Here is a 72,089-nt window from a genome sequence, read left to right as displayed (position 1 = left end):
CTTAATTTCTTGTACATCATTTATTAATACCTTGCTTTTTCTTTATACCTTTCTTGTTTTAATTTTAATATTTGTTTTTCTTGAGTTTTAGTTATTTCTCCAGGTATTAATAATTCATCTAAAATTTTATTATTTATTAATCTTATTCTTTCTAACTTCCTATCTAAAATATTTTTAGTTTTTTCCATTATATTTTTATTATGATTCATAAATTTCCCTCTGGTATAATTCATTTTCAAATATTTCGCAAATTATTTCATATGTACGTCTATCTTTGATAAATGCTACAATTAATCTATGTAATATTTGTTCCTTTATTTTTCTAGGTAAATTCCTAGTTATATATAATGTTATTATTTTTAATTTATTAGGGATGGGGTTGTAAAATATGTAACATCCTTTTTCTTCAATACATTGATAATAATTATTTATTTTTATGATTTCCATAAATTAATTTCAGATTACTATGAAATTTATTTCACTCTGGATTACTTTTATATATATATATATATATATATCTTTACTATATGTTCCAATTATATTATCTTCTTCTATATAGCCTTCTATGTCATAACTATATTTTACCTGGTACCTTAGTCTATTTTTATAAGTTTCAATAATTTCTAAAATCATAATCTTTTAAGTAATTTTATTTTTTATATATTTTCTCATGGTCTCTATGGCTCTGATACCAACTGTGCGGGTGCTATTATGAGCGAACAAAAATCTAATAATCTAAAAATCTAATAATCAAAATATCTAAGATTCTAAAAACTCTTTTTTTTTTTTTGCTATCTTAAGATAAAAACTAATTTTTTTGTATGCTCGTAAAAATCTATTTTTTTATTAGTCCTCTCATAAATTTTTAAGTAATTCTTGAAAGTCTAGTAATGTTTGAGAATTTGTAATATCAATATCTGTTATCATATCTATGTCTGTTCTAAAAGGTATATCATATTTTGAGATATTTTTCTTTCTTTTTTCCAATTTATCTATTATATCTTGTATATCTTTTATGATTATTGTCCTTACAATTCCTTTAGCGAAATTTTCTAATAAGTTTTCTTTAAAACATTTTAATATTTCTTGTGATGCATATAATTGTTCTTGATATCCTATCTTATCAATTTCTTTTTCAAACTTAATTTCTTTTTTATTTTTAACAACCTTTTTTATATTATATGGTCCTCTTTTATATTTGGGTTTTTCTATTTTATAATTATTCATTAATAATTCTCACAAATTTTTGGAAAAATTACTTGTTAGATTTTTTAAGGACTTAGATAAAAGATTTTTATTATGTAAGGGGTTGTTTTTAATATTTGATCAAGGATATTTTGGGTAGTTCAAAATTTTTAGAAAAGTCAAAGGTTATTCTGGAAAATCCTTCCTTTATTTAGGTCAATTTGAGGTATTTCCCTTGAAAAGTTGCAGGTAGAAGAAGGCGATGAGAAGTGCCACAAAAGCTGAATTCTTCGGTCGTGTGTGTGAGATTAGGGTGTAATTGAATTGGGTCTTTTAATGGGCCATAAAATAGTTTGGGTCTTGTGGGCTGATCTTTTAATTGGGTCTTTTAATTGGGTCTGTGAAGGTTGATCTTTCGCTGGAAAACGTTGTGATTGATATTTTCACAACGTTTTAGAAAACATTGCGAAAGATATTTTCGCAACGCTTAGTAGACGTTGCGAAAAGGTTCCCTTTTTGCAATGTTTATATTCTGTTGCGAATATATCTGTTTGCAACGTTCGTCTACTATTGCGAAAGATTTATCTTTTCGCAACGTTTTCATAAGTTGCAAAAAGATAAATCTTTCTCAACATTTAGAAAACATTGCAAAAAGTTGAACCTTCAACAGCGGACATTAAACGTTGTGAAAAATAAAACTTTTGGCAACACTAAATAAATGTTGCAAAAAGATGACATTAGCAACAACAGCTTAAAAATGTTGTCAAATCTCAATTATTTTAACTAATGTCAACATTCACATATTTTAACGTTGTAGTAGACACATACTAATGTCAACATTCACATATTTTAACGTTGTAGTAGACACATTTTGCAACATTCAATTAATGAATGTTGTCTTTTAAGTGCTGAAAAAGTTATATTTATTGTAGTGAGGATCTTTTAATTCTTAATCAATGACAAAGACTAGTTGGGCTAAGACAATACTTATAGTTGTTTTGGTGCTGTCTCAACACACTTAGATATATTTTACTTTCTTCCCTTTATTGTCCCTTCTTCTCTTTCTAATATCTTTCTAATTTTTTAATATAGTTTTCACTCTTAGTGTGGGTAACCTTCTTTCCTGATATGTTATCTCCTGGACATTTTTAGCGAGTACGACCAAATTAATCTAGACCAGCTTCATATACAATATATGTAGATTTTTTCTACGTGCCATGACTATTACAATATGTTTAACTATTTTAGGCCAACTATAAGAACCAAAAAACAATAAAGTTATGATGTTCATGGTTTTAGATGAATCTAATAACCCCCAAACTTATTCTAAATGGAGTTTCAATATGGTTCTAATTGGGTGATTAGTAATAAAATTTTCAACAATCTTAAAAGAACCTAAGGTAGCTAACTTACACAATTGAACTCATAATCAACCATAAGTGCAATTAAGAATGAATTCATACTTAAACTGTTCTAAAACATATACATTTCAATGCAATTTCAAGATTTTGACATTTAATATTTGTTTATCTTGAATAATTATTATAGGTTTTAATGTTTTTACGTTAATTGCCCGCCAAATGAATTGATGATGTGTTATCTTTATTTTATTTGAGAGAATGAATAAGGAATATAGCACGTTATAACAATCATTGTAATTTTCAATTTGGTATAGAGATATAAAACTAGCTTTGTATGATTTAAATGGATGTTCTTTTGTTTTAATGTATTGTTTCGTGTTCATATCTTTCATTGAGACATAAGAGGTCATATTTCGGGAAAAGTTCAAATTCTACTTAAGAGAGATTATTGAATAAAATAGAAATATTGACCGACAAGAGTAAAGAAGTGTTGTCATGGTCTTTTATGTTAATATGGATTCATAAAGTGTGATTTTGATTTTACAAACGCTTCATAATTGCTTCGTTAAATTAGTTTAGATAATTAGCATAAAATTAATGATTCACAAGTAAACTATTCAATTAGAGTTGGTAGTAATTAGAACTATACCAAGTACTCAGTCCTTAAAGTGATATTTTATTTACTACATTACTATTTGGCTATTATACCATGCATTTGTGGAATTTCGATCAATAGCCTAACTTAGGGATGTCAAAAGGGTCGAGCCGACGCTCAGCTTGTCGAAATAGGGCTCATGGGTGGCTCAGACTCGTAAAATCACGAGCCCGAGCGTGAGTCGAGCGAGCCTCGCTGGGACGAGCGGCTCATGGCTTGTTATAATTAAGTGACCGTTTGGTCACTAAAACTTTTCATTGACCGTTTTTTCAGTGACCAAACGATCACTGAAATTTATTTTTTTTTATTTTTTTTCCCTTCTACTATAAAAACCCCTTGACTCATCCCTTCTTTTCATATCAATTACTCAATCACTACTTCAACTCTCTCAAGTCTCAACTCTCTCAACTCTCTTATCGAGTTTTTACTCTCTTGTTCTGCAAAATATACAATATCGATTCAATTTTTATAATTTTATTAGTTACAATTTCAATTCGTCTAATTCTCAATTCTTACAATCTCACTACATTTATATTTTTCTAGTTATTATATTTGGATTTCATCATAAACAATCAAACAAATGAACCGACGTTTATTTGTTGAGAGATTATTCGATACGGGATGTGGGCCATATCATGGCGAATCGTCTAGGACGCCACAAAGTTAATTTTCAAATAAATTTGTCGGTCTAAATGACATACTCATACCTGAAGATTGAACACATTCATGGTCAGGGAAGCCACAATCCAATTGATTTAGATAATATTAACGTTCCCGAAGTGGAACATGAGGACGAAGATACTGAATTAAACATCCCAAATGCAAGGGAAAAGCGAAAGGGCAAAAACAAGTAAAATGTTGAGATCACTTTAAGTTGATTTCAACGGAAAAAGTCGTTGATGGCGTTGCAGAATCTAAAGCAGTATGTAAATACTGTCAACAAAGATTGACATGGCAAAAAAGAATTGGTACCACTCATCTCAACCGCCACTACAAAGCATGTGCGGCCAGACATAGACTTCTTCCAACTGGTCAAACATAATTGCAATTTTGCAGTTCAGGGGCCGGTTCTATGACTTCACCCCTATCCACGTTGGTGTATTCGGAGAACAATACTCGAACCGGAATGGTGAAATTTGCTGCCGCCACTGAGTTGCCTCTGGCTATTGCAGATAACCAACACTTCGTCTCGTTTGTGAAAAAATATCTACAACCAAGGTACGTTGGGGTAAGTCGAAACACTCTTCGTGCCGATACAATCAATATTTCAATAATTCAAAATAACAATTAATTATGGATTTGCAACAATATGGGGGTGTTATATCTTTAACTTCTGATAAATGGGAAGGGGTTAATAAAAGAGTATATATAGCTGCAACTGCATACTATATAGACCCACTTTAGTGCATGCATAAGAAAATTATTGCTTTTAGAATTATTGAGTTTCCTTACAATGCCAATAATATATATAATGTTATTATCAGTATTGTTAGAGAATATAATTGTGAGACTAAAATTCAATTTTTTACTTTTAATAATGCTAGTGTTAATAAAGTAATCGTCGATAAATTGTGTAGGACACTTTAACCTGATTTTGGTAGGTATTTGTTTTATATTCGTTGTTTGTGTCATATTTTGAATTTAATTGTACAAGATGTTTTAAAACATATAAAGGATGAATTTCAAATAATTAGGAATGCATTAGTATATATTACGATCTCTCCTAGTAGAAAACAAGAATTTGAAGATTTTTGTGCCGAACTAGGGGGTGACGACTGCTAAAACATTTGTTAGTGACGTAGGTCATAGATGAAACTCTACTTACTTGTTATTAAAGTCATGTAAAGGTTTCGAAAATTTAATAACTGACTTTAATAACAATAGACACATTAGAAGTGATGACGATGGTATATTAAATGAATCCGATTGGATTTTAACTTTGGAAGTTAAACGATTTTGACATCTTTTTATGAGACCACAAAAATTTTATCCAGCGTTTATTATCACACAAGATGTATGGTACTTGAACGCTTTTATATAATTGCAAAAATATTCCATAAATATAAAAATGATCCTATTTTTAGTGAAATTATAATTGCTATGGAATTAAAGTTTAGAAAATATTGGGAAGAACTGCCTATATTATTTCCTTTAGCATGTGCAATGGACCTCCGATATAATATTTCGGGAACTAAATACGTAATTGATCAAATTAATAAAACTTTAATACTTGATACACCTATCACCTATAAGAATTTAGATCAAATATTATGTGGAATGTATGATTTATATGCGGAAAGCATGGGTGCGAATGTTAGTTGAGTACCCTCTGCACTTACTCCTTCGGTTGAAATTGAAGAAGATAATGCCGAAATAATGAATTTATTTCAAGGCATTAATACATTTAGATATGATGCAACTGCAATGTGTTTATTTAGTGCTATGTCGTCTACATTTGCATCTCATCAAACATCGACAGAAACTCAAAATGTGATGCTTGCCGAATTAATTGATTACTTCAATCATAATATGTCAACATACAGAACAATTAAAACAAGTTCAGAAGAAGTAATTGAATACTGGCGAAAGTATGAAAGACGCTGGCCAATTGTTTCTGTAATTGCGAAAGATCCACTGACACCTCCGGTTAGCACTGTTGCTTCAGAGTATGCTTTTAGTGCAAGTAAAAGAGTTTTGACCGATGTCAGGAGTCGACTGAAAGAAGATGTTTTGGAAGAGTTAATGTGCGTGAAGGATTGACAGAATGTTCATTTTCGACTACAAGATAAATACACTGAAATCGCATGTAGTAAGATAAGTGATATTTGATTTAATTATATTAATTAAAATTTCTTTATTTTTAATCTTTAAATTTAATTTTTTTTAAAAATTGTACACGTTACAACAAGTTGTTCGTGTACAATTTTTAACTCCGTTTACTTAAAATTGATGTAGTCGATCCCAAGCCCGAATAAAGGAGGAGGATTTACATTTTATCTACTTTAAAAAGAAATCAAAAAAATATATTTTTTGTAAATGTATTTCAAAAAATAATTCGTCTTCATTATATAAATATTTTATACTTTATAAAAAAATATTACAATATGGTATAAATAAAAAAAATAAAGAAGTGTCTTCATTAAATTATTTGTATTTTTTTAACAAATTTTATTTTTTTTAAAAGTTTTTTCATTACATTATTTCATTTATTTGTGTTTTTCTCTTTATAGAAAAAAAAAAAAAAGACTAGCCCACGAGGCAAAGCTCCGCTCGGGCCACGAGCCGAGCCCAAGCTCGACTCGTTGAAAACGAGCTAAGTTCGTGAGGTTAAGAGCCGAGCCGGCTCGCCACCACTAGCCTAACTCCACAAAGTAGGATAAACTTCGTTGTAGAGATTGGTGATTGAGAGTTACAGGTTCGACCCTAATATTATTTAGAGGGGGTGAATAGGTGAATACTGCGAAATAAAAATAATTATTAAAAGCAACAAATCACTTTTTAATTGCGTCTAGATGGTTAATAAAATAAGTCAAAGCATCCTATGCTGAATTGCCACAAACATTAATAAAGCAGTAAATAGCACAAGAATTGTTGATGGAGAAACCTAACTATATAAATGATATACTTACAGTACAATCTAGTCTCGAAAATTCCACTAGATTCACTGATCTACTTTCTACAATCTTCAAAACCCGCTGGAACGTGTTTCACTCACCTCTTCCCGATCTTCTGAAATTGTCTCTCTTATAGATCACCAAGAACACCTTATTCTTGTAATCTTCCTGTGTTTCTGGTCCAACCTCCCGTAGTCTTCAATAATCTCTAAAAGCTATTGAGAAAGTATCTTTCTGTACGTGTATAAGAAGTGGGTGTTCTGGATTAAATGAAGTTGATGTTTTTTCCAAATTTGTGGTTGTATGAACTCAATAATCAATGGATATATCACAAGCTTAAATGTCTTCTTGAATATTGGAATAATGTTATGAAGAGGCATGTATTGAACAACCACCACTAAATATGTGTTAAGACTTGGGTATTTATAGTAGAAGGCATTTAAGTAGTATGGGCTGAATAAAACTCTTAAAAAATGCGAACTAGGAGTTTTTGCATAACACCGTCACTCGAGCGAGAGTTTAGCGGCAGGCAGGTGATGGTCTATCATTCAAACGATAGCTCAACGACAGGCGGGCAATAGAGTTTCTGTTTTAGCCGCTCAAGCATGAAATGGGCGATAGGTTTGAGTAAATCCGGCAGCTCTTTTCTCTTTGTTCCAAACTTGAACCCTAAATTACCTATTTTATCTATACAATATTCCAATTGACTCCTTGAATTTTACAAGTTTTCATATTAGTCATTTTGTCTAAAGAATTGTCAATACAACATAAATCCTAACAATGATGAACATCAGTCAAGGACCTACATGGAACTTCTTGTTATTCATAGCTTGCCTGCTTATAACGGTATTTATATATAGAATCTCACATAGCCAGAAAGTAAATTTGTATGCATCACGTGATTAGGAATAGCATAGTTCATTGATTGAATACATGAGAATTTTTCTACATGTAGGGCTGGGGACGGGCCAAGTTTGTACCCAATCCTATCACCATACTGAAAGTTTTGGCTGGGTGAAATCTCAACTGAAAACTGACCCGAGCTGATCAAATCGGTTCGGTTTGTCGATTTTGAGGGTATTTTACTTTTGAAATAATTTTTTTCTTACAACACAACCCTAAAACTGAGGTTTTTCGGGCAGGTTTGGTCGATTTTGTGGATAATTATGCTCTACGATCTAGAGAAAGTAGTAGCTTTTCTGATCAATTAGTCCTAGTATAAATGAATTTTCCCAGCAGTAAAATCACTATACTTTCTAGTGACACCCATATGCAGACTCCACTAAGCCCATGTTTGAGCCTCGTTCCCTAAAAACTCATTTATACAAATTTATTTTTAACCATATATTAACCCAATAAAATAATTTTCACAGAAATTCAAAATTTTTCCTTCAAAACTCATTTTTCACGAAAAAAGGAGCTCAAACAAAGTGTTAGGAGAATTATTGTTCGTTTTAAATATCACTAGTGCAAGTGCGTTAACAAATAGTAGAATGAATTTTTTAGTCCAAGTATTATATCCACAAAGATTGTAATAGTTCAAGTTCAAATTAATAGCCTTAACCGAAACAATAAAAATTGTGATTTCTTTCTCAAATTAAATTATAATTAAATAATATACTTATGAATGCAAGACCGAGCATAGCTAAAATCAATGCAAAGTTATAATTGATGCAAGTTTGATGAAAATATAACGATAAAAACGCATTAGGATCCCTTGTATCAATTCTCTTTAACCCTGAATCTTGTAATTTGAAACACGATTCAATTATTAATATCAATATTTCTAAACTGTTTAACAATTTTCTCTTGAGTAGACATAAACATATTTTCACATATGACCCGACTATATTTTTATGACAGATGCGAATATAATGAATATATAAAGATTACGTGGAGTATAATGGTATATTTCTATTCTATATTGAATTCTACGAAAATTGACACGATGTCTAATTTATTTTCAATCTTTTGAAAGCAAAACAAGTTACAAAGCTCATACAACTATTGTGCATATGATTGTAGAGAAACATAAATCCATGACTACCATTCAAAAATTGAAAACGTGCTTTAATATCCAAATACAAGAATCAAAAGTCAAAGTTTTAAAATACAAGGTTCATCGAAATTATAACACAAAAATACTTTAGCCTAACATGTTAATAGAAAGTAAACAAAAGAAATAAAGATAATTCATCACCCGAAATTCTTGGATTTATTCTTTAGACTTCTTGAATTCGATCTCTCTCTCTCTCTCTCTCTTTTTTTTTTCTTTTCTTTTTGCCTCTTTTTGAAATCAATTCTTCAAACCTTTTTAGTTTTATTTATTTTTATTAGTTTTTTGGTTAAAGTCCCAAAAGTCTCTAAAAATTGTGCAAATAAAGGCCCAAGATTACGTTTCCTTGTTGGATTAAATTTAAAAACGAAAAAATTAAATAAATTTCTCTTCGCTTTCGGCTTAGGCGACCGAGCTATTGCTCCGGCATATGATTCAGCCTCTGTTTTTAGTTCACATGCCTAAATAACTGAACTGTCGCCCGGTTAAGCGAATATTTCCAAAGATTGCACTTTGGCGCATTTTCTTCATTATTTCCTTGATTTTGATCCTCTACTTTTATTCAAGTGTATATTAGTCCCCAAACTTCCATCCAATGGCCAATTGATCCTTCTCTTTTTTCCAACTGCTTAGAAATGGGCCCAAAATTAACAAGAGAAAATAAACCCAAATTAGGTACAATTTAACACTTTGACGACATAAAATCTTAATAATTAGATTAATACACAAAATATACTTATCAAACACCAAAATCTTTGTTTGTCCTCGAACAAAACAAAAATAATCTTGTGCATAAAACATATGACTATCTAAACAAATCATGTATAAAAGACTCAACGTTGAACTGCTTTTCATACACCTCAGGTTCAAATTTACTTATAACTTTAGAAAAAATCAAACATCGAAAATAATTTTTTTACTTATACGATGTTAGACTTAGTATGTGTGTTATTAGCTGACGTTGAACTCACACCAGTACTAGAATACAATCAATCTAGTCCTTTTGGCATCTCTTGCATATGACTTCTCTCCATTAGACTTTATAAATGACCCTGTAGCGGGCTTCAGGTTGAGACTTCTGAATCAAATGACTATAGGGCAATAGGTTTTAGATACCATTTAAGCTTAATTGCTCGAGTAATAAAGCTACAAATAAAAGTATAGAATGTATCATACTTTCTTTTCGTCATTTTTAAATTTTATATACAAGACCTTTCTCCATTAAACTTCTCTAAATGATTCATATAGCGAGTTTTAGTCGATGATTTCCAAGTCAGATGACTAAAAGGCACCAGATTTTTAGATACCCCTCTAGGCTTTGTAATTCAAATCATAAAAACTCAATGATGAGAAGTACAAGATGCATCACATTTTTCTTTGATATGAGGTTCGAATGTTAAAACTGGTCAGTACTCGTTCTAGTCTCCTTGACTCAAACTCCTTCATCCAATGCGGGATTTGAGAACTCCAAACCATCAAACTTCTTTGAATACAAGCACTAACCTTCTCATTCCCAAACTAATTTTTAGCATTTTGATTTCTATAATAAGGATTTAGGAATTCACTCAAGTATAGGTTAATAACATCAACAATTAAATCCACATAATCAAGTCATGTCCCAACATAAGTGCTAAGCCAATATGGCTATGTGCTCAAGTAAACAAGTCTACCATAGATAAGTACTCCAATAAAAGCATAAGATACGATGTTGTCGAATTTTAGCTAAAGTTGTACTTGATTCAAACAAATAGATATCATCAGCGACAAATCATTCAACACTATACTAGACACTTTTTTTGATTTTTTTTTTGTTTTGATTTTTATTTTTTTAAAATTAAAATAGTTATACAGACCTGGTAAACAGTTGAAAAGTATGAAATAAAAATTCTAAATATCCTAATACTTACCCAACCGAAAACAAAAAAAATTACATTGTCTACACTATAAGAGCAAAAATAATTAAAATAAATGAGTAAAGCATCAGAAGCTTTCTGGATATTGGTTTCGACGATGATATGCAAGATTCTCAACTCTGGGATCAACTTCTTATGCATGAAATGAGATGTAGGAAGTGGCCATTCAACATCCCCACCATATAAAAATTGGACTCCTAGCGCCATGTCTTGCTCAGCCCAAAGGAGCTCTACATATGTGTGGTTCAACTCATAACATTTGTCAATCACCACTGGGCCGAACTGGATCTACTTTCCTCTCACCCATGTCTAATTTCTGTTGGAGGACTCTAGGGTATCAATCTCTATGTTGAAGTTGGTGAAGAACTCCTTAAGGTGGGTTATGTCGCATGAGGAGTTTCAAAAATCTTTCTCCTACCAGTGTTGTATAATTCGTGCAAGTAGAGTTCCCTGAAAGTCACCAAATATAACCTGCCTCTCTTGATATAGCTTTTTATCCTTCCTTTTCACCTCAAAATTTTCATGATTTTAAAGTTTAAAAACCGAAGTATGTCTCCATTGTCAAGATTTTTGTTCGTCCTCTAACGATAGTTTAATGTCTCACCAACCTTAGACTTTCCTTTCTATTGAGTTGAGACTTCTCTTTTTGGTAGCAATTTGTATCTACATGGATATGGAAAATGTAAATTAGCAGCATAAAAGGTAACAACCAGAAAATTAGGATAAAGTGGAGAACACCCCCGAAACTATACTATTATATACCAATTTTCATGCACCAAAGTATAAAAGCTCATGTCATGCTCTAGAAATTATCACGATGTAGGGTATGTATTCTATAGATGAAGAAAATATGGCGCATACTCCCTAAACCAACATAAAAGAGAGAATTTCGCGTTTTTTCCCAGAACTGACTAAGGATTTTCATCACCGGAAAATGTGAAAAAATATTAACTTTTCCCAAGCAATCTCCGGATATATAAAAGATTATATATTGGTCTTATTCATGTTCGAATTTGAGGTCAAATTGATGTCGTATGAATTAGACAAGGGGGGATGAGGTTGGTGACGGGGAGTGAAAGATACTTAGCCATGTTACATGAAAGTGTACCAACAGTGATTGAAAGGCTCAAATTTATTATTATTATTATTTTTATATTTATTTTAACACTCAAATTATGAAATTACATATGATTCTGCAAAAAATTAATTCTTTGCTCTGATACCAAACTATAACGACCCAAAATTTAAAGATTTAAAATCATTACTAAAATCTTTATTCCATAATTAAATAAATTAAATCAAACATTCAACATGAAAATCTTTCTAGTTCCATCTATATAATAAATAAAACATATGAAAAACATAATTAACTAAAACATGTCCCAAATCTTAAATTTCAAATTTCACATGAATATAAAACTGCGCTAAAAAAATAAAAGTCCATAGTTATGTTACTTCGAATTTATTTATTTTGAATTCCATGATTTCTAGCATCACGATTGCACCGCCTTGCCCATCAACAAACGACTCGTTCTAATATGTGAGAAGTAGGAAAAAAGGACGAGTACATGATAATACTCAGTAGCATATAATTATTAATGGTGCAATCCCGTATAAAAATTTTAAAACATGTATCAGAAAATCATATCATCTTATATCTTTAAATCCAGTAAGAATTCATATCATATCATATTATATTGTTGTACTGAAATGACCATATCATTCATATCATAACTTTAATTTTCATGAGTATAAAATTCATCAACATGAAAAATATTTAGACGGGGTAGAAAAACACTGCACCTCGATATCCTACCTCGTGAGATAAATCAGTTTTTGAAAGAGAATATCCAAATTTGCGTTCCAAACTATTGTTTTTGTATTTGTTGTTGCTACTATGACATGCATCCATATTTCTTTTTCTCTTCATGGTAGATAATATACATATTTATTTACGGTACTTAAATAGAAAAGGGAAGTACCGTGTAACCGTCTATATCCCATTATTCCATGACGTGTTTTTCCCCTAAAATGCCTCAATCTCGTTTAATCTACTTATCTATAGTTGTTTTCCCCTTATCTAATCATCACGTGGAGTCTATCAATCCGTAAAATCAAGCAATTAAATAATACTAAAATAAGCAATCCCTAAAATCAAGGAAAATCACCCTTTTCTTTCTCCAAAATCAAAGCAAATAAATATTAAAATAAACATACCTCTTTTTATTCATAACCATTTCTACACGTGCACACAATTCAAAATCAAGATAATTCCATGCACACATGTCAACAGCACATCTTCCTTCCAAGTTTTTACTAATTTGAAAACTAATTTTTATCAATTTCTTCAAATTGAAATTTCTTGTTGCTGACTTATCCAAATCGATTTTTTCTCGAGTTTAATGTGCGTGATTCATTACAATCTATCCAACGAGCTCAATATTCATAGACTTATTATCGCTCCGTCAATATCTACATTTTAACCCAAATAAAATAGAAATTTACTTTATATATACTTTAGTCCCTAAACTTTCAGAACATTAAAATATAGCATACAAAATTAAATTCCATCCGACCAAAATTTTCGGGGCATTACACAATGGAAATGTGGGTTTTCAATATATTTATTAGCTAATTTGGTAATCTTTTTAGAGATTTCTATAGTTTATCGATCCAAATGTTCAGATAAAGGAGATTTTAATTCACAATTCTATAGGAGGATTATTAAATCGCAATTATGATTGAACAATGGCAGACGCTAGAATGCTAAACTTTGAAAAATGATGCTAAAAACCATAATCTACTTAAAAGACAAAAAATAAAATCTATACATACACTTGAACACAGTTCTAGTAAGAAACTTCTGATTGTAGCAGAATAATGGTAGACAGTTGAAATCTTCATGTCTTCTTTAGGAATTCATAAAGCTCTTAAAAGCTCCAACAAAAATCACTTCAGATGAACAAAATGCTCGAAAAGTGCAGCTTGTGATTTAATGCAAGCCAGGAAGTTGATCCAATTTTTTGAAATTAAATAGTTTAGTATATAACTTACAAACAAATCTAAAAATGGCACCCTGCTGTTTATGTAATTTAAAAATGTCACCTTGTGGTTTATCCTTTTTTTTTAATGGATTGTATTAAGTATCACCTACCATTACTTAAAATCTTCATATTTGTTCATTGGTAATTCAACAAGATCGTTTTATGTTTTTAATTACAAAAATGGAATGCTCATTTGAGTATGTGATTCTAATTGAAGATAGAATTAAAGGCAGGCCTTCACAGAAGTGTTTCCTTCGAAAACTTGACTATGTTTGAGAAACGTTAGATGATGTTCACCAAGAAATATTGATGGAATCTTGTTTCGGACAACTATATCGAATGAATCGCATACCTTTTTCATCCCAGCCAGTCCACCAATTTGAAATGAGAATGATTGTAACCAAAAAGCAAAATGAGATCTGGTTTTCAATTGGTGGTAAGCCAATAGGATTTTTATTATATGAGTTCTCATTGATAATGAGGTTAAAAGCTAGTGAGGAGCCTTAGTTGGAGCCCCATATTGTGACTAATGATAGTGTAATGACCTAAATTTTAAGATTTAAATCGTTACTAAAAATTCATTACATAATTTAAATAAACGCATCAACATCCCAACATGAAATTTTTGTTCTACCAATGATAAATAAAACGTATAGGAAACATAACCGAACAACCATGCTTTTAACTCTAAATAGCAATTTTCGCAACAATAACGAAACTAAAACAAATATTGAAATAAAATCCACTATCAAATTTCACCAAATTATTATTATTGGATTCCATAATTTCTGGCATTGCGCTTGCATCTCATCGCCCGCCAACTAACAATATGTTCTAATCTTGGAGGAGTAGGGAAAAAGAATGAGTACAAGGGATACTTAGTAGGACACAAAATATCATGGTGGAATCCCAAACAAAAATATTTAAATACATGTGCCAAAATTTCATATGGTCATCATATCTTTAAAAATCGGTAAGAGCTCAATAAACATCATATCTTTGGTATCAGATGACCATAACATACATATCATATTATATCTGTAAACTTTCATAAGCATAATAATTGAACAACATGAAAATAAACAATTTAAACAGGATAAAAGCGACTACGCCTTTGTACCTACCTTGTTGGATCAATTAAATTTTGAAATCTTTTTCTCAAATCACTCGTATCTATAATCTGAAAATAATGATTAATGGGTGTGAATTCTACTTTGATTAATAGGTATAATGCTTTTGTGGTAAAAATTTTCTAACACGTAATCCTTTAAAAAGCGTTCTGATTGAGTTATTTTAGCTCCACGCTTTCCAAACTATACAAGCTTCTTCCAAAGTATACGACTTTCTGGATGTAGATGATGATATGTATACAGATGGATCTTTTATATATCGAAAGAAGTGAGAAATTCTCTTTTCGACTCTGAATCTCCCACTCCAGTCGTTGGACCGATTCTTGAATACCCACTATAGTAGAATATTCATCACATGGAATCCCGTGTGAATCAACAAGGACCACCTTGTAAGGCTAAATACTCTTTCTACGTAACCAATCTCCTCATTTACGATCAACATCTTTTGGAGCTCTTCTTGAACGAATATATTTCTATGGAAAAATACGGCGACAAGGGGCTAAAAGATCTACTACTTTAATTTCTGTTTCAAGAATAGATAATTTTGTATCTAACTGTAAAGTGGAATTCATCCTGTTTTTTTCCTTTCCATTCACTCGGATTTCTTCTGCTTCATCGATTTTGTTCGGATCCTCCTTTTCTTTCGAAAAAAGGAAGGAGAAGGATATACCGATTTGATCCAAGCTCTTGGAATTGGAATAAGTTTGGTAGCGAATCACGAAATCTTGGTACAAATGACTCCCCCCGTATGAAAGCAATACTCTAACCACTGAGTTTAGTAGGTCATTTATTGTCTTGGACCTCTTGTTTGCTTTTTCAAATTACATAAAGATTTAACTCCTACAATTACTTATTTATTGAGAAAATAACCTACGGGGATGATCTGGAGGGACCACCACGGCTCCTTTCTTCTCGAGAATCCATACATCCTTTATCAGTTCATGTAACAGGATAAAGATTTTCCATTTCTTAGCCGGAAAGATATGTGGCCATGAAAGAGAAAACCCCCCTTCTTCTTTACCCTATGAGTCTTTGTGAAACAACTCCGATGAGAAGAAAAAGAAGGCGTTAAGAGACCTTCCTAGCCCAACCCTGGACACTCTAAGATCCTTTTTTCAAACCTGCTCCCATATATATATATATTTGGTCTTATGAAAAATCCTATAGAAAGCCAAACTTTTAAATTCCATGACCAATTTAACTATCAAATACTAGTTAATTAAAAATCCTTTAAACTTTAATAACTTAAGCTTCACTTATCCGAAATAACTTTTTCTCGAGCCTAATATATATGATTAATTACGAACTATCCAACAAGCCCCATATTGATGTACTCTTTTTCGCCCTATCGAAATCTAATTATTTGGCCCAAAAAAAATTGTATTAATAAATATATCACTTCAGTCCCCTGACTTTCCAAAATTTAAAATATAGCAGATAAAATAAATAATTCTATTCTATGAAAATATTTGGGACTTTAAAGATAGATTGGTGAAGAAATTCTTTAAAAAGTGTAAGAAAGGCATAAGGTGTACAATTTGAAGGAAGCTATTGAAAGTCGCAAAGTGTATATGGAAGACAAGTACTAGATTGGGTTCGTATATATTTTGGAAACGATACTATTGCACAAAGAAAACTACAGATATGTAAATTTAGAACACTTGTCAATGGTTGATTACTTAGAGGCTTTTAATATTTATCCTTGGGGGAGAAAGGCTTTTAGCCACACAATAGATATATTCATGAAAGATTGGAGATTCTTGGTGAAGTCATACTTGATAAATAATGAAAAATATCCATGTTCAGTTTATGGATTTTTGATAGCCTTGCAGGTAATGCTTTTAAAGTCGCAATTTATTATTCATTTTGTTTATATTGTAATATTTTGAATCTTATATAGATTTGGGCCTATGAAGCCATACCATCTATTGGATGGAGATATTCTGAAAATTTAGAGAAGACTGACCTTCTCAAAATATGTCGATGAAATTCTTCTAAAATGCCTAGCTCCAAGAATATTTGTACAAGTTTGGACAAACCAAATGTAAGTATATTCTAAATGTATATTAAAACATATAATGTACTTCATGAAAACTAAGTGGACCTCTCCTTTATTATATGGATTGTTCATTGCACACTAAAGCCTACAGAGGAAGAGGCTTCTAAAGCAAATTGGACAGAGATTCATCGATTTAGGGATGAAGTAAATGATCAATAGTTATTATCTTTGTGGATAATGTAAATGGAGCAGATTCGTCCATTTGTGTTGATTTTCCTTAGCAAACTTGTCAGTCTCCTAATGTCTCTACATCTCCTCATGATCCTTCTTCATTTCATAGGCCACCTACTTCTACATATGTTCATACGTTTCATCCAGGACCGTCTACATCATATCCATCTCTTTATCCATCTAGAGATGAGTTTGTTCAGGAAATTAGTACAAATGGTAGACACTTTAAAGAGGAAAAATTGAAAGGCGAATAGATGAGATACTTTCTTACGTAGATCAAAGGTTTGATTATATTATATTTTTGTATAGACAAATTGACGAGAATGTATCATCTGTTGTACATTGAATTAAGAATTCTAACCCATCAATACCTTACAAATATCACTCTCCTCTTCGTAGTGGATTCATGAATACTAAAGAGGCATATGATGTAAATGAGGATCCAATTCCAGTAGAAGGGAAAAATGATGAATGAAGATGGCAATGAGCGGAGACAAGTAGCATATAATTTGTTGGTAAATGAACCAGTTCCTGTTGATTAGCATCTAAAAGTGATTCAATAATATATCATCTACAAGACATTTTACATTCATTTTGTATAAATATACTAATGTTAGTCTCTAATTTCAATTCTCTTGCCATAAATTCAATTTGCATAAATACATGGTTAAAAGTGCAATTAATCGAAATATGTATTTACATACATATCGACATGAGTATTATACTTTGGAAAGAGTATTTATTTGATGTATTTCAAATGTATTTCCAATGTAGAGCAAGTGGAGAAAAAATGTTGAAAAGTAAAAAATGATGAGCCGACTTAAGTAAGATGCAGCTGTCTCGGTAAAATGCTCATAACATGAGCTATAGATATTGAACCAAGGTGATTCAAGTTGGATTGGAACAACAAAGTATGTATCTACAACTTTCATGTTTACTAAGAAGTCAAATTATCATCATAAGGTAGCCAAAATTACCGTGCAAAGTCCATATTGTGAGTAGCAGTCATTGTTTTGGCTATATCTGGAGTTGTAGAGATTCAACGGACCTGATATTTGCACAAATGGAAATATAACTTGAGTGGAAACAATTTATTTATTGATCAAAAATCCAAATTCACTACAAACCATATTTGAAAATTAGTATCAAGTTGATTGTTCCAGTTGTCTTCAAGCTGGATAGAAACAAGTTGCAAATTATCTACTTGGATGTTGGATGTTCCTTTGCCTATAAAAGGGGACCCTAGCTAAGAGTTTGAGGGCATCAATTTCTCTTCATCATATTCTAGTTTCATTCATTTTCTTTGTAACATTTCATTATGTATTTCTAAACTTTTAGCTAGAGCTAGGGGTGAAACTTTGATGAATGTGTATTATAGTCTTTGATCTTTCATTTTGTTCTTCAATGTTCATCTTCTCACTTGTTTGAAGTATATGTAATACAAATAGCTTTGATTTGTTAAAGACTTTGATTTATTGTTGACAAATTGGCATAATAAATGCTTAGATAATCTCTACATACCAACAAATTATTTTGACATATTCTCTCAAACAATTATCAAGAACTATCTTTTAGTATCTTTGCGATCAATGTTTATCTTCCGTATGAGATCACTCCCTAGTTGATTTTCATATGAGTTAAATAAAAAATCAAGAATAATCATATGAGTTAAATAAAAGATCAAGAATAATTTCTACTCATTTGGGTTAAAATTTCGTTCAAAATGTGCTCTATGTTCTCAATGTGTTCCTCCTTGAAAATTTACAGCTTTAGGGTTTCTATATAGATTCTACGATTTGTTTCCATAAGAATTTTAATCAAATAAGGAAACCAGATTTTTCCCCCTGGGTTTGTACTATGTGATTGCATAGTACGTTTCAATGCGACTGCATAGTTCAATCAATTTTGGCCCTAAAACTCTGAAAATAAGTGTGCAACCGCATGGAGTTTTATACTCTATGACCGCATAGTATTGGAAACTTCCCAAATGTTGCAATTTAGTCCGTGAACTCCATTTTCTCGTTTCTGGACCGTTCTTTTCATTTCTTATTCTTCTTCCAATACTATATATTTTAACCAAATTGGTCATTAACTCTTTCACATACTTGTTTATGTTTTTCGGTCATTTTTTGATTATTTGTATTTTGGTCCCTGAACTTTGATTTTCTTCCATTTTGGTCCTTTTTCGCTTGTTTTTCCTAGATCTCTCCACATTCAACAATGTTGTCATACGAAACATAATTTATATAGAATTAAACCATATTCTAACATAATTACTAACAATTGTCTATGTTTTGTGACGTAAATAAGTGTGTAAAATGCACTTATCAAACCTCCCAAACTTGAACTATTGTTTGTCCTCAAATAACTCTACACAAAACATGCCTTGACAACCTACTGTGTCTCAGGTTTAGAATTTAGTAACCAACACAAGAAACAGTTTTCACAGTGTAAAAAAAAATCAACCTTCACTTGTAAATGCACAGCTTGACGTGTGTCTGTGAACTCATGTCAACATATCGGGTCCATGATTCGGTTATTCAACCCATAGTGGTCAAATATATCATTTCTTCGCTTGAGAGATACACACCTCTAAACTTATTCTTTTCACTCAATTATCCTGGTGTATGTTCTGAAGTTAGGAGTTTAAGTAACTTTAATCCTTACTATCTCTCAATTTGGATAGATCTCACTATTACAAGTTCGCATTTCAACAAGTAAAGGCTCTCATATTTTGATTGTTTCAACATTTAAGACTAAATTAAGCTACTTGCCTCGCATCAAATATGTAGTTCTATCAACCAAATGTCTAAGGGCTTACTTACTGTCATTGCGTCTTTGTTCACTAATTTTCAATTATTATTGTTTTGCTATCTTCTCATTTGTTTTCTATATAACCCTTATAACGAGCTTTTAGGCTGATGGCTCTTAAGTCAGTTGACTTTAGGGTACCAAGTTTTAAATCCTTGTAGGCTTACTCACTCAAGTTATAAAGACTCGATACGATGATTTTTATTAACTTTTCTCTTTCTTGCTTTCTATATGACTCTTGTAACGCATTTTAAACCGATGACTCCCAAACCAGTTAGCTTTAGGGCACCAGATTTGTTACAGGCTTACATGCTCAATCATAAAGGCTTTGAGAGGTATTATTCTAGCACAACTTAATATTATGCCCTTTTTTTCTAGACATTCAGTCTCCAAAACCACCCTTCAACATAAGACTTTCACCTAATCTTCATCTACTTGGTCTTAGGCAATCCACTCGGTATAATTTCATGCATGGAACCCCCACTTATCTCAATATTCTCCTGCAATTGCTCAATCATTTCAAAACTACTCTAAAAATGGATTATGGGTCAATATAATAAAGGTTTTTAGGGTTTATCCTTCTCTGTTCAAGAATCCAATCACTAGCTCAACGTGTAGAGCATTAGTGTCGTGCACAAAGAGTGTCAAGTTTCACATAAACAAGTATTGGAAAATCTAATCATGTGTTATTTCCACTATTCCTAGTCCTTACCTATTCCAATATTCAACATCATTGTCGAAAAAGCTATCAAACCCGCACAAGCACGTAAAACAATATAAGTAAAACTACAAATTTTTTTCACATAAACGATCACAAAAAAAAAAAAAGTAAATTCTACACAAACATTGATGAATGTCGAAAGTGTCTTGAAGATTTTGCCACCTCCAAACTATACAAGATATTTTTGTTAATAAAATAGAAAAAATAATCAAAATAAAGTAGTTCGAATTTGAAACTCACCGGGGCATATGCGAACAGGTAGAAGGATCAAGGTGGCACACCTGGAAGAGGTCAACCATCACTTTTCCTTGTTGCTAGGCTTTAATTTGCTATTATAAGAATATAAAATAGATATTAGTGATAGCATATAAGGTTTAAATATTTGCAATGAATTCACAAATCTAACAAAGCGTACAAAAATCATATAGCTAGGAGATGATAAGTTTTTTCTAATTCGTTTGGAAATTGAAATGTAAGTGCAACCTTAAGAATGTTTATCACATCAATGTAAGCTCAACATAATGTTAGGATGTTAATGATGAGCCTAAATAAATTGAACTCGATAGATAAAAATGCCTAAGTTACTAATGCAAGTCTTAAAATACAGCCTAAAATGTGTTAAAAATCATCAACATGCATGAGTTCCTTACCATAGCCCTAAATACTAACGTGATCTCTAAAAATCCGTGTAATGCAATAGCTAATCAAAATAAGTGAAAAGGGATCGAAAATGAGTTGCCTCCTATGAAGCGCTAGATTTATAGTCTGAGCTTGACTTTTAACACAATTATGTCATGGCACTTTGAATTTAGCCTTCGAGGTCCTGCATAGTTCACTCAATATGACCTTTTTTCCTGCTGCAATTTCCCTCCAAATTTTAACTTTGTCCTTCTCCAAGAAGTGTGACTCCCCCTTATCATTCATTTGGAACTCAACATTGTATACCTCAATCTCCTTCAAGTCAGTGAAAGTAGATTGAGAATGCATAATACAGGCCTCATAAAACGTCTGAAGGTTCTGTAACTTAAAATTGTCATGAATTATGCTGTCAACCACCTCAATCTGGAAGCAGCTGTCTGACTCAATAGGATATTTCATCTCTTTGAAAACATTGAAAGAAACCCACTCCTCCCCCAAACTCAAATTAATTGCCCTCGCTGCACATCTATAAGAGCTTTTATAGTAGCTAAAAATGATCGACCCAATATGAGCAGCATGCCTTGTCTTCTTCCATGTCTAGAATTAGGAAATCTATTGAAAATATGAGTTTATCCACCTTTTCCAAAACATATTCAATGATTCCTCATGGATGAGTGAGTGATCGATCAGTCAGCTGTAGAGTCACCGCAGTTGCCTTAGGTTCTCACAATCCTAGTTTTCTGAAAACATATAGCGGCATCAAGTTAATACTAGCACCCAAATCACATAAAGCTCTATTAAAGTAGCAATTTCATATAGTGCAGGGTACAATAAAACTCATTGGATCATTTAGCTTTGGAGGTAACTTTTCTAAATGCCAGCGCTGCATTCCTCTGTCAACATCACCATTTCATGCTCCTTTAGTATGCGTTTGTTGGATAGGATGTTCTTCAAGAATTTGGCATAGTTGGGTAGATGGGTAACTGCCTCAGTGAATGGAATGTTTATGTGAAGTTTCTTGAAGATCTCCAAAAAAATTTATGTACTGTTGATCCATCTTATACTTCTTCAATATCTAAGAAAATGGAATTGGGGGCTCGTATGGATTGACAAGAGCAATTGCTTTAGCCAGTGGTGTATCTGAACTTTCATTGGTAGTTGTTTCTCTGGTCTAGTCAATCTGCTCCTCATCAGAATGAGGTATTGTTTTTTGTCAGCATTTGATCTCTTCATATTCATTTCTAGTAATTGAACCCCACTTTTTGTAGTAATTGCTTGAACAAACTCCCTAGGATTCACTTTAGTATTGCTTGGCAAAGTACCTAGTGCCCTTCTCATCATAGAAAGTTCCATCTGCTTCTCCATGTTCTTAATTGCAGCACCCTGGTTTTGGAGAGTAATTTCAGTTTTCCTCATGAATTGGTTATTTGCTTCCATGTATTTATCAATTCTTTCCATGAACTTCGGAAACATCTCTTCCAACTGAAATGTCTTCTCTTGCTGAAATTGCCCCTGAAGTCTATTCTAATTTTCAAATTTATTTTGGTTACAACCCCACGAGAGATTTGGATGCTCTCTTCAACCGAGATTGTAAGTGTCTGAAATCAGATAGCTTTGTTGACATTGACACCATTGTGCGTACTCTACTTATTTCATTCCCTATGATAGAATTAAGCATTCTGCTATATTATGATTCACTCCACATTTTTTACAACTTGGTTTTCACGTATATATTGCATTCCCTGATTGTGATATGCTTTTCTCCTTATGGAATAGAAAATCTATTTTTGCAAATAGGGTTGAATAGCATCCATTTCATATATGCCTGGTACCTTCTTTTGAACAACTCGTTCTGATCCCCACATAACTGAAGTAGTAGCCACTGTCTCAAATAGTTTCAACGCTTCGAAAATGGTTTTTATTGACAACGATCCGTTAGACAAAGAATCAACCATACTTTTGAAAGATGGTAGTAGTCCCGCATAAAAATATTGAACCTAGAGTTATCCCATTATGTGGACATTTTTGAAGCATGTTCTTGAACGTATTCCAGGCTTCATCAAAGGATTCAGAGTCACCTTGACGGAAGATAGAGATGTCATGCTTTGATTTTGCTATTTTGGCGAGCGGGAAGAACTTTGTGTAGAATTTTTGCTCTAAGTCATTCCTGGTGGTAATACTAGCGATTGGTTGAGAATCCAGCCACTCAATTGATTTATCACACAAGGTATATGGGAATAGCCTCAATCTGATAGTGTCATTTGATATACCTTATATCTGAAGTGTTGACATATATCTAAGAATCGAGAGACGTATGTGTTGGGTTTTTCTCAGCTTTGCCATAAAACTGATGTCCATTTTGAAATAAGTGTATGACGTTGGTCTTTAGCTGTCCAAACGGTGGATACACAATGCTGGATTGGCTTTGAATGATTTGTGGGGTCATGAAATCCCCAACAAGCATATTTCCCTCCTCCACATCTTCCTCTTCATTAGCTCAAATTATCACGTTATTTTGTTCATTAGCCATTTGTTCTTGCTGTTTTTGATCTTTTTGATATTTATATATCATAAAAAAGAGAAAAAAAATAAAAATAAAATGAAAATAACTATACAAGAATACAGGTAGAAGTCCAAATTAGTGTCAAGATAAATAAAATCAAACTAAAACTCAATCTCTGGCAACAGAGTCAAAAACTTGTTCACGAAATTATTATTTCAATTTTAATACCGCAAGTGTACGATTCGTAACAAGTAATAAAGTGGAATGAAGAGTTTTGAATATCGTCCCACAGAGATTGAGTAAGCTTAATTTTACATATCTTGGCCTTAATCGAAATGAAATTACCAAACATGATTTTTGTAACGTGATTATAACTAACCTAGGCTATATATGAGAATGTGTATGAATTAAATTAATTAAAATGAAAATTGAAGTTTAAATGCAAAGTTGATGATATTCACGAATGAAAGGCGCACTAGGATCGCAAATCCCCATGCAACGCTTACATTTAACCCTAGTTCTACAAATTGACAACATGCTTGAAGATTTGAAGAATCAATGCTCCTATTCTATCCAACAATCTCTCTCGAATGTTGAACCTACTCTCATACACCACCGACTATATCTCTATAACGGCTACAAATATACAAGAATGTATGAGATTTTGTGAACACTTAGAGATTCACGCAGGGCATAACGGTATATCTCTATCCCCTATCGGACCCTATGATGGTTTATACCTTGTCAAACTATTTTCCTTCTCTCAAATACATGAAATAAGCCACCAAACTCTCATAATCAAGTGCACATAATTATGGAAGAATTTAATTGCATATAAAATATTCAAAATTTAAGAAACGTGTTCTATTGCCAATATTGTAAAACTAGAAGTTAAAAATTTACATCACATGGTTCATCGTTCTCTTAGTATAGAATTATCTAGCATAACATGAGGAAAGTAGTAAAACACAAAGAAATTTGAAAAAACGACATCACCGATTTAATATTTCTCTTGAATTCTTCGCATAATCCCATCAATTTTCGTGTTTCTCCTCGTGTTTTTAGCTCAAAATCTCCTTCAAAATGTGTTCTCTATGATCTCAATGTGTTCTTCCTTGAAATTGCTCTAAGGTTTTTATATAGGTTCTACAATTTGTTTCCATAAAAATTTTAATTAAATAAGGGAACTAGATTTTTTCCCGCCAAGTTTATACTATGCGACTGCATAGTACATTTCAATGCAACTACATAGTTCAATTGATTTTAGCCCTGGGACTTGCTAAAAATAGATGTGCAACAGCATGGAGTTTTATACTATGCGACCGTATAGTATTGGAAACTTTTCAAAAGTTGCAATTCAGTCCCTGAACTCCATTTTCTCGTTTCTTGACCTTTCTATTCATTTGTTCTTCCTCCAATACTCTATGTTTTCACCAAATTAGTTCTTAACTCTCTCATATCCTTGTTTATGTTTTTCGCTCATCTTTTGGCTATTTGCATTTTGGTCCCTAAACTTTGATTTTCTTCCTTTTTGATCCTTTTCCACTTATTTTTCCTAGATTCTGCCACATTTATCATTGTTGTCCTACGAACTATAATTTATACAGAATTAAGCTATATTCCAAAATAAGTGAGTAAAATGCATTTATCAATCATACACGTCCTATACACATTGAACAACTACACGTGCTATGTTTTGTGTACCGTACTTGCCACTTATATCTTTCTTTATAGTTAAGTGAAGTTTAATGTAGTATAGTTTTCGATTGAATTATAGAGTAACTCACTATAGTTTGGATAAATACGTCGATCGTAACGTTGAAATGTAGTTAGAACTTTTCATTCTTCAACTTTCAAGAGTTTATGGCCTTGAATGCATCGAAACAAATATGGAATGAGTAGAAACATAGCCTGTACGTTTACAATGACTTGGTGCTGTTTTGGGTTAGGAAGTATCGATTTTACTCTGAAACTATTAAAATAGTGTTTGAAACATCATATACGTCTTATACAGTTGAACGACTACACGTGCTATATTTTGCATATCGCACTTGCCAATTACGTTTTTCTTTATTTCCAAGTGAAGAGTAGTACAGTTTATTTTTTCCAACCGAATTATAGAGTGACTAGCTATAACTTGGACAAATGTGTCAACCATAATATCGAAATGTAGTTAGAACTTTCATCCTTCAACTTTCAAGTGTTTATGGGCTTGAATGTACCAAAACATACAAGAAATGAGTAGAAATGTCCTGTATGTTTAAAGTGACCAAATGCCATTTTGGCATTAACAAACTGTGATGTTGTCATATTTATCAAAAATTAAGAATTTATGAGAAAACCGTTTCAGTGTATCAAAAATAATCATAATTTATCACAATTTCAAGATTAAATTCAACAAAAAAGGTTCCATTGATGTGTCAACTAGTTTACAACATTTTTGCAAGTTAGATGATTATAGCCCTTATGACCACACCTCCTACATTTATGAGTTTTTTGCCTTCTATTGTTGATGGAATTCGATAGTTTTTTGAATGTCCACTTCGTCATCAATTCTAAAGGGTTAGTAACACCTTTGTTTGATTGGAGATTTCTAGTCAGCCTCATTTGCTACCAGATATATGCATCGGCATATGGTTGTTTCCAACTAGTACTAGTTTAATAAGTGATCACAAACTGTAACAAGATATTTTCTTAAACTTTGCTACTGCACGAGCATGTTTGCAAGGAAGCTTTTCCAAATCAAATTCTCTACATGTACAGGTTCTTGCCTCCAAGTTAACAATATGCATTTCATTTTCAACACCGACGTGTAACTCATACTCATTTATTGGTACCACTATTAGTCCCTTTGCATCATCATACTTTTTGCGCATGCTATCCTCAATAGGTAGGGTTAGAGTAGTTACACATTTTTTTCAGCTTCAATGTATCTCCCATAAAACCATTTCAGTAAAATCTTTCTAATTTGCTCAACCATAGCAAGTACTGAAAACTCGCGAGCAATCTTGAATAATGAGTTCAAAGATTCTACATTATTTGTTGTCATAATATTGTAACGAATTCCTTTGAAATGTGCTCGAGATCAAAATTCATACCCAACTTTTTTTTCTATGTATTCTCCAGCTGTCAAACTTTACGATATAGATTTTCCTATGATCTTTCAAAATTAATCAAGCTATACTCCTTTGTAGTTGCCATAAACAATGGCAAAATATCAGTCCTATTGATAATTGGACTTTATGTTTAGTTATAGATGTCACATACAACATCCACAATGTGCATAACAATAAACAATCTTTATAATATTACGAATGCTATCCTTGCGATCAGAAAAGACCAAGCCCTTCCAACATACCCGTTACCTGAAACAGGTTATTAAAGAACTAAGTCCATGATCAGAATCAACAATGCCAAATGTATGAAGATATGATAATTGGACTTTATGTTTAGTTATAGATGTCACATACAACATCCACTATACCAGGAATCTATCACAACTAAGATCAGGTGAACCTCTTAATAGCTCTAAAGCACATTTTCTAGCCATCCACGCCTTATAAATTATTATATCTATGCAAAACTCCTGACAAATATCATTTTGAATGTTCGTAGGTTTGTATATATGTTAGGTTTCGACATGATGTGTTTTTCAATCATCCAACAACTAGTTTGCCTATGATCTTTGTGGCAAACATCCAATGAAAAATTTTGATAATGTGAATACTTTCGAATTTCAAACTCGTCACTTTCCTTCAACCCTGTTGTCCTCAAATGCCATTTGCAAATTTTTTCAACACAAACTACTATATATGTACTCTTCTTTTACTTAGTGACCTTAATTCAAAATAGTTTCTTACAGCAAGCATTTGTAGTGATGCCTAGAGATCCTTCTTGTTGCAAAAAAATTGACTAACGTGCATATCATCCCCGCTAAGAATCTTAACTGATGTTCCATAAGGATTCGAACAAGCAACAACTTGTGAAATGCTAATAATCTCATCTACTGATGTAAAAGGTATATTGTAACTAACATTGTCTTCATTTATCACATGAGAATTATCTATGTAGTTGCCATGCACTATTTCCATCCCATTCTAATAATAATCACTTGTAAAGTTCCCAAATTTGATTAAATGGAGACAACGGTCGCATATAATTATCTTCGGACTTATCTTTTTGCATATTCAATTCATCCATGTCTTCCACATTATCTACAACAAAGTTTGAATTGTATTCATGATTCTCCTAAACATTTACAAAATTAAGCTTCATGTCTTGTTGATCAAAATAACCATTTTCCACAAGGGTTACACAGATTGGAACTTTTTCATGCAAAGAGAGAGACCAACTAACATCCATACCATAAATAATCTTCATTGGTGGACCTGATAATTTTGCCATGTTGGGAATGAGAAATTTCATCTCGATGTCATACATAATGGGATCAATCTTAACTGCTTTTCGGACTTCATCATACAACTCTATACATGAAATAGTTTTTTATACAAAAATATTTGTTGCGGTGTTTTCATCATTTTCTATCCATTTCCAAATCCATCCAACTTGATCACTCTTTTCGAAATCAACAAAATAATGAATGACAATCATTGCACTAGAGTCCATATCTGTAATTCAACAACAAAGTATAAAAATATTACTCCATTAATTGTCAAAACAAAATACTATAAAATACATCTTCAATAATAAACAAAAGGCAACCCATATTGCTACATAATAGATTTTAAGCAGAGAAATCGGCATCCTGTAGCTTAAAATGTGTATGTGCCATTTAAATTTGTTTAAAATAATAAAATGCTATAAAAGAATGAAGAAATGACTAATTTGAAAACAATTGTATTAATACCACCAATGTCAAATTACAATGGAACCAAGCTACAAAAAAAGGCACCCATCTACTGAAAAAGGGCACCATTCCGTTTTTATATTTTACGACAAATTTTTCTTACTCAATTGATTTTTAATAGTATACAACTAGAAAATAACAAGAAACCGTTAATTTTCAATTTTTAAAGCATACCTTCAACTGTTTGAAATCGATTCTTGCTAACCTAGCTTCAAAATTTGCACTATTTGATTTGTTCTTGGTTCAAATAAAGAAACTTCAAAATGTAATCATTAATTATAAGTAAGAATAATGCATATGAAGAATAAGAAAGTTGGATTTAAAGGTGGGTTTAATATGGTTAAAATATGGTTGGAAATGTTAAAAATGAAGAGGATTTAGGGATTTATATATGGGGATTTAGTAAATATTGGTCTTCAAATTGGGCATTTTAGTCATTTCAATTTAAGAGTATTTAAGACTTTTAATATATGATCAAATAGACTATAGACTACTTGAACAAAAAGCATTCGTATAGGCAATTTTACGAAATATTATGGTTGACAAGGCTTTTTAAGCAAATCCTCCTTTCTTTAATACTGGGCCTTCATCTAGTGTAAAACCCCCTAGTTTGATTGTTAAGGGCTTGCTTAATTAGGTTGGGCGAGTACTCGACTATTAAAGCTGGGCAAGTGCCAAGCTTACCAGCCTCCACTTTTAATTTTTTTATATGAATTAGAATGAGTTATAGGTCCCGTTTGGGAGCGATTTTGAGAATTGATTTTTTTACTTTTAGGAGAAAATTGGAGGCTTCCTGTGAGAGAAGAAGTCACATTTTACGGCTGGAATAGTGAAATATTGATAAAAAAAAAAACAAATTTTCGGGGTGAAAAATCACTCCCAAACACACTCAGTGTGTGGCAAAGTATTTTTATGATTTATTTCACATGCTTAAGCCTAAATTAGTTCGTGTGTGCATATGATAAACTTGAAAATCATCTAAAATGTTTTAAAAACGAAGCAAATTATGAGTTCCTAAGCATGACCCTAGAATACTAATGCAATACCTAAAGCTATATATATTATGCAATGAACAATTGAAATAAAAGATAAGAGATAGGAAAATGGGATGCCTCCCATTGAGCACGTGATTTATAGCCTAGAGCTTGACATTTTGAGAGATTTACTTAACGTTGCAAGGTGACAGTAGACTTTTTTTTGTCGAGAATCTGCCGTTCCAATACGGCTTTAACCTCTGTCCATTAAATGTAAATGTGTATTTGCTTTCATGAATGATCTCAACCATCCCATACGGAAAAACTTGAGTAATGGTATATGGCCCCGACCACATTGACCTCAATTTGCCTAGGAAAAGCTTGTGTCTTGAATTGAATAGCAAGACTTATTGCCCAACTTCAAACTTCCTTCTTTGAATAAGCATATCATGCCAGTTTTTTGGTTTGCTCCTTCTACAATATTGCATTCTCATAGGCAAAAAATTAGAAATTGTACCAAGGTTTATGAAATTAAATTCAAATACAATCCCTATTAACGCCGCCAAAAACTTGTTACGAAAATTATTGTTCATTTTAAGTATCGCAAGTGTACGATTCGTTAATAAGTAGTAAAATGATCTTTGAGTCCAAGTATCATATCAATATAGATTGTACTAGTTTATTTTCGAATTAACTTAGCCTTAACCGAAATAATGAAAATTGTGATTTTTTTTTCTCAAATTAATCGCAATTAAATAATCTACTCATGATGCAAGACCAGATGTAACAAAAATCAATGCAAAATTATAATACATGCAAATTTGATGAAAATATAATGATGAAAAAGCACTAAGATCTCAAATCCTCTTGTATCATTCTCCTTTAACCCCAAATCTTACAATTTGACAATACAATTGAATTATGAAGATCAATATTCCTAAAATCTTTTTCGAGTAGAATTAAACATATTTTTACATGTGACATGACTATATTTTTATGATAGATGCGAACATACAAGAATACATTTAGTATTAATGAATACATAAAGATAGTGACGTATTTATATCTCCTATTGGATTCTACGACAATTGACACGATGTCTAATTTATTTTCAATCTTTCGAGAGTGAAAAAAAGCCATAAACCTCATACAACTATTACGCATATAATTGTAGAGTAACATAACTTCACGACAACCATTAAAGAATTGAAAACGTCCTTTTATATCAAAAAGAAGATTTAAAAGTTAAAGTTTTATAATACAAAGTTCATCGAAATCCTAGCACAAAACTACTTTAGCCTAACATGTTGATGGAAAGAAAACAAAAGAAATAAAGATTACTCATCACCCGGAATTCTTGTATTTCTTGAATTCTATCTGGCATTATTCTGTGTCTTTTTTGCAATCAATTTTTCAATCTTTTTTTGTGTTTGTGTGTGTGTTCACACGTTACATTCATATGCCTCTTCAAGGAGTTCCAAAAGTCTCTAAAGTTTGTGCAAATAAAGGCCCAAGATTAGGTTTCTTTGTTGGAGTGAAATTTAAGAAAGAAAAAAAAATATATATATAGTTCGCGTTTCGCTTGGGCGATGGGCGGTCGCCCAGGCATTTGTTTTTATTTCACACGTCCCTGCGATCCCCAGGCCTAAGTAACTGTGCTGTCACCTAGTCATGCGAATATTTCCAAAAATTGAACTTTGGCCCTATTTCTTCATTCTTTCTTTTATTTTGATCCTCCACTTTTATTCAAGTGCATATTAGTCCCCAAACCTTCATTCAATGGCCAATTAATCATTCTCTCTTTTCCAATTGCTTAGAAATGAGTTCAAAACTGAAATAAGAGAAAATTAACCCAATTTAAGTTAAATTTAATACTTTGAAAACATAAAATCATAGTAAATTGGCTGGGAAATTGCACTTATCACATAGCCTAAGTATATAGAGTTCACACGATAAATGCACATATCATCTGTAACACAAACACGACATTCAGATGCTATTCAATGAGCTTGATTGTGCACTATTGTTAATGAAAATTTACCAAACGATAATAAACAATAACTTTTTCTTATTTTTGCGAACATCAATATTTAAGTACCAAGGGATTTCTCGACAGAAGAATTTTGGCGTTAAAATTCATAGATAATCCATTCAACAATTAAATAAATTAATATTTTTCTGAGGATTTTTCAACACGTGATTCCATTGGTAACTAAAAAAATAAAAATAATAAAAGTTCCAGGGGAACCAAACCATTGGTAAATACTTTATTTTGTCGGTAATATAGTGAAAAATGAAAAAGTTATTCTAGGGAAAACATAAAGTTTTGAAAAAACATAAAAAAAAAAAAAAATGATATCTATGACAACAAAAAATATAAAAAAAGGGCAAATACCGAAATGATAAATAAATTGTCGGAAAATGTAGAATGTCTCGGATGCTTAACTTTGTGGTAAACAATGAATTTCTATTTTATAATATAATAAAATTTCCCTTTTACTTTCTGAAAATTCATCAAAATTGGATGAATATTGATAATTAAGAAAAAAAAATTGAGAATCGGTGATAAATAATCTTCTCAAAAAATTATTTTACGTTGCTCGTAAGTGCCTTGGCCCGTAAATATAAATTGGTGAACTAAAATATCTCGTAAATGGGACCTTATGTTTAGCTGAGAAGCTTTTTTCGCACTAGTATACCTTGTTACTGATCATAAGCCTGTCTTCAATACAATTTATCTTCCTTTTTGTTATTATAATTTGTGAAGGTATTAAGAATAAACAAGTAAAATTGATAACATAGTCAGCTTTTGGAACAGTAACTAATGGATTTAAAAAAATCTTGATTTGTAGCCCAAATTGGGGGATGAATTTGAATTTTAGCCAAATTTGGAAGATTTTGCAAGACTAATCATTTTTTATATTAAAAAAAAAAAGGAAAATATCATTTTTTTTACAAGGAAAATTTTTTATATAACTAAGATTACATAGTACGTATAAATTATAATTGGTGGATAAATTTGGAGACCAAATCAATAAAGTCCTAGAGAAGCTTCGTAACTGATATACACTAACAGTAAATGGATAACACTAATTAGAGAAAAACTAGGTGTAATCTATTAACCTTAAAAATCAAAATTAAAATCTTGAAATTGCCTTGTAGAAAATCAAACTTTGAAAGTATTCACATGTGAACTCAAACATAGAGTGTATCTACATTTCTAATTTATTTTTTCTCCTTGCAATTGTTGACCTCTAAATGATGATAAATAAATTCCTCTCACATAGCCTGAGTTTTCCCCTTCAAAATTCACTAATCTGATGCTCAAGAAAGAGCAGGAGAAGAAATGGCTATTTGGAAGGAATCTATTCAAGTTTTCATGCCTAATCCTTCCCATGCTATGCCTATTCATTCATAAATTTCTGATGAGGCATTGGGATATTTAAGTCATTTTTGCTAGCGACACATGACAGCTACTAATTATCTAACAAATTCTAATATTTTACATTTTATTCACCAATTTAGTTTACATATTTGATCGGGTATTTTGGATCACCTTTTATATTCAAGGTCGCTTATGAGAATTCGTGCTATTATGGTCACCAGCTTACTTCTGGTTTCACATATATTGTGGTCCTTTAGGGTGCTCACTCACGTATAAAGGCTCGATTATGATCCTTTCTAAATATTTATTGATAACAAATAGTCCTAGCTGTACTAGTCTAATCATTTATGTTAGTTTCAGAACTTAATTTACATTCTCTATTAGGTCTGTAGGTAAAAACCGTTAAACTGAAAAATCGAACCGAAATCACATTTTTAAAACCGTTGATTTAATGCCACATGGACCTGATGAACGAAATGATTTTAAACCTAACCAAAATGGTTTGATTTAGATTTGAGAATTTTAATTGTGGTTTAAAATCAAACTAGACTGATGAAAAAATATATAAAAATGAAAAAATGAAATTTTTTGAAAATTCATCCAAATATATAAAAGTCAATAGTTTTGTCATTTGTGGGTATTTTTGATAATTTCTAATTTTCTAATACATATATATTATTAATATCCAATAATTATAATTTATATTTAATAATCTCAAGACTAACATAATTTATCAAAAGTCATTTTTCTCTTCCAAATTTAGATGAACTCCAGCTAACACCCAACACAGTCTTGAGCCATCGGCACCACATACTTCTTTTTCAGACTTTTCACGCCTCTTCAAAATTGAATTGAAGTCTATTATACCAAATCCGAAACAAATCCTGAACCTTTGATGATAATATTTGCTAAGAATAAAGTTTCAGATTAATAATTTTTTTGGGGCAAACTAAGGTAAGAATATGAAATTAAATGTGTTTTTTAATATCATACAAACGTAAACTTGTGTAATTGTTATGTTTAAATATTATAAACAATTTCTTTATTATTGTGGTTGATTATTCTCTTCGTCTAATCAGCATCCTTTTTTCAGATATGATGATCACGAGGTCTTCTTGAACATCATTATATTTTTTGGACCTTATATCTAGTTTAGTAGACTCTTATTGTAACGTTATTGTATCGTCATTAGCCTTAAAAAAGGTGAACAAAAATAGAAAAAAAAATATGTTTTAGTTTATCGTGATTTTACTTTGATTTAGTTGGTAATTAAATTTATAGTATATATATTTAGCCCCTGTTTGAGCCATATTTTCCATATCATCATAATGAAAAAATTGATCGTTAGAGAGGAGGTTGAGTCCCACACATAAAATAACAGGTCAACAAAAGCGGTTGGACTTGGGGGATAACGGTCCAAATTTTCATTTTTTTGTCCCAAAAATTTGGTTCAAACAGGGGCTTACTATGCTTTAGATTTATTGCTAGTAAGCTATAAATATATATTGAATTCAATGAATTAAAAAAAAAAAAAAAAAAAAAAAAAAAAAAAAAAAAAAAAATTGGCGAAATCGACAGTTTAAAATCGGACCAAATCGTTAGGTTTAGATTTAGGTTTAGGTTTAGATTTGAGTTTTTTTTCAAACCGTTCAAAATAATTTGATTTAGTTTTGAGTTTTTCTCAAACCAATTTAAACAGTTTGATTTGAAATTCTGTCAAAAATTGATAAAATCGGACTGCTTACACCCCTATTTTCTATGATCAAAGAATGACTTATTTAAATTTTATTGATAGGTATAGGCTTTGATGATTTCTTGCAATAGGAGAACTTAACATTTTACTCCGATTTGGTGTATTGATTCTTTGGGGGAAAATTTTGAGATTGGATGATTATAATAATAGTCCCCTAAATTTGAGTTTGTGGATTTTGTTGAGGTTGTTCCACATCGATTGTGGATGAGGTTGAAATTTCTGTGCATTACTGACAATAGGCACATTAGTTGAAACGACTCCTTCATAATTGTCGTTTTAATAATTTTTCCAATATGCATGCATTTCTGTGCGAATGAGGCACGCGACTGATCTGGTTGTTTTGTATAAATGTGCCCTTTCGTATTTAATGGCTAAGGTTAGTTCATTTTTGGATGATTATATTTGATTCTATTGAAATTTAACGGCCAGGATCCGTGTTTGAAACTAATATGTATCGGGCTACTATCATTAGTTTTTTCCTTTATGCATTTTTCTGTCAATATTTTTAAGATAATCGTTCTCTTGGAAGACTACTTTTTTTCTTTTTTTTTTTTCCTAACGCTTATAATTTTATTGTTTATGGGCCTTACATAGGAATGGTGATTTTTACCGTAGTCATTAGGGGCTGGGCCCATAAACCGCAAACCCACGATTTGTGTTCAAAAAGGGGCAATTTACAAAAATATTGTTAAAATTAGAGGTGTTTTGAAAAATCATATGAAAGGTTTTTTGGAAGTAAAAAATACTATATAAAATGACAATTCAAAAAAAAAATAAAAAAAAAAGTCACACAAACGCTTAAAAAGTGACAATTGAAAAAAAGTGACACAAATTCAAAAAAATAATAAACACAAAAAAAGTGACACAAACGCTTAAAATTAGAGGTGTTTTGAAAAAATCATATGAAAAGTTTTTTGGAAGTAAAAAATACTGTGTAATCTTTTTTAATAAAAATTCACTTTTTTAAAAAAAAAAATTTTTAAGTGACACAAACGCTTAAAAAGTGACAATTCAAATAAAAGTCACACAAACTCAAAAAAATGACAAATACAAAAATAGCGCCATCCATTTGTGTAGAACCAGTAATAATATTCTTAATATAATCAGCATATTCACGATAATCTACACGAGCGTAGTGGCGGTTGTTAACATAATCAGCATGTCCAAGACAATCCATACGCGAATTATGTTAGGAAAATGTAACATATCATGTCACTTTTTATCTTATTAAATAAGTGACAAAAACTTAAAAGATGATGAAAACTCTAAAAAAGTGACAATGTCACTTTTGAAAGTTTAGTGTCACTTTTTTATTAAAAAAATGACATACAATGTCACTTTTATTAAAATATGATATTTGTCATTAAAAAAAGTGATAAGAATTTCAATAACATCATTGATAAAAAAGTGACAAATACTAAAAAAAGAGACAAAAATTCAAAAAAGTGACAAATACTAAAAAAGCGACAAAAATTTAAAAACGTGAAGAAAATTTAAAAAATTGACACAAATTAAAAAAAGGTACATAGATTAAAAAAAGTGACAAACAGTAAAAAAAAATGATAAAACTTAAAAAAAAAAAAAAGTGATGAAACATTGATCAAAACCTTAAAATATTTCATTTTATTCAAATTCAATCCAAACACAATCATTACAACCATAAATACTCTTTAAGCCATACCAAGGTATTGTCACAAAAGTGTCAGACGAGAAACACTCAAATGATATAATGGGTTGCGAGATAGAATATGGTTCACGATTGTAGCTCCATATGTAAACATTAGAATCCTCAGTCAATGAGACATTGTGCTTTCCATTTGAGGTCAATGAAGTAGAAATGTGGTTCCCAGCACCATATTTAAAAAAAGACAAACGCCAAAAAAAAAAAAAAAAAAAAAAAAAAATCAATCTCCAATTGAAACCTATGTTTGTCACTTAAAGTGATAGAAATTTTAAAAAAAGTAACAAAATTTAAAAAAGTGAAAAGCATTAGTAAAAAAAGTGACAAAAATTCAAAAAAGTGACAACACCAATAAAAACCTATGTTTGTCACTCAAAAAAAGTGACAGAATTCTAAAAAATTAACAAACAATAAAAAAGTTGTTAAGTTTTAAAAAAGTGATAGAAAAAAGTGATAAATACACAAAAAGTAACAAAACACCAATCAAAACCTATATTTGTTACACACAAAGAAACAGAAATTTTAAATTGTAACAAACAATAAAAAGTGACAAAAAACTTAAACAAAAAAAAAAAAGAAAAATAAAAATGGCAAGCACTATTAAAAAATGTGGCAAATATTCAAAATGTTGCGAAGACTAAACAAAGTGACAAAGTATCGATTAAAACCTATGTTTGTCACTCTAAGAGTGACATAAACACTGTAGACATACATTTTCATCTTGTCTTCTCATTTTATTCCTCTTCCCCACCCCTCCTTCCACAGTCGCTTTTGAACTAATAATGAAATGAATGAATATAGAGATGACAAAACATGGTGCTATATGCATCCAAAAGAAGTCGCTATAGGGATATGTGCACTATGTTTGAACCAAAAGCTTTTAGTTTTAACTTCAGAGCAATCAAAGTTATAAAGTAGTGCCAGAGTTTATAGTGGCACATACATACAAAAAGCTTTTTGTACCACACTCAAATTTATTTGCTCTAATTAGTCTAATCAGTAGGCTTGATTTTGGACAGCATAAATCCCAACCTTATTACGGTTCTTCTACAAATCAAGAAGGTTAGAATATTGTACTTCTCTTCTGAGGTTTATATTATTATTCTGATTTTTCTATATACAATACTTGCAACTAAATATAAAATATAGGATTATAAACATATTTCATATTCCACCAGATCCCCACTGACCTCCAAAGCTCACTTTACCCAAATGAACATAACCATTTTTTTTGATCCTCACAGCCAACGCGATCGTTGCGCCACTCCACCCAGATGCACAGTTGAATTAGGATCATTCCGAAGCATTACACTCATAATCCTTCACTCATTCCGAAACACTGCACCTCGCAATATTCATTAAAGAACCATTCTCAAAACTTGCATTATCCATCGCTAATTCAAAGGTGCCACTGAATATTGCTAAGTTCTCGCCCTAAGTGAATTGCAATATAACAACCTGAAAATGAGTAATCTATATTGATATTGAGTGACGGAATTTCATCCTAAGTGTATTTTTAGAATTAGGACTAATTTAGGTTTTGGGCGTTTGGGTGGTTTTAGAACGTATTAAATACGTGCTTAAATGATTTATTTGTTAATAGGTATTAATCAAATTGGTTGATTTTTTAGGGTATTGGGCCTAATTTTCCCTTTAAAAAAGAGGACAATCGTGACACGACCCATTCCAAATCACCCTAATGAACCTGACATGTGTTTTGCACCGATAGTGGATACCAGCTAAGTGCCGAACCCACCACCAAGGCGACCTTAACTTGCTTTGACCGTGATGAATTTTTAAAAGAATTTTGACAGAGTATTCTTTGAAATATGGACTGAAATCATCTGAACAATAATCAATTTTCTCAAACATGTACATATAATTTAAAATAGGATATATTGGCCCCTCAAAACACAACTATTCAAAATATAGTGTAATGGAATTATATTTACACTCCTTTACAAGCCAAAAGACTCCAAATACACAACATTTACAAAAATACAGTGAGCCCATAATATGGATACATGAATTACAAATTAACTTTTTTTTGGTAACATGCATGTTTCACAAAAGAATCATGAAACTATATAAACTAACCAAACGAGTCATACAATTAAGATAATGTGTGGCTCAACTTGGTAGATCAACATGCTTCAACACTACTCAACTCAGCTACTATTCATAATACTCATATAATATGTTAAAGAAATGATTTAACTAAACATAATTTAACATTAAAAAAACTTGCAATAAAATCCACTTTATTCTGAAAATTATGTTGTCAAACCAACTATATGAATAATTAACTTTACGATCTAATATGAATTTAATAAATACTTATTTTTGAAAAATAAGCTTTTCCACTCACCAAGTTGTAAATTGATCTTGACTTCAATCTTCTCGTCACCTCCTCACATTCACATACCAATTATGACATCTAGCACTCGTCCCAAGAAATCATATCTCATCACTAAGGTGCTTTAAGCATTTTTCCTATTATTAGAAATGATATTTTACCAATAAGAACTCAAGAGTCGTTTACTTTCAATGTAACGTCATAATCCCAATTAGGGTCACTAATAACATATCCACCTTTATATAAGTTATTTTAACACTTAATCCCGAATATTTAATACTAAATTTGATTTCCATACTAAAAATCCAAGAAAATCAAAAAAATACCAAAAACAACACTATATTTCCAGGCTATCAAACTGTGGCGCCATTTTTTATATATTGGAAAGTGTCACCGAAATCATTAACAGAAATAACACTTTCTAGAATGAATTTGGAAAATAGCACCTGAGCATGAATTTTGCCCGAAAATTAATTATAAATACAAAAATCCAACATCAACTCCATCTCTCATTGTAATACATCATAAAACAAACTGTTTTATATCATATATACACAATAGATATAAAGATTTAGGCTCTAATTTACAAACTCATTTCATACTTCTTTCCCTTCAACACAAATATTCCAATATATATAATCCTTCTTGTTTAATACCTAAGATACATATCAATAACCTTTAGTTCTTGCTTAAATTGAATATAAACAATTATTTATAAATTCTAAAAATTTAATTAACATAACTCTTTAAAGGAAGGACATGTTGAAGAAATGAAGAACCAAAACATGTAAAAACTTGCATCTACTTTTGTCTTTTTCCCTTCTTTCCTTTTTTTCTTCTTTCCTTTTCTCTCCCTGCTTCTTGATTCTTCTTTTCCCAAATGAAAGATGGGTTCAATTTAGAATTGATTAACTTATTTAATGGAGCACCAATAAATTATTGCAATTTAAGTCCCCAATCTTCATGCAATATACTTTTCAAACCTTTGATTTCTAGTAACAGAAAGCTAAATCCCTTTGATTTCTAATTTATGTTATTTCTAGCCCTCAAATACTTGTAATTACAACTTAAGACTCATGAAAATAATTTATTCAACTTGAATCCTTATTTGACTTTTACTTTGACCCGTTGAATTTTGGACTTTTACTAAATATTTTTCTTAACTTTGACTATGAATGAATCGGTTATAACAAAACGAGTCAGGTTGGTTCATTTTTAATTTTCAAATTTAGATAGGTCGGGTTGGTTTTGTTAAGACTTGGAGTCCATCTTAATAAGGTCAACCTTATTAAAAAAAGTGGCCCAAGATCTATTTAAGTTGGTTAATATTTCGATATTTAATCGATGTGAGATTTATTCCCTTAATATGCCTCGGCAAGATGATGGCTCTTTTTTAGCCGACTAATCTTGAAATTCGTGTGCTCATTTTTGAAACTTAATCGGATCGAATAGTTCGTTGGAGCTTATTGGGCTCTGATACCATGTTAAGATTTGGGGTCCATCTTAATAAGATCAACCTTATTAAGAGGAGTGATCCAAAATATATTTAAATTGATCAATATTTCGATATTTAATCGATGTGGGATTTATTCCCTAATGGGTTTACTGTTCAAATTTTCCAAACCGACCTAACCCGTTATCGAAAGGAGAAAACCTATTTCCTTGTCATTCTCGTGATGTCTCTCTCTCAACTTCAAAGTTGAGCCTCCCTTGCCATATACGTATCGCCATTGGAACCTCAGACCATCTCCTTCATCTTTACAGAAAGCTTCCTTCAATTGTGGGTTTCTTCTTCTTTGATTTTAATATATACGTCCCTCTTCATTAATCAACATTCCTTATATGTGTATGTAGTATATTTATGTAAGACATGGATAAATATTAACAATTTGTGTCAAGTTTTTTTTAATATATTTATTTATACAGAGATAAGCCGATATTGTTTAAGTGTAGTTGGAATGTTTAGATTCTTATCGGTGTAAATGAGCCTGAAAAGAAATTTGTTGGCAGGTTCGACGGGGAGGTGTTGAAGGCGGGTGTTCTTCTGGAATGCAAGCACAGAAGGTTTTTTGAAAGTACGCAGCAAAAAATTAAGAGGAAGACCCGAGAAGCTGCAAAACCTAAACTGAAAAGGTTGCTTCTATTTCTCTTTTTTAAGTAGGGAAAATTTACAGAATATAGAACTGAACTACTTAGTAGTGTAATAGAAAAGTAAAATTTTACTGTAATTACTTGAAGCTTTCAATTTTATTGTGGATTTGGACATAAAAAGCCAAGTTTAATAAAAGTCGTCTTTTTTCCTCTTTTACCAGCCCAACCTAAAACCCTTTTTAAATTGTCCTCTCTAGCTTTTTCATTTTTTTAATTATTTATCTCGTTTTACTTGCATCGCAATGCGATTTTGGAGGTGATTTTGATATTGAATTTTTTATCCTTAATAATGGCCTATTTGTTCATGGACCATGTTTTTCTTTTCTACAATTTTTTATTTATTTATGTATGTCTTGTTTGATTTGTATAGACATGAACATGGATAAAGATAGTGAAATTGAAGCTATTGGTGAAACTCCTTCAACATTGGTTCCTCCACTTCCACCATCATGTTTAGGGAAAAAGAAGATATTAGGTGTGTATGGAATTATTGTGGGCAGGATTATGCTTGTGAGGCTAAAAAGTATGGGACTAGTACCTTGAGGAATCAATTGGTTATTTATTGTAAGAAGTATCTGTGAAGATTCGACGTTAAATTACAAAAAAGCCTAACTGAGGGTGGTGTGAACATTCTAGTTGGCTTTAATAAGGAAGAGTGTAGGCTTCGATGTGCTAAGATGATAATATTGGATGAATTACCTTTTAGCTTTGCCGAAGGTAAGGGGTTTAGACAATTTTGTAAGGTAGTGTGTCCTAAATTTGATCCCCTGTCTCATAAAACTATTGTTAGAGATATTTATCAGTTGTATTTGGATTAGAAATTGCAATTGAAAAAGATCATCCAACGTCAAAGAGTTTCTCTCACTACTGATACTTGGAGTTCCTCTCAAAATATTAATTATATGTCTCTCACAAACTCACTATCTTGATTGTGACTGGAAGCTTCATAAATGGATTTTGGCCTTCTGTGTGATTGCTAATCATAAGGGTGAAACCATTGGTATTGAGACTTGTTTGAATGTATGGGGTATTGAAAGATTGTTTATAATCACAGTTGACAACGCAACTACAAATGAAATGGTAGTTTCTTATATTAAGAGGAAGATGATTGGTCAAAGTGGTGATGGGTGTGTTTTAGATGAAAAGTATCTGCACATGAAGTACTATCCGCATATTGTTAATTTGATTGTGTGTGAGGGGTTGAGGGAATCACATGATTCAATTGTTAGTATTTACAATGTTGTAAAATATGTTAAATCTTCTCCTGCTAGAGAACGAAAGTTAAGGAGTATGTGAGTGAAGAGAAAGTTGATTGTAAATCAATTGTGTTTTGGATGTACCAGTGAGGTGGAATTCCACATTTTTGATGTTGGAAGTCGCTTTAAAATTTCAAAATGATTTTGAAAGTTTAGAAGAGGATGATGTGTAGTATGTAAATTATTTTCAGAAGTATGATGGTTGCAGAAGAAGGAGTGGGCTTCCTACAGCTTTTGATTGGGAAAATGCTTCTCTTTTTGTAAAATTCCTTAAAGTGAGGTAACTTTGAAGTTTAGTACTTCAATGCATGTTAGCTCTAATGTTTATTTTCATGAAGTACGTTCACTTGTAACCGAATTGGAACAATTGAGTTCAATTGGTGATGTTCTTTTAGATGAAATTTAACATGAATAAAAAGTTTGACAAGTACTTGGGAAAAATGGAAAAGTTAATCAGCTGTTGTTGATTGCTACTGTGCTTGATCCACGATACAAATTGGCATATGCTGATTTTTGTTTTGATGATATTTATGGTGATGAGGAAGTTGCTTGTAATATGACAAAGATTTTGAAAGATAAATTGATGTCTATTTATGATTGGTATGTGAGATGTGAAACAAGATCTGAAAGCAATCAAGTACCTAGTGACTTGAATTCTTCAAGTGAGGTTTCTTTTGCAAAAGAAGGTCCCACTTCAAGTGTCTCTCTTTCTCGTCTTTCTAGGTTTAAGAGAACACAAGCAGCAAAAGATTTAGTTGAATTGAAAAATGATGTGATGGATACTTGTTAGATGCTTGTGAATATATCTAGGTCGATGCTTTTGATGTTTTTAATTGGTGAAAATTTAATGAAAACAAATATGGTACATTGTCAAAACTTGCAAGAGATGTAATGGCTATTCAAGTGTCTATGATGGCTTCAGAAAGTGCTTTTAGTACCAGAGGAAGAATTCTCGATCCATTTCATAGTTCTTTAACACCTAGGATGGTGAAAGTTTTGGTGTGTACACAAAATTGGATTAAAGAGTCTACAACCTTGGAGAAATTCTATATGGAAGATGTGGAGGAATATAATAAGTTGGATGAAGGTAATGCAGTTATTCCATAAATTATGTTAAATATGTATTTAATCAAATTTATTCATAATTTAATCATTATTTTTTGTAGAGATTTTAGAAACAGAAAAATCAAATAAATGCTAAATCAATGCGATTAGTTCATTTCTAAATTTTTGAGGTAGATATGTTGTTTAATATGCATAACTCTTTATTAATGTAATATTCATTTTTTTCTCTAACTATTTCTATTATTTGTATTGTAGGAATGATGCTTAAAGCTTATGTGACAACTTGGAAGTCGCAACATTTTTACCTTATATTTGTTTTATGAGTTTTGATTTTAGATTATTGTAGCATTTTTATTTTTATTTATTGAGTTTGGATTACTGTAATATTTTTAATTGTCAGATAACTATAATATTTAAATTTTCTTTTCATGCTTGATTGCTATTTTGATTGTGTTTAGTTTCATTAGTATTTTTTTAGTTTATTTAAATTACCTTGTTTTGGTTGAATTTTTTACGCTATCATTGTTTATGAAAATGACAAACTATCATCAACTGGAAGAAAAAAGATCGAATTTTTTTTAATTTTATTTCGGGAAAATAAGGATTCATGTGGTAGTTTGAAACTAATCGAGAAAAGAAAAAAATATAAAATAAAATAATTGTTGACCCGGCCTGAACTGAGTCGGGAAGGATCGGTTCAGTTTCTATTACCGATCTGGTTGGGTCGATTTACAAAAATAGCCCAAAATCGGTTAAGTCGGGTCAAGTTGGGTTTGCATAAAAATTGGCCCGACCCAGCCCGTTTTCCACTCCAAGTAGTCCTTGTCGACTACTATATGTTTTTTAGGTATATCTTTGATGGTTCCTCCATTAAGGAGATATGTGATTCATCAAGCCTCTGGGATTGGTATGATTCCCCAATTGTAACATCAAAATCATTTAACAAGGATTACAGACATGGCAAGTTTGCATTATTTGCATTTTCCACATATGTGCATCTTAGAAGAATTACTAAACTGAAGAGGCTATTCACTAAAATGTATTTTGATGTAAAATTATAACAAATGTACGGTTCATTAACAAGTAATAAAGTAAAATTTTTTAAGTCCAAATATTGTCCCACAAGGATTCATTTAGTGCAATTTCTATTACCATGACCTTAATTGAAACAATAAAAATGAGAGTGTTTGCTGTGATGCAAATTATAAATAAACTAAATTACGTATGCATTTATAAGTGATTTAACTAACTAAATGCAAGTTGGAGTGTTCTAATGAATAATAAACGTACTAGGATTGCGAATCTCCATGCAATAATTCATTTTAAACTTAGTTTTACATCTTGACAACACGGTTGAATTTTGTCAATATTCATATTTTATTCATCAATCTCTCTCGAGTAATATTAAACCTATTCTCATATACGACCCGAGTATATTTCTATACTGGATGTGAATACACAAGAATGCATGAATTTTAATGAACACCTAAAGATGCAAATAGAGATAGCAGTATATTTATATCCCCTGTTAAACCCTACGATGGTTTGTACCATGTCGAGCCTATTCCCCTTCTTTTGAATGCATGAAATAAGCCACTAAATTCACATAATCACGTATTGTGGAGACAATAAATTTATATAAACCATTAAAATTCCAAAAATGTGTTTTCATGTCAAGAATGTAAAACTAAAGATTAAAAAGGCATATCACATGGTTCATTGTCCTCCTAGCACAAACAAATCTAGCCTAACATGGTAGAAAGAAGAAAACAAACTGAATAACAAAGAAAAGAAATCACCAATTTAAATTTTGAATTAAATATTTGCATCTTCAAGTCATTCTTCACGTTCTTACCTCAATCTCCCCTCTAAAATCACTTATCAATGTGTTATAATGCCTTGTCTCTCTTTCAGGATGGTCCTAGGGCTTTAAAAGACATCCCAATATTTGTTTTCATAGGAGTTTTAATCAATTACAAAAATCAGAATTTTCACGTCGAAAAAGTATTATGCGACCAAATAGTACAAACCAATGTAATCGCATAGTTCAAGAAAATTCAGGTCTCGAGTTACTGATAATCACCATGCAGTCGCATGGAAAAACATACTATGTGACCGCATAGTAATACTATCTTCCACAATTTATTGCATTTTAGCCCTCAAACTTTGTCTTCTCGTTTCTTGACCTCTTTTCTCATTTTCTCTTCTTCCAATACTTTATCTCTTCAATAAATTGGCCTTTCAAACTTTCACCTCTTCATTTTGTCTTCCAGGTCATCTTTTGACTATTTGCACTTTGGTCTCTGAACTTTTATTTTCTTCAATTTTGATCATTTTTCGCTCATTTCTTCTAAATCTAGTCATATTCATCGATGTTATCCTATAAAACACAATTTGTATAGAATTAGGCCATATTCTAACAGATTTACTAACAATTGTTCATATTTTGTGATCTACATAGGTGTAAAATGCACTTGTCAAATCCACCAAACTTGAATTATAGTTTGTCCGCAAACAAAAGTGTAGCTTACATCCATACAAAACATGGTTTCATAACTTGCCATGTCTCAGAATTAAAATTCAGTAATCAACACAATGAACAATCTCAATGGTACAAAATCAAATCAATCCCTACCTGTTATATGTACTACTAGACGTGTATGTGTGTAAACTCATCAAATCATATCAAGCTCATGATTGGTTCAACTTCCAACATGCAGTGTTCAAGTATTTCATTTCTTTACTCAAGAAATACACACTCCTTCAAACATGTTCTTTTCACTCAACTCTTCTGGGGTGTGTTCTAATGTTGAAGTTTAATTAATTCTAATCCTTACACTCTCTTAATTTGAATAGATCTTACTATTACGTAGTTCACCATTCACTAAGTAGATGTTCTCCTATTTTTGATTGCTTCAAACCTTTAAGATTAAACTAAGCTATTTCCATCTCTTTAAATGTATAGGGTATAGTTTTAGCAACCAAATGTTTTGTGGCTCAATTAATGCAATTGTGTTTTTCCTCACTTATACTTATTCTCTCTCTCTCTCTCTCTCTGGTATTTTTTCATTTGCTTTCTATATAACTCATGTAGCGAGTTTAGACCGGTGACTCCCAAGTCAATTGATCTTAGGGCACCAGATTTTTAACCATTCCATGCTTATTCACTTGAGTTATAAAGACTCGAGAAGATGATTTTTATTAGCTTCTTCACCTCTTGCTTTCTATATAACTATTTTAGCAAGCTTCAGTCCACTGACTCCCAAATCAGTTGACCTTAGGGCACCAGATTATCAAATATCCTTACCTTAGGGCACCAAATTTTCAAATATCCTTACAGGCTTACTTATCAAGCCATAAAAGCTTTGAGAGAAGTGTTACTCACATACAAATTGATGCTATGCCCCTTTTTTTAGACAATTAATTTCCAAAACCAACCCCTAACTTAAGACTTTAACTTCATCTTCTTCTCATTTGTTTTAGACAATCCACACAAGAAAATTTGATGCATGAAACCCCTATTCTGAACTACCGAAACATGGATTATAGATAAGTATAATAGAGGTTTTTTAAGGTACTATTCTGTTCAATTCTTTTCTTTTTAATGAATCAAATCTCCAACTTAACATATAAAACATGAGTGTTGTGCACAAAAAATGTTAAGTTTATCATAAACAAGTATTTGCTACTCTATTCGCGCACTATTTCCACTATTCCTATCTCATACTTATTCCAATATTCAACGTCATTTCCAGCAAGGCCATCAAACCCACACAAGCACGCAAAATAATAAATAAAAATAAATAAAGACCACAATTTTTTATTTTATTTTTTTTCACACAAACAATCATACAAAAAAGCAGTAAATTATACACAAATATCGATCAATGTTAATGTCGTTGTAAAGATTATGCCATTGCAAACTTATACAAAACACTGTCCTCAATGTAAAAGCAAAAGTAATTACAATAAGGTAGTAAGGATCAGAAACTTTTCATTGTATATGCGGATAGGTAGAAGGACCAGGTTGGTCCAGTTAGTAGATATCATGACAACTACCATTTTTCTTTATTGCTAAGTTTCAATTTTCTATTGCAAGATTTAAAATAAATATTAACGAGAGCGATTAAGGTTTAAATATTTGTAATGTATTCTCATGATTTTCTGATATTAAGAAGATTGAAATCTAGTTGTAGCCTTAAATGTGTATAGCACATCAATGTAGCTCAATGTAATGCTAGGATGTTAATGATGAGCCTAAGTAAATTGAATTCAATAAGTAAACATGCCAAGTTACTAATATTAGTCTTAAAATACTACCTAAATTTTGATAAAAATCATTAAATGCATAAGTTCTTAACCATGTTCCTGAATACTAATGCAATCCTTGAACATAGTTTAATGCAATAGCTAATCAAATAAGTGAAGATGGATAGAAGAATGGGTTACCTCTTATTAAGCGCTCGATTTATAGTCTAGAGCTTGACTTTTGGCACAAGTATGTTATAATACTTTGAATATAGCCTTAAAGGTCCTACTTAGTTTTCTCAATATGACCTTTTTTCATACGTCAACTTTCCTCCAAATTTTAATCTCACCCTTCCCTAAGTAGTATGACTATCCCTCATTTTTCTTTTAAATTCAACAATGTAGACCTAAATCTCCTCATAATCTCGTTTTACTTGTATGGAAGATTTATCTCCATATATATTGCACAAACCTCAATCTCATTGGAGTTAGTGTAAGTGGATTGAGAATTCACAATACAACCTTACAAGTGTTTGACAAATTCCGCAAATGAAAGGTGTCATGAATTACTCTGTCAACCATCTCAATCTGGAAATAGCTGCCTGATTTAGTAGGATATTTCATGGCTTTGAACACATTGAAAGAGACTCGCTCCTTTCCCTACCTTAGAATTAATTGATCTCGCTATACGACTATAAGAGCTTTTTCAGTAGCTAAAAATGATCAACCAAAAATGACTAGCACATCCTTGTCTTCCTCCATGTCCAGAATGAGAAATTCGTTGGAAATATAAGTTTCTCCACCTTTACCAAAACATCTTTCGTGGATGAGTAAGTAATCAACCAGCCAGTTGTAGGATTACCGTAGTTACCTTAGCTTCCCTCAATCCTAGTTTTCTAAAAATAGATGTGTCATCAAATTAATATTAGCACCCAAATCACATAAAGCTTTTTCAAAATAGCAATTTTCGATAGTGCAGGGTACAGTAAAACTCCCTAGATCTTTTAGCATTGGAAGTAACTTTTTCTGAATTCTAGCACTGCATTCTTCTGTCAACTTCACCGTTTCATGCTCATCCAGCTTGCATTTGTTGGATAGGATGTCCTTCAAGAATTTGAGATAGTAGGATATATGGGTAATTACCTCAGCCAACGAAATGTGTATGTGAAGTTTATTGAAGATATCCAAAAATTTCATGTGATGTTGATCCTCTTATGCTTTTTCAATCTTTGAAGGAATGGAATAGGGGCTCGTATGGATTGATAGGATTGGTTGCTTTAGCCCATGATGTATCTAGACCCTCTTTGGTAGATGTCTCTTTCGTCTGATCAGTCGACTCCTCATCGAAAGAAGGCACCATTTCTTCAATTGCACCTGATCTGTTCAAACGTATTTTTGGTAATTGAACCCCAATTCTTGTTGTAATTACTTGAACATGTTCCCTGAGATTCACTTTAATGCTCGGGAAAGTACTTGGTGTCTACCCTATCATAGAAAGTGCCATCTATCTCACTTGCGTTTCCAGGATCTTAACTGCAGCACCTTGATTTTGGAGAGTTGTTTCAATCTTTTCCAAGAACTTTGCAAACTTCTCTTCCAACTGAATTTTCTTATCCTATTGAAATTGCATCTAGGGTCTATTATGATTTCCAAATTGCTTTTTTTACGACCCATGAGAAATTTTGATCCCCTCTCCAATCGGGATTGTAAGTGTATGAATTTGGAATGTTTGTTGACGCTAACCCCATTACGTGTACTCTACCTATTCCATTTTCTGTGACAAAATTATGCACTCTACTATGCTGTGATCCACTCCACATTGTTCACGACTTGGTTTTTGTATTTGTATTGCATTTTCTGAATGTGAATTGCTTTCCATCTTTTGAAATAGGGAGTCTATTTTAGCATATAAGGCCGTGTATACATCTTCTTCATAAACCTTTGGTGATTTCTTTTGAACCATCAGAGGACCACATGGCTGAAGTAGTAGCCATTCTCTCAAATAATTCCAATGCTCCATCGACTGTTCTCATTGATACGAAGCCATTAGATGATGAATCTACTAAGCTTTTGAAAGATGGAAGTAAAATCTAGTATAGAAAAATTGTATTTGGGTCTTCTTGTCGAAACCATGTTGAGGACACTTCCGTAGCATGTTCTTGAACCTACTCCAAGACTTATCAAATGATTCAGATTTACCCTGACTGAATATCGATATGTCATGCCTCAATCTCACTACCCTGGCTAGTGAGAAGAATTTCGTGCAGAATTTATGAGCTAGCTCATTCCAAGTGACTTTGCTCACAATGGGGAGTAAATCCAGCCTTTTGAGTGATTTATCCCGAAGAGTATGTGGAAACAACCTTAGTCTAATAACATCGTCTAAAATTTCTTAATACGTATGTTAACACATATCCACGAATCAAGATATATGTGTGTGTGGATTCTCATTAGCCATTCCGTAGAACTGATGTCCATTCTGAAAAACTTGGATCACATTAGTTTTCCGCTAGAAGTTTAGCTACCCAAATGGGGAATACATAATACTAGATTGGCTTTGGATGACTAATGGCGTTCTGAAGTCCCCAAGTATCATATTTCATCCATCTTCTACCTCTACATCTAATGGATTTGTAGGACTAATCACTGGCTCGATTTGCTGATTAACCATTGGTACTTGCTATTTTTACTCTTTTGCTACGCTGCTCTTGCCTCACTTTGCCTACAATGAAAGGTACATTCAATTTCTAAATCAGCATGAATCAATTCACCATCACGCGACCTTTGCATACAAGACTTAAATGAAGAGCAATAGTCGTACTTAGATAAACTTGAGTAGAATAATAAAATAAAATTAATAAAATAAAAAGTTTGAATTAGTGTCAAAGTAAATAAAATCAAACTAAAACTCAATTCTCGACGGCAGCGTCAAAAACTTCATCACGAAAAAATATTTCGATGTAAAATCACCGTAAGCGTACGGTTCGTTAACAAGTAATAAAGGAGATTTTAAGTCCAATTATCATCCCACAAGGATTGATTTAAATCTATTTCTATTACTGTGACCTTAATTGAAACAATAAAAAATGAGAGTGTTTGTTTGATGAAAATTATAACTAAACTAAATTACGTATGCAATTATAAGTGATTTAATTAAGTAAATTCAAGTTGTGTTTAAATAGCAGTTGAAAAGTTCTAATGAATGATAAACATACTAGGATTGCGAAACCCCATGTAATAATCCCTTTAAACTTAGTTTTACACATTGACAACACGGTTGAATTTTGATGAATCAATATTCCTATTTTATTAAACAATCTTTCTAGAGTAATATTAAATCTATTCTCATATAAGACCTGACTATATTTTTATGACGGATGAGAATATTAAGAATGTATGAATTTTATGAACACTTAAAGATTCACATAGAGATAACAGTATATTTCTATCCCCCATCGAACCCTACGACGATTTATACCATGTCGAGCCTATTTCCCTTCTTTCAAATGCATGAAGCAAGCCCCCAAATTCATATAATCACGTGTATGTAAATTGTGGAGAAAATAAATTCATATGAACTATTCAAATTCCAAAAATGTATTTTAATGTTAAGAATGTAAAACTAAAGATTAAAGATTCATATCACATGGTTCATCGTTTTACTAGCACAAACAAATCTAGCCTAGCATAATGGAAAGAAGAAAACAGACTGAATAATGAAGAAAAGACATAACCAATTTAAATCTTGAATCGAATTATTGCATCTTGATGTCAATCTTCACGTCTTTGCCTCATTCTCCCCACTAAAAACCTTCATCAATGTGTTATAATGCCTTCTCTCTTTTAGGATGGTCCTAAGGCTTTAAAGGACAACCCAATATTTGTTTTTATAAGAGTTTTAATCAATTACGAAAGCCAAAATTTTCACTTACTTTTAGAGTACATTCAACACACGGTCCCTTTATCCTTTCTTATCTTTCACGACAAATTAGATAAACTTAGAAAAAAACTATACGTCGAAAAAGTACTGTGTGACTGCACAGTACAAACCAATGCAGTCGCATAGTTCAAGAAAATCCAGGCTTCAAGTTACTGAAAACCACCATGCAGTCGCACGGAAAAACATACTATGCAATCTCATGGTAATACTATCTTCAATGGTTTTTTGTGTTTTAGTTCACAAACTCCATCTTCTCATTTCTTGATCTCTTTTCTCATTTCTTCTTCTTCCAATACTTTATCTCTTCAATAAATTGGCCTTTCAGTCTTTCACCTCTTCATTTTGTCCTTAGTCATCTTCAGGAATCTTGCAATCACGTGAACTCAGAAGTCTAAAGAAATTATAAGAACTCTAGTTGCATTTTTTTGTAGGATTTTCACTCAGTTAATTGATTTGGATTATTGTCCTTTTTTTACTGTAGCAAAGTGCATTGGTAACTTTTCCTTGTAAAAATTTTTGGGATTTTTCACTAAATTCATCCATTATTTACATGAGTATTGTATATTTAGCTCAAGTTGATAAGCCCGCTTAATTGAAAACTTCGCAGTGTCAATGTACATTTAAAATAGTGTTACAGGCATTAATTTGTTAATTGGATATAACTTTGTTGACTGCCGAACCAAGATCAACCAAAGTTGTTTTATTGATGATATTTTCTCAATTACAAGCCACTCCATGGGTGTTTAAGGGTTTGCCACTTTCATCTATGACCTTATATGTTCCTGGACCAATTACTTCGATTATAGTGTATGACCTCATACCATTTTGGGCATAGTATCTTGAACATATTTTCTAGTTCGTAATTAAAAAAAATAAATAAATAAAAATTCAACACCAAATCTTCCGCCTTAAAATTTTTCTGTGAACCTTAGAATTGAAGTATCTTTCCATTTTTCATTGATATATTGTGAGCTTCATTTGAGAAGTATTTCCTTTTTTCTTCTAAGAGGTCTTAAGTATTCACGGCTTCTTCATTATGTTCTTCGTTAAAGTTCAGTTTCCTAGTTGAACCTAAACCTATTTCTATCGGAATCATAGCTTCAACCCTATATGCTAAAGAGAAAGGAGTTTCTTACGTGGCAATTTTGGTGGTAGTGCAATATGACTACAGAATTTATGGTAATTCGTCGGCCCATCAATAATTCCTTTTGCAGAATCAATCTTTATTTTTAGGATGCTTTTCAATATTTTGTTTACTCATTCTACTTGTCCATTAGCTTGAAGATAATATGAAGTGGAGAAATGTCTACGGATTCCTAGTTATTTGTACATAGCTCTCAATTTTTTTTCCTTTGGAACTATTTACTATTATCTAATATAATGGAGTTTGGTACTCCGAACCCAAAAAAAATACTTTTCAAGATGAACTTAGAACTATGGGCTTTGGTGATGTTTGTAAGAGGTTCTGCTTCAACCTATTTGGTGAATTGGTCTATTGGTATGATCATTAATCTCATATTAGATCTTTCTCTAGGAAAAGATCCAACAAAATTGATACCCTACTTCGTGAAGAGCCAATGGATATTGGTGGTAGTCAACTCTTGTGGTGGTTTTCAAGTATCGGTGTGGACTTTTGGCATCTTTTACATTTTTTGGCAAAATTTATGACATCTTTTCTCATGGTTGGTAAGTAGTAGCCTTGTTTCAAGGCTTTTTAGGCTAAGGAATGTCTGCAGTGTGATTTCCCCATATGCCGCCATAGATTTCTCTCGTTACATATATTGCTTCATAATTATTCACACATCTTGGCAAAGGGAGTGTATACCATTGTTTGAAGTAATACAAATCTGGCTACTTTTATTCATGATTTTCTTGCCTCTTTTTAATTCTTAAAGAGTACTTCATCCCTGATGTAGGATATATTATCTTATATCCATTAGATTTTGCTTAGTATCCCTAAACTTTCCTCCCTTTTTGATTAACTCATGGGTTTGACAATAATTCCATTCGATATGGTTTTGAATAACTGTACATTGTTCGTGCTTGCTAATTTTGATAATTTATCCATTTTTCTTCAATAGGGATCTACGAGAGCTTGAATGAAATGAGGTGATGTGACAAGTCCAAGACTTATTCAAGTATGCAACCGTTATTTTTTCCTGATTAGTGAACCTTCCGTTGACTTGATCTACCACTAACTTCGAATCACTCTATACCTCAATTTTCTGGGCATGCATTTCCTTTGCTATTGCAAATCGGCTAGCAAACTCTTTTATGCGAACCTAAGTGCACACTTCAATTTATGTCCACCCAGATTTGTTAAAATTATCCACAATCTAGCATTTCTTTCTCTTGAAGACCTGTCCATAAATTGTTTCCAAGTTTCCTGTTCATGTTCAAGCTCAGGAATGGGGACGTCTAGAAGTTCAATTTTGAAATTTGCTAGCGCTTACGCATTGATTGCAAATCGTCATTTACAGTTTATCTCGAATTGTTTTAATTCTACAACCCATTTCATCAATCTCCCTGATACATTGGGTTTTTCTAATACTTGTTTGAGTGAAAAATTTGTCAATACCTCAATACTTTAACTTTGGAAATAAGGTTGGAGTTTTTCCACAACGCTACTAATAAGGCAAGGGCCAACTTCTCCATATTAGGATATCTAGACTCAAGTAGAGTGATGCGAACCCGGTTAGGATGATCACTAACGAACCCATAAAAGATTGTTGAACCCCAGAAAAGCCAAGAATTAATCCCAGTTTATGAATTTGAATCCCAAGATGATGAACCAAGCAACCCCACAATAATAGTAATATGAAGGACCTCTTGATCACACAACCAAAGACTCACACCCGGATTTTGAATGCCACAAGGAAGTAAGCACCTTGATAAGTTCAAAAATTGTTCTAAGAAGAACAAAGATTGGAAAGCAAGAATTGCCTCTCAAATTAATTCTCAATAATGTCAAAGTTGTTCTTACAATAAATATGAGAAAGTATTTATACCAACCCTAAAAATATTGTCTTGGACGGAAATTATGCTCCAAGTACCAAAAAATAATAATTAGAATCAAATTTTATGGAAACTAGAAAAGTTACCAAAAATTGAAAACACGTCCCGAATTTTGTACTATGCGGCCGCATAGAGTATTTCTATGCGGTCGCATAGAAGAGTTGTTGCTGCCCAAAAATTTCCCTGCATGGGTCTATGCGACCGCAAGCCAGGATGTGCCGACGTGCTATGCGGTCGCATAGCACTAAATTTCAACTTCAACTTCGTCCGCTTCATTACGTTGATCCATTTCAATTTCGCTCTCAACCCCAACATGAAAGTTGCCTAGTTTTGCATCCCGAACATTGTCCCTTCAATAGTGGATTGAACAAGTAATCCCATCGCTTGATTTACCCACTTTGCCCTCGAACGTGTCATCAGTCCACCTTCAATACTCAACGGGTCTTGATTCGGACTTGCCTTTGTGACTTCCGCATCTTGGATCATATCATCTCTTTTCTTTTCAAAAGGATTCGTCCTCAAATCTGTACCTGTATAAAAAAGAGAGAGATTAGACACATTAAATGTAGCTGAAACATTATACTCACCTAAAGAACCACTTTGTATGCGTTATCGTTGATCTTTTCGATGACTTGAAATGGACGATCTCCCCGTGGCTGCAATTGAGACTTTCTCTGCTCTAGAAAATGCTCATTTTTGAAATGTACCCAGACCAATCACCTGGTTCAATTGTCATGCACTTTTTTCCTTTTTTTGCCATTGATGCAATAAGCTTACTCATTTCTTCAATTTGCATTTTGAACTTCTAGTAGAGTGACTTCACCAACTTAGCTTTTCTCTTTCCATCCAGGTTACCTCGTTCATTTACAGGTAAATGTAACAAATCCAAGGGAGCTAGTGGGTTAAACCTATAAACGATTTCAAAAGGTGAGAACGAAGTAGTAGAATGTACAGCTCTATTATATGCAAATTCAACAAAGGGTAGGCACTCCTCCCAACTCTTTAAATTTTTATTTATCACTGTGCATAATAATTGAGTCATGGTCCTATTGACCACCTCAGTTTGCCCATCGGTTTGTGGATGACATTTTGTGGAAAATAACAATTTCTTACCTAACTTACCCCACAAAACCCGCCAAAAACGACTAAAAAATTTTACATCCCTGTCTAACAGGATACTCCTAGGGGTCCCATGCAAACACACTATCTCTTTAAAGAACAAATCTGCTATGTGAGGGTGTCATCAATTTTATGACACGGTATGAAATGCGCCATCTTACTAAACCTATCTACCACCACAAAAATAGAATCCCGTCTTTTCTTAGTCCTAGGTAAACCCAACACAAAATCTATTGAAATATCAACTCGAGGTTCACTAGGAGTAGGTAACGATGTGTACAACCCTTGAGGTAAAACCTTAGATTTAGCCCCATTACAAGTTATGCATTGGCTACATATCCGTTCAACGTCACTTTTCATCTTAGGCCAATCAAAATGCTCTTCTAACATTTCTAAAGTTTTCTTAACCCTGAAGTGTCCCATCGAACACTTAGGATTACAAAACTTATTTTCACGAAACGAGTAGCCTTTATGTCTGAAGAACTTGTCTATAGCCCCCTTATCACATGATTTATACACATCATAAAAATCCAAGTCATTCACATACATATTTTTAATGTGCTCAAAACCAAGTAATTTAGAACTAAGAGAAGTTAGTAACACATACCTGCAAGACAAAGCATCTGCCACTACATTATCTTTACCTTGCTTATAGCGAATGACGTAGGAGAATGTTTCTGTAAATTCCATCCACCTTACATGCCTCTTGTTCAGTTTTCCTTGACCCCGCAAATGTTTAAGAGACTCATGATCAGTGTGTATTGCAAACTCTTTAGGCCACAAGTAATGCTACCAAGTCTCCAAAGCTCAAAGAAGCCAGTACAACCCCTTGTCATACGTAAGGCAGTTAAGAGCTGCTCCACTCAGCTTCTCACTGAAATAAACTATTGGCCTCCTGTCCTGCATCAATACTGCTCCAATCCCTATTCCTGAGACATCACACTCAATCTCGAACATTTTTTTCAAAATTTGGTAACGCTAAAATAGGTGCTTTACATAATTGATCTTTAAATGTATTAAATGACTGCTCCTGCTCACTACCCCAATGAAAACCCACGCTCTTCTTTACTACCTCAATGAGTGGCGTGGTGATTGTGCTAAAATCTTTCACAAATTGCCTATTGAAACTAGCCAACTCATGAAAACTCCTTACTTCGGTTATACTCTTAGGTATAAGTCACTCCTTAATAGCTTTTATCTTTTCATCATCAACCTCTATTCCATTGGCACTAACCACAAATCCTAGAAAGACAACCTTTTCCATGCAAGATGTACATTTCTTAAAATTAGCATATAGTTGCCACAAGCACTTTTCTTAAATGCTCTACATACTCATTTAGGTTTTTGCTATACACTAGAATATCATCAAAATACACCACGACAAATTTTCCTATAAAATCACACAAAACATGATTCATCAAACGTATGAAAGTGCTTGGTGCATTGGTGAGTTCAAATGGCATTACCAACCACTCATACAGTCCGTATTTAGTCTTAAATGTAGTTTTCCACTCATGACTTTCCCTCATTCTAATTTGGTGGTAACCACTCTTAAGATCAATTTTACTAAATATGAATGCACTATATAATTCATCAAGCATATCATCTAACCCTAGGAATAGGTGACGATACTTTACCAATATGTTATTGATGGCTCTGCAATCCATGCATATCCTCTATGTTCCATCTTTCTTTAGCACTAACAGAACTGGTACAGCACACGGACTCATACTCTCCCTGACATAACCCTTTCTCATCAACTCCTCAACTTGCCTCTTAAGCTCCTTTGTCTCCTCGAGATTGCTCTGATAAGCTGGTCGATTTGGAATGACAGCTCTAGGATAAAGTCGATTTGGTTCTTAATGCCTCGAATTGATGGTAACCTACTAGGCACATGCGAGTAAGCTGGACATTATTACAAGGAGGATCTTTCTAGGCTGATTTCTTTATAGCCAAATACTCGAGGAAGAAATCTATTTTCAAAATGAAATCATCCCCTTTACATTCTCAATTTTGGAAGGGAGTAGTGTCGTGATGCCATTGATATTAGAGAACCCATTGGTTTGTATACATGATGGCTCCTCTAGCTTTTGGTATGACAATTGGATGGGTGAGAGGGATCTTATTTATGCAAGCCTTATGGCAAAAAACCAGAATTTGAAAGTATGTGATCTTTTCACGAATGGTTGTTGGAATGGGCTACGTGAACTTGCTGGGGAAAAGGTTGCGGAAGAGATAGAGAATTCTGGGATTTTTTTATTCGTGAAGGACATGGCTCTTACATATGCAACCTCCCAAGCATGGGAATTGATTCGAAAAAAGGGGACACCATGCCATTGGAGAAAGTGGTTATGGTACTTAAAAATTCCAAAAAATGATGTCTTTTATCACATGGAGAACAAACATAAATTGCATTCCAATAGATGAAGTGGTTCAAACCATTGGGATACCATTGGCTTCTAAATGTGATTGTTGTACGGCTCCTTTGGTTGAGACTCTTGAACCATGTGTTGTGTACTGGAGAACTGGCCAAAAAGGTATGGGATTATTTTGAACTTCATCTTACTCTTGCTTTGTCGTATGTCCATTCTTGGAAAAATAGGATGAATCTATGGGGGTCAAAGGCATCTTCTACCTTACAGATTGGCATTTTATGCGTTATTGCACCATTTACGATTACTTGGGCTCTATGGAAAACTAGATGCAAAGCACATATGGAAGGACTAGTCATTCACTGGAAGAAAGTTATATAGATGGTAAAAACGTACTTGTCTCAATGCGCAAGCGTTATCTTCAATGTGAAGAGAACTTCAGATAGTGATGTCTGGTGTCTAAATTCACTTAATTGCCCGATTGCTTCCATTAAACATAATCGTGTACAAATGGTAGCTTGGAGGAAACCACCAAATCAGATTATGAAATTGAACGTGGATGGAGTAGCAAAAGGAACCCCAGGTCATCTGGAGGAGGTCGAATAATACGAGATGCAAAAGGGCAGTTCAAAGCAGGTTACGCACGGTATTATAGGATCACAACAAATATGGTAGCGGAAGTTAGAGCTCTCGAGGATGGATTGCGTCGTCTATGTAGAGACCTTAGTTTACAGAATGTCACGGTGGAATCGAACTCCAAGGTTTTAGTTCAATGGACAAAGTAAGGAACATACCCTTTGTGGCGCCTCCGAGAAATTTGGGATGACATTATGGCCCTCTTGCGTGTGTTGAATAGCACGGTTAACTGTGTATACCAAGAGGCCAATACAACAACAGATTTTCTTTCTAAGGAAGCTTCATTTGGAAACTCTGTGGATTATGCTACTATAGACCATGTACCGATATCTCTACGTGGTATTTTGCGTACTAATTGCTGGGAATTACCTCATTTTAGACATTAAGATTTTGATTTCTTATCTTTTATTTTTGCTTGTATTAGATCGTATTGTAATGGGAGTAGTACTTCCATATTTACTGCTTTCAATTTATTCTATGTAAAATTAATTGTAAGGGAAGTAGTACTTTCTCATTTACTGCTTGCATTGTTTTCAATCTCACATGTAACCATGGTATTCCTCTGCCACAAGTGAGGGCATATCAATAAAACTAAAGGAGGTACCGTTGTATTTTCTTCATTATTGTTTCCTATTTGCAATGTATTGTACAATATATTCTCCTTTTTATCATTTGTATGAAATAGGCTAAGTTAATCATGGTGGGATTTATGGTTGTTGTTTAATCTAGCCTCGATTGATTTTAATATTTGCCCTTTGATATTAATTTGCTTATTTTCATGTGTTTCTATTATTGTATTTCATACATTTTCATTTATATGACCAATGACTGATTGCGTTTAGTGAATTGCATATCGTTTGAGAGAATTTTGTGCATTTTAGACAAAATGGTAGAAACCCTAGGTTTGTATGGGGATAGAGATATACCCTAACCCTAAGTGACCCAATGAGCTATTTTCACAAAGATTTAATGCGATTGTTTGGTTTAAATCGACATAGCGATATAGTAGGTTAAACAAATCAATTAGGGTTAATTTTGCTCAAGAGAGGTAATTAACTAAAATTGGAAAATCAAGTCTAACGTAGTAAATGAGTAATTCGTTAATTGGTTTGTAGATAAATTAATTAGGTGACGGTTAAGCGAAAGCATGAATCTTAACCACGTTGTCTTTCGAAATTTTCAAGATTTTTATATTTTCTTATTTTTTAGGTTTTCAGTTAATTTCCTTATTTCAAAACCATATTTTTAATTGTGTATGTTTATTTTTATTGTTAGAATTAAATTAATTAGAGTTGTGTAATCTAAAGTAAACATTCTTGAAAGATCGACAACCTGGACTCAAAATGTCCACTCTATTACTTGAATGCGACCCTTGCACTTGTGGCATGTATTTTTAGCGAACAAGATTTGGGCACCGTTGCTGAGGAATGTTTTAACTTTGATTACCACTTTAGTTAATTTTAATTTTAACAATTTCTTTTTATTTGTTTTTAATTGCTTTTATTTTTGTATATTTTGGCTAGCCTCCATATTGTTAATCTATCTTGTGCTTGTATTCTCTCATTTTACTTTTCAAATATTTGGAGGATTCTAACTTTGGTAAAGTAACAAAATTGTTGCAATGACAAATCTCTATGTGCACAGTCAAGATATGGTTGGAGAATATCCAAGTTGTGAAAATTGGTACGCGGTGCATTGTAATGGGAATTGCTTGTTTTCACACACTAGTTTATACAAGCCGAAACTTTTGAGGTTTAGAAAATATTTGAGGTGTTGAAAACAACCCATTGACAAAAATGATGAAGGGTACATGCTCGCGGGAGATTTGGTACCTTACAATTGGGATGAGGACATCAAGCTTGTGGGAGATGGGCCTCCCCTATTGAACGAGATGGTACTTGCAAAATATTCCAAAAAACTTGCCTTGTTGGATGAAAGTGGTATGCTTATGGAAGATTACATGTATTGGGATGGATTTCAACAATGGGGTACAATCCACTTGAAGGAGTCAATGGGACCGACTTTTCACTGCCCGTTGATTTAAATTGTGGATTGATCATTCAATCCGAAGAAATATCAACGGTTGTAGAAGGGCTTAAAGTGAATGATAATTTAATCAGAAATGAACTGATCAAGGATGTAGGAATCAATGAAGATAAAATCAACATACATTCACTCGACTTCATTGATTGCATAGGAATTGATTTTTTGATTGAGTCTGATGAGGAGATAGAAATCTACATTGTTGGGTTTGTATAGGATAGAATGGGAAAGTCCTACACATTGAAAGGGGCGATGTCGAGGTTTGGAGATCAAATGAATGGTGTAACAAAGCCAAACGAAGAAAAATGGGCAAGGCATCCAAATCCTTCTTTTGATGCCTGTGATTCGATGGCCAAAGTTGAACTGAAGACTATAAAAAAGTGCTTATTGTGAGGCACTTTTTATAGGCACTTTTTATACTTTTGTTTAATTAGCTATAAATTTTTTTGTAGGAAATTTTTGAAGCACCACATATACATGGTTCCTCACAAGTTTGGGGGTAAATTATGTACAAGGTCATTTTCCAAAGTCATTGAAAGCATCACAAGTCCAAGTCAAGCGTTGGTACCTCTTCACAAATATACAACTGGGAAAGTTTCATTGTCCCTCTCCTCTTTTCTTCATATTGTTCTTTACACATTGAGGACAATATGTGATTTAAGTTTGGGGGTGATTGTGCTTAAATTGGCGATAGTGTTGACATGTTAGATAGCCTTACCGGCTTAGCATGGTTTTGATGTTTAAAATTGTTATTGATTCATGAGCTATGCATGACCAATTATGCTATTTGGGGCTCTTTATTTTTTATTTTATTTTTATTTTTTCAAAAAATTGCTTATCCATTGTAAGACCTTGAATTACTTTGAGCACAAATGTCATGATTAATTTTTATCTGGATGTGGAAAATTTTTGATTGATGGAGAGAATTTTGAAGTGGTAAGTACTAGGTTGTGAATTGCTTGAAAATTTATATCAACTTATACTCTCTCATCTTTCATTTAACCAAACTGTGAGACAAGTTTGGGGTGGTCGAGTCAGTGAAGGATATTATCTAGAAGTTTGTGATTCCATGCTAGGTAATGACCACATACTAGGGATCTAAGTCCCATTTTTGTTGTGCTTGAAAAAAAAAACAAAAAAAATGTTATTGCACTTGTTGAATCTTGGGCCTCACTTCGTAGGCTTTTTTACTCCAATTATTAAGTCCGTAGCGGTATCTTAAAACTCGGTACCCTTTGGCCTAAACAGCCGAAGAATTATTGACCTAAAGCTCGCTACAAGGGTCAAGAAGAAAGCCTAAGGGAATAAGGTAAAACATGGGATTTGACTTAAAAAAAAAATATTTTTATGAAATTGTATTTGATATTTGGGCTTTGATAACTAGTGAGTTTGAATTACTTAGTATGAGCTTGAATGTGGAAGCTCTCATTAGTGAAGAATTATCATATGACTAGATGTTGAGATTGCCAGTTAGATCAAACCAAACTTGAGCGGAAAAAGAAATGCGCGACTGAGAACAACCTTTAGATTTACACCCCCAAGGATAGAAAATGAATAGCTATTTGAGGAGTGTGAATCTCATGAGTGGGAAAGGAAATATTTGATCACAATGGGTCAGGTTGGAGCCAATTTGAAGATTTTTTCGTCTTGACAACTTTTTCCTAGTTTAAATAATGGTTAAAGTGACGTTACACACATACACACCAATCAAACATTGGATAAGCTCAAATTATTTTTGTTAGCATTATTTGGAGCATATTTGTGAATTGATTATACAATTTTACACTCTTTGATATTTTAGGCAAGTTATCTAATGTGTTGATCAATATCAGATATTCTTGATTATGTTGTAGATAATCTTGCTCGGGACGAGTAATAAGTTCAGCTCAGGGGTATTTGATAAGTGTGTTTTTACACTTTTTTAGTATCTAAATATGATTATTATTGATGAAATGATAGAAATTCTACTCACAATTAAGTAACATTTGCTTTTGCAGGCCAAAAATCAATCAAGGTAAAAGAACAATGCAAATGGAGTAAAAAGTGACCATACAAAATCGTGAAGTTGGGGACCAAAATGCATAAGTATTGAAAGTTCAAGGCCTTGGGATTGCAATTTTTGGAGGGTGACATTGAAAGAAAAGTCAAAATTCGAGGATCAAATTTGTGCAAGTTCAAAGTTAAGATATCTAGAGTGCAAATATGGGGTGCAAATAATGAAAAATGGGAGGTGGCACTGTAGCAACGCCGCAGCGCTACAATGCTGCCCAATTACAGAGCCATGGCGCTGCAACGCCACTTCAAGTCATCGCAGCTACGAACTAGGACCTGTTTGGCTAGATTTTTTTTAATTGGGGACCATTTTGAAAGCAACCAAACACGATTTTTGGGCCCTTTTAAAGGCAAATTCAACCATCTTTTCCATTATTCTTCAACTTGGAAGGAAAACCCTAGCATCCTTCTCTTTCTTTTTACTTTCCTTTTAATTTTTCTTTCTTCTTCTCTGTTTCTTTTTCTTTTTCTTTTTCTTTTTCTCGGTAATTTTGGGGGCAAAATCTAAGAGCACAAGGAGAATATATTTGGAAGAGAAATTTTGTGAAAAATCATGATCAAGCTATCAAGAATTCAAATCCAAAAGGGTTTTATCTTAACTCTTGTATTTTCTTCATTATTGTTTCCTATTTGCAATGTATTGTACAAAATATTCTCTTTTTTATCATTTGTATAAAATGGGCTAAGTTAATTGTCGTGGGATTTATGGTTGTAGTCTAATCTAGCTTGATTGATTTTAATATTTGCCCTTTGATATTAATTTGTTTATTTTCATGTATTTTTACGATTCTATTTCATGCATTTTCATTTATATGGCCAATGAATGATTGTGTTTAGTGAATTATACATCATTTGAAAGAATATTGTGCATTTTAGACCAAATGGTAGAAACTTTAGGTTTGTGTAGGGTATAAAGATATACTCCTTGCCCTCGGTGACCCAATGAGCTATTTTCACAAAGATTTAATGCGATTATTTGGTTTAAATCGACATACAGATATAGTAGGTTAAACATATCAATTAGGGTTAATTTCGCTCGAGAGAGGTAATGAACTAAAATTGGAAGATTGGGTCTAACATAATACATGAGTAGTTTGTTAATTAACTCGTAGAGAAATTAATTAGTTGACAGTTAAATGAAACCATAAATCCCAACCACGCTGTCTTATGAAATTTTCAAGATTTTTATATTTTCTTATTTTGTTGGTTTTTAGTTAATTTCCTTATTTCAAAACCATATTTTTAATTGTGTGTGTTTATTTTTATTGTTAGAATTAAATGAATTAGAGTTGTGTAATCTAAATTAAACATCTTCGAGGGATCGACAACCCGGACTCAAAAGATCCACTTTATTACTTTAACGCGACCGGTGCACTTGCAGCATGTATTTTTAGCGAACAATTCCCACTCCATACAATGAGATCGTGGTTATCTTTGATCTAGTTTCCGCAAATGACATAAATTTCTTGACTTCTAAATGATTCTTCTCACATAACTAGTATTTTTCCCTCCTAAGCTCACTAACTTGATTCTCTGGAAGGAGCAAGAGGAGAAATGACTATTTGGGACAAAACTATTCATATTTTTCATGCCTAATCCTTCCTTTGACTCTAACTATTATAGATGTTTACTAAACCCTTGGGAATGGTGAAGTCTGTTTGCTAATGACATCTATTGATTAGCTGACTTCTAACTAATTTTTTTATCTTTTCATATTTTATTCATCAGTTTAAATCTCATTTTTGATAGAGCATTTTGTTGTCTCATCCTTCTCCTATAAAAGGAAAGGCTTCTTGTATAGTTTAAACACACCTGAAAATAAGCAAATATTCTTCACTTCTCTCTTCTTTCTCCAACTTTTCTTATTTTCAGCACTATGAATTCAAGAAGGGGATAAATCAGAATATCGAGGAAAAAAAAAAAAAGATCAACTAAGAGGAGAGTAAATATTGGAGGAAGCAAAATATATGTTTTATGTGATGTTTGCGATTAAAAATACGCTATCCATATATATAGGATTGGCTACTTATCCGTTCCCAAATTTCAAAAACAATTTCTAACAAAGACAAAGTCAGCTCTAATACCACTATTAGAATTTAAATATATTCACATAGTGAAGTTAAAAAATAATTTCAATTCCCTTCAACAATCATCTTTGTATTTAACTAGAAATCATGATTGGAATTATACTTTTGGTAAACCCTCAATCTCCTTTGAGAATCTTGGTCATGAACAATTGCGATCTTTGCTCCTTTTTGTGAATCTTGATCTATCATGATCTTTCCACACATGAGAACAATAATGTGAGATTAGAATTTCTCTTTCTTGTGGTAGGACGATCATGATAGTGTGAGATGTGTGTTAAATTGCAATAGCAATTTTAATTGCTATTGTGATAACTTACGAAAAACTCAAACCCTAATTATTTATTTATGGATATTTAAGTAAATTTATCCCATCTATTGAACATTAGTTAGCCCAATATTTAATTAATCTAATTAGTTAAACTTGGTCCATAAGATAATTAATCAAATCAATTAGCTTAAGCATATTAATAAACAATCTAATTAATTAATTAATTATACAAATGTGCAACACTTATAAATTAAATAATTCATAATATCATTCTTCTAGTTCCATTTTTGTGTATGGCCCATTAGGTTCATGATGACGATATTGGACGACATTAATTATTATTTTGATCTAATAAAAACAAAATGAATTAAAACTCCCTTTTAATTTAACATTCGTCGTCCCTAATTGATATTCACAATGTGTAAAGACAATAAATATAATGAGAAATATCATGTGGTGTGACAAAATCAAAACTCGTTTATTTATCATGAAACTATAATAATATTGTTAATATGATCCAATCCAATCAATCATTCATCGTCCCTACTTGATATTTACATGTAAGGATAATAGATGTGACGAAAAATATCGAGTGGTGTGACAAAATCAAAACTTCTTTGTTTATCATGAAACTATAATAACTTCGTTAATATGATCCAATTAATTATGAGATATGAAAGTGTGTTAATCTCCATTATCAATCATATCTTCACCCCACTCTAAATTCAATAAATGTCGAAACTCTTTTCAACTAATTAATTTACATTGTCCAAGGATTTCGATATCAACTAAGAGTGACAAATTTTCCATTGATCATTTACAGACTCCATATAATTATTAACATACACGAACAATATCGTATTGGCAAATTTTGCCAGAGCAACATCCGATATCATCTAAGTATGATTGTCTTTAGATAAAGTACTATAATGACCTCAAGTCAAAAGATCAATTCCAATACCAAACATTAAATATTTAACCCCCGACACTCAAACAATTATCCATGTGGAATCTCTTCAGGATGTTTCCAATGTTTTGCTCTCTTAAAAAAACATCCATGTATCCATTTAAATGTTACTACATTTTAGCTTGTGAGATCATCTATTCTTTATAAGTAAGAAATGTCGCACTTAATGGTTTTTGTAATAATGACATTCATATCTCATTATTATTTACAACCACTGATAATTTATGATAAAATCATATGTACTTTGTTTTTCTCACAATCACAACTCCTCGTGATTAACAAGTTATTAAGACTTGAATCTATGGACTCTATGAGATTAATTCGTGAGAATAATAATTCAATTAAATAATAGTTCTGCCATAAACGAAATGCATTAATCATATTAAAAATGTTTATGTCCAAAATTGATTGAACCTAGTGCATAAAACTTGCAATCCAGATATATAGGATTGGCTACTTTACGTTCCCAAGATTCTAGAATATTTAGTCACACTGAAGTCAAATAATATGTCTTACATGTAAAACCATAACATGAAAAGCATGAAAGTACTTGTGCAAGTAGTTAAGAGGTGCCTGGCTTAAGAAATTTAAGTGAGGGATTGAGGCCATCCCACGGGCGTGTCCTGACTGGAAGTGGTGGCATCATAGGTGGAGGGCCTGTGAAGCGATCCACAGGTGAAAGCAGCCCTAACTGCCTCTGTGCAATGCGATGGACAAGAAGAAGAACTAGCAGTTGCAGCAATAGTAGTACTACTCGAGCTGAATCCACCACAAAAGGGTAGGCTAAAGGAGGAGTGATGGAGGGTTGTGGGACCTATGTGGCAAGGGGAGGCCACCGTCAGACATTCACTGCCATCATCATTGGTGACAGCACCAATGCCGGCATTGGCTCCCTTGAAGCTGCTGGTTGGCACTGGCATAGCCCGTTTTCTTCCTCGAGCACAAAGAGGACAAACATTAATTCCCTGTCGAAACGAAATCAACTTAGCACATACATGTTTTGCACATTGCAGCACAAAATAGCACGTCAGGAAAAATGTAAAAAATTTATTAGCAGTTTTATTCTGCGTGTGACCGACAATTGTGAGGCAGGTCAATTATTAACTTAGCCAAATACGTGTGGCAATTACATAATTAAACCATTAAAAGATAAAAGATGTGGCTAAGTATGAATTCAGATGCTTTTATTATTGCAATGTAATGTTAATTTTGTGGATACGATACATTAAAAAGGTTAATATTTGGTAACCGTAGGGTAAAAAATAAGAGGGTTATTTCAATAGCTGAAGGGAATAAGAGGGTAAAGGGTACCGGCAAAAAAAAAAAAAATAATAAATAAATAAATAAATAAAAATCTTCAGTTTAATGAAACCGAAGAATCTATCTTGTTACTAAAATAAATTTACACAAATTAAATAATGTTATTAATCTTTTATGAGTTAGTTACATCCGAGAGAACATAAAACACAGTAATAGGTGTCTAAGATTCTAAAAATAGAAGTATAATCAGTAACAAAACAACTTTTACAATAATTAAATGCTGCCTCGCTATTCACAAAGTTATAGCACTTAGCATCAACGTTAGCGGATTCTCAATAGTGGAGTAACTTGACCCCAATGTCGTGAAGGACATAGTACAGGGTGACATGAAAAAATACATACGCTGCTGATGGTGGTAGTGTTGGTGGCAGAGCGGTAAGTGGTGCCATCAGGCTCGACGATCCATCCAGCTTCTTGGGCAAGATGACGGAGGACTTGGTTGTTATCAGCACGAGGAGACAGGCGGTAGCCACCGTGCCTGCGGAGGCCTTGGAAGATCTTGGTGGCGATGGATCTCCTCTGCTTCTCTCTCATCTTGGTCCACTTTTTTTCATCCTCGCTTCTTACATTATCATTTCCAGTATTCTCTCTCTCGAGACAACTTTCCTTCATGTTTTCCCCAGCTTATGAAGTTTGATGAACTTTCGAAAGTGGAGTATAAAACGTGACCTCCACGCTTCTATTCTCTCTTGTAAGGGTTCAGAAGCTTTTGATGGACAGTAAACTGAGAAGATAAAAGAATCATATATATTGCATGGTTGCTGTACAAATAGCGCAGAAAGAAGGGAGGTTGATTCACGTGCAAGGAACCATTCTTTTTTTTTTCTTCCTTTTTTTATTTTATTTTATTTTTTTGCTGGTAATAAATGTTCAATGAGAATTAGAGAGTGTAAATACAACATATTTGTCATCGACATATAAACAAATAAAAACAAAATATTTGTCACATATTGTAAATATATAAAATATTTATTAATACTATTATGCATGAAGCCGAAAGAAATTAATGCCAACTCAAAATTTTTAGGCCATTTCTTTGGTGCTTATTTAAGACCATATAATGATTTTACTCCCTTGCACATCTTATGTTCATTACCAGGTAGAAAAATCCTTTCGATTGTTTGATATAAACCTCCTCATCAAGAACCTCATTTAAGAATGCCGTTTGATATTCGTTCGATGAACATGTAATTCATATGTGAATGTTAATGCGAAAAATATCTTAATTGATATTGGTTTAGCTACTTGTGCATATGTATCAAAATAATTTATTCCTTCATTTTTCATGACTCATAATGAGAAACCTTTGTGAATTTTAATGGAATTCTATTCAAGATTCTACACGTACTCAACAAAGCTTCACCATAAATTAAATAACAACTTAACATAAGATAATATGACATTTATCATTTCGACTAATGCTCAATTTTTTCTTTCATTCAAACCATTTTATTCTAGTGCTCTAGATGCATAACACTAATGTACTATGCCTTCTTGTTTACAAAATAAATTAAAATCATTAGATAAATATTCACCGCCTCTATCACTTCTCAGTGTTTTCAATTTCTTGTTTAAGTGATTTTCAACTTTATTTTTTTCGATTTTAAACAAGCTAAATGCTTCAAGCTTATGTTTCATCAAATAAACATATGTATATCTTAAATAATTATCTATGCTAATAATAAATTACATATTTCCTCCCCTATTAAACAGCCCATTCGATTCACATTTATCAATGTGAACAAATTCTAAAATTTGCGAAGCCCGTTGTACACTTTGATAATGCTTATTTACCATTTTATATTCTGTACAAGTTTTACATTTATATGCATTATTTGTATTATATGAAATCATATCATAATTTAACATTCCTTTCATAGTACTAATACCTTGGTGACCTAATTTACCTTGCCATAACGTAAAAGTATCAACTAAGTGATGAGTTCGTTTCAGTCAGCATATTAATGCTGCTTAATCTCGATACTTCGTTTGATTCTTAAAGTTTTAGATAATTTTGATTTGTATTTTTGTACTGTTTTACAGGTTAGGTAAATTGATGTGAATATGTAAAACCTGGAGAAATGGGTGATTTTGGCATGAATCAAGGAAAAGTTGATGTGAATTTGGTGAAACTTAATGATTGGAGGCTAAATTGAAAGTAATGAGTGAATAACACTGAAATTGGTGAAATCCAAAGTTTGAGTACTCAGTTGCAATATTTTAACAGTTGATTTGAACCACAAAATAATAATTGAACAGTGCTAAGAGTCAATGGGATGCAATTTGAAGTAAAATGAGCGAGATATGATCAAAATATTTTCACAAATCAGTTTTCAACCGCATAGTATGTTCAAGTTTTTTAGCTGGAGATTGATACCTATGTTTGATATAGTAAACATTTGAGTTGGAAAAACCTATCTAAAGTATACTGTAGCTCTTTATCTTTCCAACGCACTCTGAATCACCTCAATTTGATAGTGTGAGTAAAAGTTATTATATAAATATTGAATGATATGCAGTGCTGAACGTTTACCCTAAAGTGGGCACTGCAATGCAATTGTTGCTGAATTTTCAACAGCATCGCAGCTTGCAGCTCTGCGCTTGTGGCGCCAGTGCATCGCTGGACAAGAAAAAGATCTTTGATTTTTTTAGACTCTTTTCTTGGCCCAATCTAATCCCTGCCTTTCCAAGACTTCAAGATATTATAAATATAAGGGAAGATTGTAGCCAAGGCACCAAACCTTCCATTTATTAGCAGACTTCACCCAAACCTTTCGTTTGTGACACCGGAGATGCCAAACCTTAAAAAAATTTGCATCTGGAGTCCAAATTTACAGAAACTGTTAGTTTGATTGTTATTGACCAAAAATCAAAGACCTGACTAATTGTTGACTGATTTTTAAAGGGGCAAATGTGTAACTTTACATTTTCATATAGAAAACTAAAAATAAAAGAATTATATTAAAAACCAAAACACCCAAAAAAAAAAAAAAAAAAAAACCCTAGTCATTTTCCCCCCCCCCCCCCACACCCTTTTTTTTGAAAATGTTAAATTTTAAATTTTAAAAAAAAAAAAAAAAAAAAAAAAAATTAAAAAAAAAACCAAAAACCCCAAAAAAAAAAAAAAAAAAAACCCTAGTCATCTTCTCCACTCACCCCCACATCCCCACTTTCCACCCCCATCAAAACCAGAAACCAGTTTGCCAATAAATTCTATGAGAAACCCTTTGATAAACCGCTATGACCTAATTAAGAACACACCAAATTACCATTGAAATTAATTACTCACACGCCCACACAAAAGAAAGGCATATGCAGAGGCAAAGGTTGGATTATTAGCACCAAGTATGAGGGAAAAGAAGAAGGGCAGTTGGGCATTATTTAAGATGAAAGATGAGGCCACCATAGTAAATAGGAGAGAGAAAGTTGAAAAGCTGTAAATAATTAATAGGGGTGGTTTTCTGAAGAAGGTGATAATCAGATTTGATGGTTCATTCTTGGTGAAAATTAACAAGAAAAGAATCAAAGATACATCATAGTAATTCTTGCCCTAAAAACCCTTTCCATCTCGTTTGTGATGAAAAAGAAAAGAAAAATACACTCATATCATATCTCCCCACCATCAGTCTCTTCTTCACCTTTCTCGTACCCTTATTTTTTATGAAGACACAGTCAGATTTCTCTATCTCTTCTTTCTTTTCTCTGGAAAAGTGACATAGCCAGAAAACCTTGAGAAAACTAGTGTTTGGTTGCAGCGTGTTTTGGTGGCCAGAGGTCTCTTGATGAGTAAGGAAAATGAGTTGCAGGATTTGAAATTAACTTTTGAGATTTTAGTGAGGCTTCCGGCGAGGATGAGAAAGTCAGCAAGATTCCAATTGTTGATTTTATCGGTAGATACCTAGTTTTTGGTTTGGAAAGGGAGAGGGGAGGGGTGGGGGTGAGTGGAGAAGATGACTATTTTTAAAATTCTTTTATTTAATTTTTTTTGTATGAAAATGTAAAGTTACACATTTGCCCCTTTGAAAACCAGTCAACAATTGGTCAGATCTTTGATTTTTGGTTAATAACAGTTTTCATCAATTTGGACTCTAGGTGTGAATTTTTTGAAGGTTTGGTACCTCTGTGGCACAAACAAAAGGTTTGGGTCAACTCTGCTAATAAACGAAAGGTTTGGTACCTTGGCTACAATTTTTTCTAAATACGAACCTCAAGGCCACTTTTGAAAGAGAATTGAAGAGGACGAGATTCAAAAAATAAAAAAAAATAGACAACTTGGCGACGAAGATTGATTCAACCATCCAAAAAATAGTTTTACCTCATTCTCTTCATATATTCTTTATGAATTGTATAGATTTCATGTCTTATAAATAATTTTCTAGGGTTTGGTCAACCAAAACTTGAGGATACGAATTATATAACGATTTTACTCACTTGCACTTCTTATGTTCATTGCCGGTAGAAAAATCCTTTCTATTGTTCCATATAAACCTTCTCATCAAGATCCCCGTTAAAGAATGTCATTTTGATATTTATTTGATGAACATGTATGTCACATATGGATGTTAATGCGAATAATATCTTAATTAATGTTGTTTTAGCTGCTTGTTCATATGTAGCGAAATAATTTATTCCTTAATTTTCATAATTCATAAGGAGAAACCTTTGTGAATTT

The 72,089-nt window shown here is 32.4% G+C and overlaps 1 protein-coding gene and 1 long non-coding RNA gene across 2 annotated transcripts; one reads left to right on the top strand and one right to left on the bottom strand.

Annotated features, from left to right (window-relative positions):
* The first annotated feature begins 40,558 nt into the window (after window positions 1-40,558).
* Window positions 40,559-43,693, top strand: LOC111379899. Its single transcript, XR_002700102.1, has 3 exons — window positions 40,559-40,658; window positions 40,889-41,011; window positions 43,606-43,693. It is a non-coding gene; the product is annotated as an uncharacterized LOC111379899 (long non-coding RNA).
* Window positions 43,694-66,490: 22,797 nt separating this feature from the next.
* Window positions 66,491-68,121, bottom strand: LOC111379898 (protein BZR1 homolog 2-like). The gene is made up of 2 exons (XM_023003339.1): window positions 67,760-68,121; window positions 66,491-67,062 (listed from the first exon to the last, which is right to left on the bottom strand). Exons 1-2 carry the CDS (start codon window positions 68,027-68,029, stop codon window positions 66,685-66,687), a joined length of 648 nt encoding a protein of 215 aa, XP_022859107.1. The 5' UTR covers window positions 68,030-68,121; the 3' UTR covers window positions 66,491-66,684.
* Between the last annotated feature and the right edge of the window lie 3,968 nt (window positions 68,122-72,089).

The sequence above is a fragment of the Olea europaea genome, unplaced genomic scaffold (assembly GCF_002742605.1).
Source record: "Olea europaea var. sylvestris unplaced genomic scaffold, O_europaea_v1 scaffold2055, whole genome shotgun sequence".
Classification (NCBI taxonomy): Eukaryota; Viridiplantae; Streptophyta; class Magnoliopsida; order Lamiales; family Oleaceae; genus Olea; species Olea europaea.
The sequence above is the reverse complement of the archived record's forward strand: the minus strand, read 5'-3'. Positions and strand labels throughout refer to the sequence as shown.

Excerpts from the sequence above, each read along its gene's own strand:
- LOC111379898 (XM_023003339.1), bottom strand. The coding sequence starts at position 68,029 with ATGAAGGAAAGTTGTCTCGAGAGAGAGAATACTGGAAATGATAATGTA. Across the intron at positions 67,063-67,759 it reads ACACTACCACCATCAGCAGC|GGAATTAATGTTTGTCCTCT; the intron begins GTATGTATTTTT and ends TCGTTTCGACAG.